The sequence below is a fragment of the Manis javanica genome, chromosome 3, assembly GCF_040802235.1.
Source record: "Manis javanica isolate MJ-LG chromosome 3, MJ_LKY, whole genome shotgun sequence".
NCBI classification, from domain to species: Eukaryota; Metazoa; Chordata; class Mammalia; order Pholidota; family Manidae; genus Manis; species Manis javanica.
In genome coordinates, this window is record NC_133158.1 from 181218293 (window position 1) to 181290381 (window position 72089).

The 72089-nt window shown below is 43.2% G+C and overlaps 2 protein-coding genes across 9 annotated transcripts; both read right to left on the bottom strand.

The window, feature by feature from the left end:
* Positions 1-1043: 1043 nt before the first annotated feature.
* Positions 1044-23945, bottom strand: ZNF621 (zinc finger protein 621). 8 transcript variants are annotated; one of them, XM_017659305.3, is made up of 6 exons: positions 23574-23945; positions 23089-23174; positions 5100-5454; positions 4646-4750; positions 3160-3180; positions 1044-3055 (listed from the first exon to the last, which is right to left on the bottom strand). In XM_017659305.3, the coding sequence occupies exons 1-6, from the start codon at positions 23611-23613 to the stop codon at positions 2082-2084; spliced, it is 1581 nt and encodes a 526-aa protein (XP_017514794.1). In that variant the 5' UTR covers positions 23614-23945; the 3' UTR covers positions 1044-2081. The 8 variants fall into 8 exon arrangements, with proteins under 8 accessions (XP_017514794.1, XP_017514799.3, XP_017514796.1 ...); XM_017659310.3 differs by having other exon boundaries at positions 5328-5454; positions 23574-23944; XM_017659307.3 differs by having other exon boundaries at positions 23865-23939.
* A 10098-nt stretch (positions 23946-34043) lies between these two features.
* On the bottom strand, positions 34044-39428 carry RPL14 (ribosomal protein L14). Its single transcript, XM_017659304.3, has 6 exons — positions 39361-39428; positions 38789-38890; positions 38203-38297; positions 34695-34794; positions 34554-34607; positions 34044-34378 (listed from the first exon to the last, which is right to left on the bottom strand). The coding sequence occupies exons 1-6, from the start codon at positions 39361-39363 to the stop codon at positions 34091-34093; spliced, it is 642 nt and encodes a 213-aa protein (XP_017514793.1). The 5' UTR covers positions 39364-39428; the 3' UTR covers positions 34044-34090.
* Positions 39429-72089: the final 32661 nt, after the last annotated feature.

The window sequence follows — 72089 nt, forward strand, 5'->3', positions numbered from 1 at the left end:
TTGAGAACTTCCTCTGGTTTGAGGATTATTCTAACTTTTGTTATTAGGAACCTGCTCTGGCTTGACGATTATTGTAATTTTTGTTAGCTGTATCAAAATCTTGCTGTATCTTAATTTTTATTATCTCTAAGTTGTTGTTATCCTCTGTTGCTATTGTGGAATCTGGTTACAGTGCTCAAGCTTTCTCACACAGGGACCACTGCAGAAGATTGAAAGCGTGTAGACTGTAAGGCAAGAATCCTGGAGGGGTGGAATGTGGGGAAGTTGGGGTTCCTATGGCCAGGATCCTCACTGAACTTAAGCCACCTGATGATGTAACTGGCCTGTTGCTAGGCTACCGCTTCCACACCTTTAGGTAATAAGCTATTATTGTGCTATATAGAGAGCTCGGCCCAGTGCTCTGGGCAGAGGCAGAGACACTGGTGCTCAACCTACCGCCGGGAGAACAAGCCAGGTAATAAACCCTTTCACCCCCAAGAACGTTTTGCTGTCAGTTTCTTTGGTCACACTGAATCCATAGTGAACTTGTTTGGGGCTGAAACCCACTGGCGACAGCAGCCTATGTCAACCCCCAAAATCCTTCTGCCAGTGGAGACCTTGAGAACTCTTCACAGCCACATCAGACTTCTTTGCCTCTTTTTATCCCTACTGTCCATATTTCACTTGCTTTTCTCTCTTGTTCTAAACTAACACCACCCAAATTACTTTTAGAGGTCTCTGTCTGAAGATCCACTGTGAAATAAGGTGGTTTCTCCCAACCCCTTTATCAATGCCTCTAAATAGCTCATAGTATTTCATGCTAAAGCATTCTCTTAAACTATGGTCCACACTAAAGGTTTAGGCATCACCACATATCCACAATTAGAATTTCTGGGAGTTAGGCCAGGAAATTACTCTTTTTACACCAATGTTATTCAGCACACCAGGTTATTCAGACACCTGTAAGGTTTAAGAACCACTAATTTAAAGGTTTTTCTGTTCATTGTTATGGAGAGACTTCTAGGCAGCAAAAGCAACTTAAAAGAAAAAACATTTATCGCCCCTTTCACCAATTCTTAAGGATTTATTTTATATTAATGCTAATAATGTATAATGCAAGTTATTATTCCAGAAATTACTTCAGAGTCCTTTGGCCCAGATGTAAAAGAATGTTCATCAAGATCAAAACCAAGAGCAATCCATTGACCCACAGCCCCTTTATTCCTAAGAACAATTTTGGATCCTGATTCAGATTTCCCCCAAGTTGGCTTTACACTGTTGCTCCTATTTCTTTAGCAATTCACAAATTCATATTTACGATTCATGCTGTCTGGATAATATTCAATGTAGAAGCCAGTGCCTGTAAGAAGAAAACCAGAACGCCCACCAGGACAAATGTACACAGCAGATGAAAGAAAGATGAATGCTTTGATACATACTTAGGAAACTGAAATTAAAAAGAACCAGCTAAACATCAAGAGCAAAACTAAAGAAGAAAATGAAAAACACTTCCTATTTTAAGACATAATTGCTACCATGTAGATGATTTCTATCACTTTGCACATATTCTTCACTGGTTATCTCACGTGATCTTTTCCATCAGCAGATGAGATCCTCAATGATCCATGCCAAGGTCAATGTGACTCAATTGCATTAATGAACCACTTGGCCCACTGAACAATATGCATTAATTTCTAAAGTCCATTGTAGGAAGCTTATTCGCATTCTCTGCTCCCAGTTCTTGCATGCCATCTCCGGTTCTCCCAGCTGCATCTCTCTAATTACAATGGCCTAATACAGGGATATCCTTCCTCCGAAGCTTCTCTACACAACAAAGGGCCATACCAGCATTTCTAACTTCAGCACGCCCACATGCAGATACAGCCATTACTGTCAGATTCTGAAAGGGGCCAATGCAAAGGTCAAGTACTTCCATTTTCCAAAAGAAAACAGAATGTATTATGTAAATCTAGCCTTTAAATATACATGGATTATTAGGAGTTATGCCAGAACAGTTGTAATATGTGTAAGGTGAGAAAAAATACAAATGAAATTCAAATTAGGTTGTACATTTGCTGAGCAGAAAAGCATGAAGACAAAGCTCAGGAGGAGTGAGGAGGAGGAGTCAGAATAACTGGGGAAGGTTTCACAGAAGGAGGAAGGCCCTGGAAGACACGTACTGCTTGGACAGGTGAAGAAGATATTCCTGATGTGGGCAACAGCATGAACAAAGGCCCAGTGGCAGGAATGAGCACAGCATTTGGAAAGGTCAGTGAAGGCACAGACATAGTGGGATCAGCGCATGGACCCTGGAGAGAAACAGGGGATAAGGCTGAAGAGGGGCACTGTGGGCTCAGGGGGGAAGGTCCAAGAACCTTGCTATGGTTTTTCTCTATAGGGTGCAATTTCTGATGCTGAACAAAGCTGCTGTACCACTTGAAGGTTTTCCCACACACCTTACACTCGTAGGGCTTCTCTCCGGTATGAACTCTCTGATGCTGAATGGAGGCTATCTTCTGAGTGAAAGCCTTGCCACACACCTTACATTGGTAGGGTTTTTCCCCACTATGAATTCGCTGATGGACAATAAAAAGTGACCTATAACCAAAAGCTTTCCAACACTCCTTACATTCATAGGGTTTCTCTCCAGTGTGGATGCTTTGATGTTGAGTCAAGGATGTGTCAGACCTCAAACCTTTGCCACACCCCTTAGAGTCACAGGACCCTTTTCCAATGTGATTTTTCTCATGTACAATACAGTCATAGCTGGACTTGAAAGCTTTGCCACATTCCTTACACTTGAAGGGCTTTTCTCCAGTATGACTCATCTGATGTCGAATAAGCCATGAATTATGTCTGAAGGTTTTCCCACATTCTTTACATTCATAGAACTCCATTCCACCTCGAAGTACCAGATTTGGATTTAGACTGAAAGTCTGCCACATTGCCTTGCTTTTAAAATCGAAGTGCTGAGAAACATTCCTGAGAAGTCCTACTGGCCTTCTGCCTGACTCTGATTCCTCAGAGCCTTCCTGCTTCACAGCTGGCTCTTCAGTCTTGATCCAGGACTTAGCACCTGACCAAAAAAACCACAAGTGTTCCTAATTACTGAACTGGAAAAAAAGGCAGGATCCAGTGATCCTAAATTTCTCTTGAAAAATGTGATTTTAAAAAACATACCCATGAAATAGCCACATGCATCTATAAAGGAAAATAAGAGAGAAAAAGGAAAAAAAAGTTGAAACTTGAACAACATGGGGGTTTACAGGCCCCAAAAATCCACATATAATTTTTGACTTCCTCCAAATTTAACTATTAATAGCTTACTGCTAAACAGAAGGCTCACCAATAATATAAGCAGTCTATGAACATATATTTTATATATTATATACTGCATTCTTACAATGAAGTAAGCTACAGAAAATATTTTTTAAACAATAATAAATATCCCCAAAATTGTCCAATATATTTATTGAAAAAATTCTGTGTATAAGTGGGCCTCTGCAGTTCAAAACTGTGTTGTTCAAGGGTCATCTGTAATAACATACAACTGGAAAAGTGATGGCAATAGAAATAGACCAGGAAGTGCTTCCTATGAGGAAGGCTGGGAAATGAACCAAGGCAAACGAAATGAGAATGAGAATTTCAAGAATGGGAAATAAAGAAGGCAGGAGGGTTAATAATGGGAAAGATAAGAGGGATCAGCAAGAAGTGGAAACAAAAGAGAGCAAGAAAAAAAAAAACTCAGTGAAACTCTAGGGGAAACAGATTAGCAGCCCGAGCTCCACAGGAGGTCTAGCAGGCTTAAAAGCACAAACTAGGAAAACACATACCTCAGAGCCCCACCTGTGAGCCAGGAAGCCACCCCAAATTCCAAATTCTAAATAATGATCTAATCATTCTACTTTTTAATATTCTGGGATAAATGATTATTTCTTTCAGGAAGTCAGCTGGAACACAGGTTGAACTGGAGAGCTACTAATGCTAAAAGAACCACCATTTACAAAGCCACAGTATGTGTAAGAAGTGAGGCCTGGAAACTTTCTTTCAAAAAGAAAAAAAACCCAAGCAATCAAAGTTCCCAGGACTAGTAAGCAGTCTCAGAAATTCTAGGCCCTGTGTGTGTGTGTATTGGGTGAAGTGGTGGGGTACCAGCCCATGCCCTTTCCTCTACAGCTCCACTTAGGAAAACACAAGGTAGACCCAAAGATCTTGGCACAGAGACCTTTTAGGTGATTTAGATACCAAAAAGGCACAATAAATGAATTATTTTCATTGCTGAAAGCCTAAAAACAAAACTTATAGGTGTGGCACAAATAAATCAGTTTGACCCACAATATCCTGTTTTCCTGGAAGTACGGCTGACACCCCAATTTTTTGCAAAGAAAACTGGCATAAGATCAAATATTTTCACTGGCAAGTAAGAAAAGAAGTGGTTTAGGAGCTACTGAGTCACAGCTTTTCTGTGGGAGGACAGCTGTGTATGTGGAGACACAGTGCAGCCTCCACTCTTGGGACTTCCCAGGCTTGGGCTAGAAGTGGGGAGAGGTCAGAGTGCATGGAGTGCTGCCTTATGAACAACAGGGGCCTTGTTCTCTGCTGCCAAAGAAACATCTCTGGCAGACAGGAGACACAAGACCAGAAGCCTCTAGGCTCTCTCACTCACCCGGACGGAGGCCTCTAGGAATCTCAGCTTCCCAGGGATCTGGGCCCCACGGTGCTTCCTCTCTCTCCAGCTGGGAGACCAGAACAGGCCTGGGGAATGGAAAGGCTACTCCAGCAGGAAAAAGAAAAGAGAAGTTAAGGGGAAACATTCGGATGGTTCCTAACATCTCTCTTGGCCCACCTCCTAATGGACTGTTTGGGGAGGGGAGAGAAATGGTATGTCCAGAAGGCCAAGTGAGCTACCCAGGGGTTCTGAGGAAAGGCTCTACACTGTGCTCCAAGGCAAGGCCAGGGCGACAGCAATCATCCTCAGGAAGAAAGTGCGACCTCAGCCTGACGCAGCAGAAAGGCAGTACCTCATGACAAATACATGTACTGATGTGCTGGGAGGCTCCAGCACAAAGGGAGGGCCAACATCCCCAGAACCAAGGAGGCTGGAGGAACAAAGGACTCACCTAGAGTACCAGGAAGAGTGCTGTTCCCCGGTGCCCAGAACCACTCCCTTCCCTGGGGTGTCAGCGACTCCAATTTCAAAACCAAAGGGAACCAGGGGTTTCCGCACCCAGCATCTCCAGAGGCTGGTGACTGCAGAACCTTTAGAGTCAAACCTACAGACTTCTCGAATCCTATGAAATTCTGAGGAAGGCACCGAACTATCACAAAGGGTCGCTGAGAGACCTTACCCAGGGAAGCCACGTTTGCATAATTCTCCAGCATCACCTCCCTGTACAGGGCCCTCTGCACAGGGTTCAGGCTGGCCCACTGACTCTGGGTGAAGTACACGGCCACATCCTCAAAGGTCACTGTCTCCTGAAACAAGAGGTACCTATTCAGATTCCAGGTGAGGGGCAGACGAGGGCAGCCTGAGCGGCAGGGAAGACATGGACTTGCCAGGGCCTGCAACTCTGAGCTCCGTGGAGACCAAGTCTGCTCTAGTGAGAAGAGGCCCCAGCACCCAACCAGAGGCCAGCCCTCAGCCAATGTTCCCACTTCCAAATGGAGAACCCCAGCGTCCTCCCATCTGCATGGCCAGGAACACCACATCCTACGTTCCTGGCTCCATGGATCTGCCCCTCTGGCACCCACTACCGTCATGCACTCCATAATCCTGTCGCCTCATTTCCTTACACCAATCACTTGAGGCAGCTGCCACTCACTCTGTCTCCGCCCATTCAAAGTATACACACACAGCCCCATTTGTTCTCTGTTCCTGGCTTCTCCTTGGTCTTTCCCGAAACATCTTCCACAACACACAGAGGTGCGATTCCTTAGAAATATTCCCAGCATTTTGCAAATTTCTTTTTATACTTTTAATCTTTCTAGCCAGCTCTCTTCAAGGAAACTTGCATCCTGCCTCTTCTCTGAACCACCTGTCTTTAAATAAGGTCAGCAGTGTCCTGTCCCTACCATCTCCCAGTCTTGAGCTCCACAAACACCCCTGCCAAGGTGTGCTGCTCACTCTCCTCCTGGAGTCTTTATCTTTCCAGAAGTGAAAGGAGCTAATACTTGTTGACATCAGTCCCCAGTACCAGGTTTGTAGGTGGGTACTTTAAATCATGTATTTAATTTACCTTTTATAACACATATATGAAGTAGGAATTATTACTCCCATTTTTCAAATGATGAAACTAGGGTTCAGAAAGATTAATTACTTTGCCTAAGATGATGATAGGGAAAAACTTACAAGGACAGCAGTCTAGTCCAGGTGGCTCCCCTTCTGCTGCTCTTAGCAAAGACAATAGAAACTCCCTTAACTTCCCCCTCCCCTTCACTCCCTGCTCTGCCAGGCACTTACTTCCTAAACTCACTCCCGGTTGCCAGCTCGCTTGATGTGCACGAAGGAATGTTACAGATACAGAAGCAAAAAGATGTATGTTGCTCTGTTTGCCTCTGTTCGGGGCTCAGGCTTTTGAGAGATTACTCCCCAGTGAGCCTGCCAGTGTGAAATAAAACCTCAACACTCCAAGAGCTCTGAGTACCATTTGCTTCTTCTGTCAGTGATCCAGTCCAGATTTTTTCAGTATTTTTCATAACATTTGGTTCCCTGCCCAGGAAAAACAACTGCGCTGCCCCTTTGTTGCCACTGGTTTGGGGCAAACAGTGGGGTGGTGAGGGAATGGGCAATCACAAGGGAGAAGGCATGCCCTGCCTGCTCCCTCGGCAGTCTCCCACCCAGTCACCTGGGCCAGCCCCACTCCACTGTTCCCACTGGACTCAAGGAGGCTTGTCAGGTGAGGACCTGGTTCCGACGTCAAATCTGGTAAGGCCCTGGGGTGCCTGACCCAGCCAGTCCCACCTGTTGGGGTGGAAGGGGAGCCTGATCACCTCCTGGAGACTTCTTAGAAGTCTCACAGGTAGACATTCCAGTGGGGCGATGTTTAAACTCTGGTCTTCCTGGGGGGGGGGGGGGGGCGGGGCGTGTGCACACGCGAGGCTGAAGTCATTTAGTCTCCACTGAATCTGTGATTCCACGACCTGTGCTACGGAATCTGAGTGGGCCCTCATCTGCATTCGTGGACGGCCGCCACGACATAATGGTGATTCAGCTTTGGGTGAACTGGCCCGGGACTTATACAGGTGCACCTTAGTCAAGGCTGAGCAAAGTCTCCGCGAGAAGTGCGAACGGACAGACATCTGATTGGTCTCCTCTCTAGAGGAGGCACCCCTCCCTTGTCACAGTACCATCCACGGACACGTCATGGGGTCAGGGCATAGTAACCCCACAGTCTTTGGCACTATGATCAAGAATCTCAGGAAAGATTTTCAGAATATTACAGAGTGAAATTAACTCCTGGCAGGTTAAAGGCCCTGTTTGATTCTGAATGGCCCCCCTTCAGTTTAGGGTGGCCACCAGAATGGTCTCTAAATGTCCCAACAGTCCCCCTGATCTGGCGGGTCATCACTGGAGATCCAGGTCATCCTGACCAGTTCTCATATATTAATGGTTAGGAATCGCTCAGACTCTTCCCCCTTGGGTGCAATTCGCTTACAACAGGCAGGGGCAGGGTAGGGTCTTAGTTGCCTCAACAAAGAAGCCTGAAAAGAATAAGCAGAAGCCTGAGCCTCCACAGATGCTTGCTGGTGACCTTATATGCCCTCAAGGCTGTCAGCATCCAGCCCCCAGTCCCTGATACCTGCCACTGTCAGCCTCCCTGACAACTCCAGAACCAGTGGACCCACTCTCCCCCGGACCAGCAGCCAGACTGCACCCTTGGCCGGGAGCAGGCACCCTTCAGATATCATGCTGGAGCCTGAAAGACATAATAAATATGAGACCATCCAGCCCAGCCAGTCCATGTTTTACTATCAACCCTTCTCCACAACTGACACCCCATCAGAAAAACCACAAGCCCTGGTTGATCTCATAGAATTCTTCTTGCAAATCCATCAGCCAACCTAAAAAACTGTTAACAGCTTCTCCACACCCTGGTCACAATGGAAGAGAGGAGGCAGCCGGGGTCCTTGGTCAGGGTGCATGGGCTGAAATTGCTGTCCCCGAGGAGCACCCCAAGTGGGACTTCACTACCCCTGAGGGACAGCACCAGATCCACCGATATCAGGACACCCTCCTTCAGGGGTTCAAAGTCGGGTCCAAAAAGCCTATGAACATGATCAAAGTTTCTTCAGTCACTCAACAACCAGGAAAGTCTCCTGAGGATTATTATGAAGGACTGTGTGAACAGGTTCCGGCTCAAGATGGTGGTGTGAGTAGGGCAGTGGAAATCTCCTCCCAAAACCACATATATTTTTTGAAAATACAACAAATACAACTATTCCTAAAAGAGAAACCAGAGGATACAGTACAATAGCCAGGCTATATCTACATCTGCAAGAACTCAGCATCTCACAAAAAGGGTAAGATACAAAGTCGTGACCTGGCAGGACCTGAGCACTCCCCCCACTCCAGCTCACTGGAGGGAGGAAAAGAGTCAGAGGTGGGGGGAGTGGAAGCACAGAACTGCTAAATAACCAGCCCTAGTAATCTGCACTGGGAGCACACACACACATTGCATGGTGTGCTGGATATCAGAGAAACAGAAGGGCAGGGTCTGAGATGGAGACTGCAAGCGGGTCCCCACAGCTGGCTCCCCTGGGTCAAAAGAAAAGTGGGCACTTTTTAAAAGGCTTAAAGGGACAAGGGTCAACAGCTGAACAAAATCATCCCAGCACACTGACCCCAGCAGGCTGGGCATCTTGAGGAACTTCAGGCCCCCTAACACCCTGGGGGGTTAAGCAGCCCTGAAGCCCCTCATGGCATTAAGCAGCCTGCCATTCGTTACCCCCAGGTGGCGCTACAAGCAAACCAGCTGACCCACTACAGCTGCAGAGCAGCTGGAAAGTGGCCCCGCCCACAGCAACCACACAGAGTCTCCTCCCAGCGCACAGCTAACTAGGACAGGCAGTGGAAGCTGGAGCAAGGTCCAGAAGGCACAAAGGGGCACCATTCTCACAGAAGAACACACCTGGGGCTGCTGGGACTCCCTGCAGTGCTCCAGGATAGCCCAAGGCAACCTAGCCCACGGCAGCTCATGAGATTGTCCCAGTCTGCTCCCAGTGTGTAACTGGCACAGGCAGTGGAAGCTGGAGCAAGGTCCAGAAGTAATGAAGGGGCACCATTCTCGTAGGGGAACACACTCAGCATGGCTGTAAATCCCAGCAGCACTCTAGGCTAGCCTGAGGGTGGCCCCACCCACGACAGCTCAGTAGATTGTCTCAGAGTTTGCTCCTGGTGTGTAGGTAACCGGCACAGGCAGCGGAAGCTGGAGCAAGGTCCAGAAGGAACGAAGGGGTGCCCATTATCACAGGAGAACACACCCGGCATGGCTGCAATCCCCCCACAGTGCTCTAGGCTAGCCAGAGGGTGGTCCCACCCATGGCAGCTCAGGAGATTGTCCCAGAGTCTGCTGCCAGTGTGCGGGAAACCAGCACAGGCAGCAGAGAAGGGCAAGGCAACCAACAACTAGGAAGGGACTTTGTTCTCCCAGCTGACATATGTGGCACCTGCCCACGACCATTTCCATCACCATGAAAAGGCAGAAGAATCTGGTCCAGTCAAAAATCAATCAGACAACTCCAGACAGAGGGCCTGGTAAGATAGATATAACTAATCTTCCTGAAAAAGAATTCAAAATAAAAGTCATAACCATGCTGATGCACCTGCACAGAAATATGCAAGAGCTAAGGGATGAAGTCCGGAGGGAGACAACAGAAATGAAACAAACAATGGAAGGATTTAAGAGCAGACTGGGCGAGGTGCAAGAGACTTTAATGGAATAGAAATCAGAGAACAGGAATACAGAGAAGCTGAGGCAGAGAGAGATAAAAGGATCTCTAGGAATGAAAGAATATTAAGAGAATTGTGTGACCAATCCAAACAGAACAATATTGGCATTATAGGGGTACCAGAGGAAGAGAGAGAGAAAGGGATAGTAGGGTCTTTGAAGAAATAATTGCTGAAAATTTCCCCAAGTTAGGGAAGGAAATAGTCACTCAGACCATGGACACCCACAGATCTCCAAACACAAGGAACCGAAGGAGTACAACACCAAGATATAAAATAATTAAAATGGCAAAGATCAAAGACAAGGACAAAGCATTAAAGGCAGCCAGAGAGAGAAAAAAGATTACCTACAAAGGAAAACCCATCAGGCTATCAGACTTCTCAACAGAAAGCTTACAGGCCAGATGACAATGGCATGATGTTTTTAATGCAATGAAACAGAAGGGCCTTGAACCAAGAATACTGTTTCCAGCACGATTGCCATTTAAATTTGATGGACGTAAACAATTTCCATACAAGCAAAAGTTGAAGGAATTTACCTCCCACAAACCACCTCTACAGCATATTTTAAAGGGACTGCTTGAGATGGAAGCACTCCTAAGACAAAATAGATGTCACCAGAGAAAATAAACTCACAGTAAAGAAAAAAGACCAATGAAATACTAACTAAAGGCAAAAAATAAAATCAACTATCCAGAAAAACACTCAAATGAAACACAAAGAGTACAGAATAAAACACCTAACATATGAACAATGGAGGAGGAAGACTAAGAAGGGAAAGAAATAAAGAATCATCAGATTGTGTTTATAATAGTGTAAAAAGAGAGTTAAGTCAGATGGATAGTAAAGAAGCTAACTTTGAACTTTTGGTAACCACGAATCCAAAGCCTGCAGTGGCAACAAGTACATATGTATCAATAATCACCCTAAATGTAAATGGATTGAATGAACCAATCAAAAGACACAGTTATAGAATGGATAAAAAAGCAAGAACATCTATATGCTGCTTACAAGAGACTCACCTCAAACCCAAAGATATACACAGACTAAAAGTGAAGGGATGGAAAAAGATATTTCATGCAATGGGGAGAAAAAAGCATGTGTTGCAGTACTTATATCAGACAAAATAGACTTCAAAACAAAGAAAATAACAACAGATAAAGAAGGACATTACATAATGATAAAGGGGTCAGTCCAACAAGAGGATATAACCATTATAAATATATATGCACCCAATACAGGAGCACCGACATATGTGAAACAAATACTAACAGAATTAGAGGAGGAAATAGAATGCAATGCATTCATTTCAGGAGATTTCAACACACCACTCACTCCAAAGGACAGATCAACCAGACAGAAAATAAGTAAGGACATGGAGGCACTGAACAACACACTAGAACAGATGGACCTAAAAGACATCTACAGAACTCTACACACAAAAGCAGCAGGATACACATTCTTCTCAAGTGCACATGGAACATTCTCCAGAATAGACCATATAGTAGGCCACAAAAAGAATCTCAGTAAATTCAAAGACTGAAATTCTACCAACCAACTTCTCAGATCACAAAGGTATAAAACTAGAAATATATTGTACAAAGAAAACAAAAAGGCTCACAAACACATGGAGGCTTAACAACATGCTCCTAAATAATCAATGGATCAATTACCAAATTAAAACAGAGATCAAGCAATATATGGAGACAAATGACAAAAACAGAACAAAGCCCCAACTTCTGTGGGATATAGCAAAGGCAGTTCTGAGAGGAAAGTATATTGCAATCCAGGCCCATTTAAAGAAGGAAGAACAATCCCAAATGAATAGTCTAAAGTCAGAATTATTGAAACTGGAAAAAGAAGAACAAATGAGGCCCAAAGTCAGCAGAAGGAGGGACATAATAAAGATCAGAGAAGAAATAAATAAAATTGAGAAGAATGAAACAATAGAAAAAAAATCAATGAAACCAAGAGCTGGTTCTTTGAGAAAATAAACAAAATAGATAAACCCCTATCCAGACTTATTAAGAGAAAAAGAGAATCTACACACATAAAGAGAATCAGAAATGAGAAAGGAAAAATCACAACGGACACCACAGAAATACAAAAAATTATTAGAGAATACTATGAAAATATATATGCTAACAGGCTGGGAAATCTAGAAGAAATGGACAACTTCCTAGAAAACTACAACCTTCCAAGACTGACTAAGGAAGAAAAAGAAAATCTAAACAGACCAATTACCACCAACAAAATTGAATTGGTAATCAAAAAACTACCCAAGAGGAGAACCCCCAGGCCAGATGGATTCACCACTGAATTTTACCAGACATACAGAGAAGACATAATACCCATTTTCCTTAAAGTTTTCCAAAAAATAGAAGAGGAGGGAATACTTCCAAACTCATTCTACGAAGCCAGCATCACTCTAATACCAAAACCAGGCAAAGAACCCACCAAAATAGAAAATTACAGACCAATATCCCTAATGAACATAGATGCAAAATTACTCAACAAAATATTAGCAAACCGAATTCAAAAATACATCAAAAAGATCATCCACCATGATCAAGTACGATTTATTCCAGGGATGCAAGGATGGTATAACATTCAAAAATCCATCAACATCATACACCACATAAACAAAAGAAGAACAAAAACCACATTATCATCTCCATAGATGCTGAAAAAGCATTCAACAAAATTCAACATCCATTCATGATAAAAACTCTCAGCAAAATGGGTAAAAAGGACAACTACCTCAACATAATAAAGGCCATATATGATAAATCCACAGTCAACATCATACTGAACAGCAAAAAGCTAAAAGCTTTTCATCTAAGATCGGGAACAAGACAGGGATGCCCACTCTCCCCAATGTAATTCAACATAGTATTGGAGGTCCTAGCCACGGCAATCATACAACACAAAGAAATATAAGGCATCCAGATTGGTAAAGAAAAAGTCAAACTGTCACTATTTGCAGATGACATGATATTGTACATAAAAAACCCTAAAGAATCCACTCCAAAACTACTAGAACTAATATCTGAATTCAGCAAAGTTGCAGGATACAAAATTAATACACAGAATTCTGTGGCTTTCCTATACACTAATGATGAGCTAGCAGAAAGAGAAATCAGGAAAACAATTCCATTCACAATTGCATCAAAAAGAATAAAATACCTAGGAATAAACCTAACCAAGGAAGTGAAAGACCTATACCCTGAAAACTACAAAACACTCTTAAGAGAACTTGAAGAGGACACTAACAAATGGAAATTTATCCCATGCTCTTGGGTAAGAAGATTTAATATTGCCAAAGGGCCATCCTGCCTAAAGCAATCTACAGATTCAATGCAATTCCTATAAAAATACCAACAACATTCTTCAACAAACTGGAAAAAATAGTTCTAAAATTCATAAGGAACCACAGAAGACCCTGAATAGCCAAAGCAATCCTGAGAAGGAAGAATAAAGCAGGGGGGATCTCACTTCCCAACTCAAGCTCTACTACAAAGCCACAGTAATCAAGATAATTTGGTACTGGCACAAGAACAGACCAGTCGAACAGAACAGAGAGTTCAGGTATTAACCCAAACAAATACAGTCAATTAATACATGATAAAGGAGCCAAGGAAATACAATGGGGAAATGACAGCCTCTTCAACAGCTGGTGTTGGCAAAACTGGACAGCTACATGTAAGAGAATGAAACTGGATCACTGTCTAACCCCATACACAAAAGTAAATTCAAAATGGATCAAAGACCTGAATGTAAGTCATGAATCCATAAGACTCTTAGAAAAAAACATAGGCAAAACTCTCTCAGACATAAACATGAGCAACTTTTTCATGAACATATTCCCCCAGGCAAGGGAAACTAAACCAAAGATGAACAAGTGGGACTATATCAAGCTGAAAATCTTCTGTACAACAAAGGAATCAATAGAACAAAAAGGCATCTTACAGTATATGGGAGAATATACTCATAAATGACAGATCCGATAAAGGATTGACATCCAAATATACAAAGAGCTCACACACCTCAACAAACAAAAAGCAAATAATCCAATTAAAAAATGGGCAGAGGAGCTGAACAGACACTTCTCCAAAGAAGAAATTCAGATGGCCAAGAAGCACATGAAAAGATGCTCCACACCGCTAATCATCAGAGAAATGCAAATTAAAACCACAATAACGTATCACCTCACACCAGTAAGGATGGCCAACATCCAAAAGACAAACAACAACAAATGTTGGCGAGGATGTGGAGAAAGGGGAACTGTCCTACACTGCCAGTGGGAATGTAAATTAGTTCAACCATTGTGGAAAGCAGTATGGAGATTCCTCAAAAAACTCAAAATAGAAATATCATTTGAGTGAAGAATTCCACTCCTAGGAATTTACCCTAAGAATGCAGCAGCCCAGTTTGAAAAAGACATATGCACCCCTATGTTTATCACAGCACTATTTACAATAGCCAAGAAATGGAAGCAACCTAAGTGTCCATCAGTAGATGAATGGATAAAAATGTGGTACATATGCACAATGGAATATTATTCAGCCATAAAAAGAAAACAAATCCTAACATTTGCAACAACATGGATGGAGCTAGAGGGTATTATGCTCAGTGAAATAAGCCAGGCAGAAAGAGATAAGTATCAAATGATTTCACTCATCTGTGGAGCATAAGAATAAAGATAAAAACTGAAGGAACAAAACAGCAGCAGACTCACAGAACCCAAGAATGGAGTAACAGTTACCAAATGGAAAGGGACCAGGGAGGATAGGTGGGAAGGGAGAGAAAAGAGGGCAAAGAGGGCATTACGATTACCAGACATAATATAGGGGTTGGCGGGCACAGGGAGGGCTGTACAATGCAGAGAAGACAAGTAGTGATTCTGTAGCATCTTGCTACGCTAATGGACAGTGACTGTAATGGGGTATGTGGGGGGGACTTGATGATGGGGGGAGTCTAGGAACCATAAGATTGCTCATGTAATTGTAGATTAATGATACCAAAATAAAAATTAAATAAATTTTTTTTAAAAAGTCTGTGTGAAGCTTATCATATCTACACCCCCTTCAATCCTGAGTCACCAGGGAGCCAATAAATGGTCAACACCTCATTCATAGCTCAAACTGCCCCAGACATCAGAAAAAAAGCTCCAAAACTTAAAGGCTTTGCCAGGATGAATATCACTCAGCTGATTAAAATTGCCAACAAAGTATATCTAAACAGAGAGGTTCAGGCTGACAGAGAGGCTGAAAGAGAAATGAAGAAAAAAAACCAGCCTCCTGGAAACCACACTAAAAGAGAGATGACCAAAAGGCAGAGAAGTGCCGACAACCAAGTGGGGGGAGGCCTAGGACCCCCCATCCAGGGACCAGTGTGCTTACTGTAAAGAGAAGGGGCATTAGAAGAACAAATGCCCCGACGGAGCCAAAGTCCTAGTTGCTGCCGGGAGGAGCCCATAGGGAAAGGCTCTGGCCTAGCAGGAGCAGACTCAGACTGACAAGGATTTTTTTTTTTTTTTTCCTTTCCACTGTCTTGGCTTTGGGCACACACTTTATTGCATTTAATGTTGTATATAATCATTTCCCAAACTATACATGTGCACTCCTTTTAATCCTCAAAGTCCCAGGGCCTACCACATAGTAGGCAACAAGAAATACTTGATCTTCAAAATATGGCCACTCATGCATCCATAATCCTTTTTTACAGTATGAAAGGTTGATATTCAGGCCCCCCGTGTACATTTTAAGGAATATAATTCCCAAAAAGCTCTTTTTTAAGAGGTGAGTAACAGCTTGTGTTTGTTCCCCTTCAAAATCAAGATAACATTCAGATGAGTGTGTCAGCCATAATTGTTTTACCTTGGTTTTTCATTTTTAGTAAGTATGAAATACTCAGTACCTATAAGCCCTGGTCAAAATGAAAGTGGGGGTCCAAAATATGAATTTTATGGTTGACACAAGGGCAGAACACTCTGTGGTCACCCTCCCTGTAGCCCCCTTCAGTGAAAAAGACTGCAGCTATTCTTGGAACCACAAAGACAGCAGCAGTACCCCTTCTCACACAAGAGGCGAGAGCAGGCATGCAGGAACACATGATCAGACTCAGAGAGGCAGGCATTCTAATTGTCAGTCGCCCTAGAAAACCCCGCTATCAGTCAAAAAGCCAGGAGGAGGGTACTGGCCTATTCAAGACCTGCAAGCCATTAACAAAGTGACTGTTTCTTTACACCCAGTGGTTCCAAATCTGTACACCCTCCTCAGCCAGATCCCAGAGTCTACCAAATGATTCACTTGCCTAGATTTAAAGATGCCTTTTTCTGCCTCTGGCTGGCACCCCAAATCCAGCTGTTTGCCTTTGGATAGACTGAACTGGATAGAGGGCAGCAGATGCAGTTAACATAGATGTAGCTTCCACAAGAGTTCAGAAACTTACCCACTCTCTTTGGAGAGACATTGGCTGCAGACCTTGACAGCTTTCTGAGGGATGCCACGTGCTGCACCCTCCTCCAGTATGTAGATGACCTCCTCCTTGCCAGTGACACCCAGAAAGTTGTGCAAAAAGCAGAAAGGCCCTCCTGCAACTCCTGTCAGACTCAGGATACCAAGTCTCATAAAAAGGGCACAAAAAATCTGCCAGCTGCAAGTCTGGTACTTGGGCTTCCTCCTCACCCAGGGAGAAAGGACGCAAGGGCCAGAGAGGAAAATGATCATTGACTCCTTGAGCCAGCCCCGGCCGAGGTGGGGACATGCAAGAATTCCTAGGGGCCACCAGGTTCTGCAAAAACCTGGATTCCTGGATTTTTAGCAATGGCAAGGCCCCTCTGCAGCCTCCTGTGGGGGCCAGATTGAAAGGCCCCTGCCTGGACAAAAGAGGCAAGAGTCACCTTCCTGGAAATAAAAGTTGCTTCAGAGCAGGCATCAACCCTGGGCCTGCCAGATATAAAAAGGCCCTTCAATTTCTTTGTACATAAAAAAGTAGCAATTCTGCATTGCAAAGAACATCGAAAGAAAAACAACCCTATATAACACAGGGGAACCAGCTAGCAGATAAAGCAGCTAAAACAGTGGCCAATAAAAACAGATAAAGCTCCTTCTCTCATTATGGCCCTAACACCCCCTGTGGAAGCTCCTCCACCCAAGCACTCTAAAAAAGAAAAAGACTGAGCCATAGTTGAAGGAGCCACCCTAAAAAAAAAAAAAAAAAAAGCAATACTCATCAGCCAGTTGCCAGCATTATGCCGAGCACTTAAGTAAGCAGTGTGTGACTTGTGCCAGAAATAACACTCAGTCTGCATCACGACCCCTGCCCAGTGTCCAAAAAGCAGGAGTTGCCCCCCTTGAAGACCTTGAGATAGACTTCACAGATGTCCATCCAAGAAGACTCAGATAAATCCTAGTAATAATGTGTACATACTCTGGCTGGGTCAAAGCCTTCCCAACCAGGACAGAATAAAGCTGGGAGGTAGCCAAAGTCCTCCTGAGAAAAATTGTGCCTCAGTTTAGCCTACAGTCTACAATTCACAGTGACAATAGACCTGCCCTTGTAGCAGATGCAGTAAATCTCTCAACATTACCTGAAAACTCTACACTGCATACAGGCCACAAAGTTCAGGGAAAGTGAAGCAAATGAATCACACCCTCAAGGGAACCCTAGCTAAGTTTTGCCAAGAAACTGGCCTCCTATGGCCGGACCTACTGCCCCTTACCCTCCTGTGTGCTCACTGCACACCTGGGACTCAAAGCTTTTCCCCTGTTGAATTAGTGTATGGACACCCTCACCCATGTCTAGGAAGCCCCCCAGGAAACCTACACCAGATAGGAAATACAGGAGTTAAGAGAACAGCTCCAAGTCTTAAGAGCCACCCTAAATAAGCTGCAACAATACACTATAGAAAGAGCCCTGATTTCCTTAGGGACCCCAGTACATTCCTTCCAGGCTGGGGACTCAGTCTAAGTCAAAGATTAAAAAAGGGACCCCCTCAAACCTCAGTGGACTGGCCCCCACATTGTTGCTCTAACCACTCCTACTGCCCTCAAAGTTGCAGGCATCACTCCGTGCGTCCATCATTCCAGAGTGAAAAAGGCCCATAATTCAGACGAAAAAAATACATCAGTAGAAGGCCCAGCTAGACCTCCAGAATCCTCTCTGCCTCGGCATCTGACTAATAAACACCTGCGTGCTGTGGATCCTGGGCCTCGCTGGAGTGATTTCTTTAATCCTAGGCATTGAACTCTCTGCTGTTATCCCCTGGACCGGACTATTCCTCAAAAAGTTGCCCTATTGTCTATTGGGCAATTGTAAGTTGTTTTCCCGTGCTTACCTGTTTCTCCTGCATCTCCCCACTACCACTCTGTGATATTATTATTATACCTTCTTTTCCTTCCCTTCCTCCCCCTTACTCCCGGGGAACATTGGTGTGGTTGCATAAAGTCAGACAAATGGGAAACTGGAGTCAGTGCCTATACCTATACACCTGCTAAATATTATGATAATAGGGCCACCCTTTGCCTTAAAGACGGGAAAGGTACTGAACTAAAACAATAAATAAATGAGACCCAGACTGTGCAATTAGGGGAAGAAAGAAATCCACTGTCTGCTGGACCTACCTCACCCACATTAGAATGTCTGACAGGGGAGAGTCCAGAACCAAGCACAAAGGGAGAGGGATGAAAAGGTCAAACAGGCCCTAAAGGCACTAACTAAACAGCCAGTTTACCACAAAATATTGACCTCTCAAGTTTTTCCATAACAGATTAAGCAGTGTAGTATTACTACGGGGATCTGCCTTCAGTTGCTTGAGTGTCCTCAGCAACCACTGCACAAACTTGGTAGAGAGCTGTGCTAAAGAAGTATGCCAAGGAGGACTGAGCATGGGGGTTGGGGGGGTGCGGGGGTGCTGGGGACACGTGCCCCTCCTGCTTTCTAATTTTAATCAGCCCTTGAAAAGGTGCCCATTCCCTCCAATTGTGCAACCCCCCTCTGACATCTGCGCCTATAGAGCTGCAAATGTTAAAATAGAATCCATGGCTAACAACTTTTTTAACTGGCCTTGCTGGGTCAGCGGTTCTGTTATTCCTTGAACTATTAGTGAAACCCTGCATCTTTAACTAGCTCATTAACTTTACCAGGGAATGCATTTCCTCCATAGAGCTCATGTATATGCAGAGCCATTATGACCCTATCATAAACCGAGGAGATGATGGCCCCTAAAATGAAGTGTTTAAAGGGGCATCAAAGGGGGGAGTGATAAAGAATAACTTACAAGGACACCAGTCTAGTCCAGGTGGCTCCCCTTCTGCTGCTCTTCTTAGCAAAGACAATAGAAACTCCCTTAACTTCCCCCTCCCCTTAACTCCCTGCTCTGCCAGGCACTTAGTTCCTAAACTCACTCCCTGTTGCCTGCTCACTTGCTGTGCACATAGGAATGTTACAGATACAGAAGCAGAAAGATATATATTGCTCCCTTTGCCTTTGTTCAGGGCTCAGACTTTTGGGAGATTACTCCCCTCTGAGCCCTCAGGTGTGAAATAAAGCCTCAACACTCCAAGACCTCCTAGTGCCGCTTGCTTCTTCCGTAAGTAATCCAGTCCAGGTTTTTTCAGTATTTCCCATAACAACAACACAGCCAGGGAGCAATTGAGCTGGTACTTCAGTCCAGATCTGTCAAACAACAAAACTGGACTCTTCCCATATGCCAACCAGCCTCCCACACTAGGCTTATGAACTTCTCCAAAAACATGCCTAACCCCTGTACCTGCTGCCCCATCAGGTTAGAAGAACAGGTTGGGAGAAGAGTTTCTCAAACTCCCAACTCCCAAAATCACCTGTCAGTCCATCTTTACCACGCTCCCTCAAAGTCCCATGAGCTCCCTCACCCAATTTGGACTGAAGGGTCAGCTATTTCGAAACTTCACACCTCATCCTGGGAGCCAGAGACTCTGAAGCTTCCATGACGCCCAAGAGCAGCCCTTAATGGTGTCCACTGGCTACTTCATCTGCTTCTGCAATCAGGATAGTGCAGACCACAGAAATGAGGTTCTCACACTGGAGGGGGCTTCATGATTTCTGTGCCTTCCCCGTGCTAATGGCCCTACAGATGACCTCACCTCCTGGGATTCTCATGACCCGATGCAGTCAGCCTTGTTGTTTCCAGCCACTGAAAGTGAAAACACCTACCAACAGGGGCTCAACTAAGCTCCTGTGTATGACACTCTCTCCTGGTAGCAGCCTGTGCAGTGGAGTCAGCAAGGACACAGGGAGAAGAGAATGCTACTATAATTGTTCCTGGAGGAAGCACGAAGCAACGCACCCCAAGGATAAATTCTGGCAACTCGTACTGCTCACAGCAGCTTTACTGGCTCTATACTCAGTTCCTTATGGGGGGGGGGGGGTCCTTTTAAAACAAGAACAATTAGGGAACTCAGTTCCAAAGGAAACAATGGAAAAAAAAAAAAGAACAAATCATGACACTCATCAAACTGGGGAATGATGAGATCTAAATGGCCCTCAAAACTCAAGAGTAAGAAAATGAACAACCCAATTAAAAAGTGGACAGAAGATCTGAACAGATGCCTAAGTAAAGAAGGTATACAGAGACCAAATAGGTATATGAAAAGATGTTCTACATGTATGTCCTCGTAAGTCATATGCAAATTAAAACAATGAGATACCACCACATACCTACTAGAAGGGCCAAAATGCTGGTGAGGATGTGGAGCAACAGGAACTCACACTCACTGTTGGTGGGAATGCAAAATGGCATAGCCGCTTCAGAAAAGTTTGGTGGTTTCTTACAAAACCAAACATTTTCTTACCATATATCCAGCAATCAGGCTCCTTGGTTTCTTCCCAAATGAGCTGATTATATTCACCCAACCTGCACACAGATGTTTATAGCAGCTTTATTCAGAACTGCCAAAACTTGGAACCAACCAAGATATCCTCAGTATGTGAATGGATAAATTAACTGTCATATATCCAGATAATGGAATATTACTCAGCACTAGAAAGAAATATGCTACCAAGTCATGAGAAATGACTATACACTGTATGATTCCAACTATATGACACCTGGAAAAGATAAAACAATATATAGGCAGTAAAAAAATCAGGGTTCCAGGGAGAGAGGGATCAACAGGCAGAGCACAGGAATTGTTAAATCCACGTATACTCTAATAATGGATAAATCTCATATACATTTGTAACTCATACACTACTGTACAACACCAAGAGGGAAGCCCTAATGAAAACTATGGACACTGGATGATTATGCGACGATGCAGGCTCATCAACTGTAACAAATGTACCACTCTGATGGGGGATGATGACAATGGGGGAGGCTATGGATATGTGGGGGCTTATATTCTCTGTATTTGCTCCTCAATTTTGTTATCTTAGCAACTTCTCTAAAAAATAGTTCTCAACTTCTTTAAAAGTTCTAAAATTTCTCTAAAAAATAAAGTCTACTTAAAGGAAAAAAGGGGGAGCAATACTTAAATCCCTTACTTGGACTATAATATGGTCCTAATTGACTGACACCCTTCTACTACCAACTCACAACCAGGAGTTAGACACCTTCTTAACATATAAATCCAACCATGTCACAACCCTGCTTAAAATCCTTTAGTGCCTTCTCACTGAACCCAGAATAGAAACCAGCCTTCATTCACAGTGACATACAAGCCATAGGCCTTAACGCCTCACACTGAAGTACTTTCTCTGACCTCTCCCCATTTCTAGAGCACACCAGCTTTCTCCCCCACTCAGGGCCTTTGCATGGAAAGCTCTTCATTACCCCTCTCTTCAGTAGTTTCCAAAACTGTTTCTATGTCACCCTCAAGGTCTCACCCTCATGTTACCACCTCGGTGGGGCTTCCCTGACCATTATATTCAGAGGTAGCTTCTTTGGGGATTCTCAGATTTGAGAAAGTGCATAGGAATCAGCGGGAGAGCTTGTTACAAGATTCCTGACCCCACACACTCTCCTCCCCAGTCTGACTCTGGGTCTGTGGTGAGGCCCAAGAATTCACAATTCTAATGAGTTCCTAGATGATGCTGATGATGCCCACCTGCGGACCACACTTTTGAGAAGCACTATACTTTAGCAACATGTAATTATGGTATTAATTTATTTGCTTACAGACTGTCTATTTTGTTCAAAGTACCCTTGAGAAAAGGATGTTTGTCTGCATTATTCAGTACTCTGCACACAGCATTTAGAAAGTGCAAAGGAAAGAACACTGCAGGTCTCTCTGAGATACATCTACAATTTGTGGGACAATCTGTTCAATCAAGAATTTCTCTGGTTTTGAGACAGGGACCATGGGCTTAGATAGAGAAGGGTGGAAAAAGCAAGGCAAGATACTTACAGTCAAAGCAATGTAACCATGTTAAGTCCCTATAGAAACTCTGTGTTCAGCATTATTCAAAGTCAAGGTCACACTAATTCTCTAGGGTAAAGATACCCGACTAGGAATATAGACATCTTCAGTGAGATCAGTTAAAGGTCAAAAGGCCAGGAGCAACTTGGCCTGGAATGTTTGAGTGTTCCGCAAGAGTATCTCAGCAGAACCCGTGACTTCACTGTAAACAGCCCTGGCAAACAGACAACAACCCAGCCCACCCTGAGGACAGGGCAGGTGCTACAAGTCCACACCCTAAGCCCTCAATTCCCAAAAATCCTGTCCTGCCTATAAATCCTCTAGACAACACACCACCCGGGGGCTCTCTTGTCCCCCTCCTGAGGTGAGCCAGGAGCTCTTTCCTCTCACTTTATTTCTAAATAAAAGCCTGTACCTTGCTCTCCTACCTTGGGTGTTTGTGAAGCTCATTCTTCGGCTTTGTGAACAAGAACCGCGGCATCATCTTCAGCAGGGAATTTTTATTTGTAGAACATGATCTGGATTTCCCCTTGCAGCGGGAATTTATCTTGGGTCCCCCCTTTTCCACTTAAACCTACACATCAAACTCATCACTCTGATACACAAAACTCTTATTTCTTCCACCACACGTTTAAAAACGGAGCCCTGGGGATAGACTCAAGGGGGAAACCACAGCCTGACCAAGTTAGACCTTCTTTGTCCTTTTCTGATCATCTGATTGCTAATGTGATTTTTAAAAGACTGAAAGGAAGCTCATCTCACCTGAGGCCAAGTTGTTTGGAACATGGCGGATATCCCCTGGCTTCGTGCACTGTCTTCTTGATGTGGAAAAGCAAGAACCTTAGAAGCTAAGAGAAGAAGAGCCATGAGTGCAAGAGTCCCTGTGCTGCATCATCCACAGCCGGCCAATGGCTGACCCATTCTCATTTACAGCACAGACAGGAGACTCTACCAGGCCCGCCTCCGCCTGATCGCCCCAACGTCCTCATGAGTTGCTCTGCCTGCTCCTCGGGACACTCCTCCATCTGGTCACCCAGGTTTCCTCAGCCCATTCACACAGAGTGGACCGAGGAATCCAAGACGAATTCTGCCCCTACAGTCCTGTGTCTGAACGAACCTAAAAACCTGAAAAAAGGCGCTTACAGGGACCATGACACAGACCCAGAACAGGTGCCTATGGAGAGAAAGGACAGGGGTGGCTGGGTGTGGACTGCAAATAAAACAGTGGTCCAGTGAGTGAGACTGACCGGGATCTCCACCCAGGAAAGCAGGAGACCCACAGAACATCAGAAACGTCAGCTCCGCGCGCAGGATGCCTTTCAGCCAATTTCTTTAGGACACCAGAGGATCACACCGCGGCGGACAAGGGGCTGGAGCAGAGCTCTAGAAGGCCGCGCAGCCGCTTCGGGCTGCTTCAGAAAGACCCAGACGCCGGAGCTCCGGATTAGGGAGGAGCGGGCTACCACCCGGGCTGAGTTCGAGGGAGGGGCACTGACGAGCCGCCGGGAGAGCGAGGAAGCCGGGAACCGGCAGCGGACCTGGTACGCACAGGAAGGTGGAGCCCACGCTCGCTCACTCGCTCGCTCACTCTGGACACCGAGAAGCCAGTAGCGACACGCAGAAGCGGAAGCGAGAGCACGCGCCCGGCACCCTTCTAGGCCATCCGGAGGCCTTCCGTCTCAGTGGTCCCTGCGGCCTGGCCCACGTGACTCTGCCGGGCTGGCGGGAGAAGCGTGCTGCCGGTTGGCTCCTGCCTGCGTGGTTACTGGCTGGCGCCCAACCGCAGCGCTGCTGGCAGGTCCCCCTTTTCGCTGCAACGGCTGGAATCGAGTGGAGGCTCAAGTGTCCTGGCACTGATGCAGCCTCGTTCTACGCAGACTTCGTCTTTTGGGCTCATTAACGGGATGGAGCTGGAGCTCTCTGCTGCCTTTACTCCATGATCACCTGGGCTGGGCAGGTCTGGGGAGAATGGCTCTTGTGCCATCCTGCTTGATTCCTAGACTGAGTAGCCTTTAGGAAAACCATGATTTCCATCTGCCCGTTTAAATCCTCCTCCATTTCCAGGACCTAGGCATGTAGGGAGCCGTTTAGGGCAGATACATTAGTAACCAAGATAATGGTGACTAAGGTTGCCAGGCATGCCTATATATACAGGGCATGTCCTTATATTAAATGATTTTGTTCTGTATTGACTTTCGCAGGACACGTGAAATGTCTCATGTTTAGCTTTTTCCAGTAGGTTACCAAAAAATCTGGTTTGAAGCTATTTTTCCAACCAGTAGCTAGCATTTACATCATTTAAATGTCAACACTGGCTGAAAAAAAAAATCATACCTCCACAAGTACGATAAAGGATTCCTTTATCGGCTGTCCTGCAGGTTTCGCTGAGTAAAATGAAGGGAGGTGGCGGGGAGAAAGGACTGGGAATTAAGAGGTTAAAAATACTTTTTATATCAAGAAAGGTTGTTCTTTGACCAAATCATGAGCAAGTAACTGACATTAATTTAATTTATATAACTTCTCCCAGTACACATGCTCTGGAAATCAGCCAATAAGAGACATCATCACTTCCCCGGTCCCCATTAACTATACTAATAAAAATTAGCAAATCAATAGCAACCCAAGCTTCTGAACACGAGCCAATCAATGACAAACAGCCCTCAAGTCAGCCAATCACTAACAGTCCTACCTACTGGACAACAGCTGTTTAGCAGGTGACCTCACCATATGCTTCTGAAAATTACTAGGCCAATAGGAGCCTTACTCCAATGACCACTTCTTGACAATGTAGTTGCCAATATAAACAGACTTTTACTTCAACCACTCTCATATTTCTACTGAACTCAGTTCCAGATACATGTCTCCTACTCACCAAGCATTTCAGTGCTATAAATGTGAACTGGCCTTCCACTGCTAGAAGATATAATGGCCCTGGATATCTGGATACATAGCTCTATCCCACGCCTTTCACAGGAATTAAACTTAGTTACTGACCAACTTAGCAATTAGAAGTCCTCTCTCGGGTACTTGAGATATCTCCTGCTGCATTAACAAATCACCCCAAAACTTTGTGGATGAAAACAATACACTTATTATCTCATAGAGTGTCTGTGGGTCAGTGAGTTCGACACCACCTATTTTGGATACTTGGACCCAATTCCAATTTGTACATGCGTGGGTGGTTTTCCCACAAATCATACCAAGCAGTTCTTGTACACCAGCAGGGTATCTGAGAATTCACTCAATTCTGACACTATCTGCAGGAGACAGCACCAGATTCCCCAGGTTAAAAGGCTCTGTCCTATAAGACTCCCTGCCCTCCAACCCCCAACTCCAGAAACCAGTCACAAACCCCAGGCTGTTAACTATGCTTCTGACCAACCAGCTACAGATTGGAGGTTCAATTAATTTGCTAGAGCAGCTCACAGATCTCAGGAAAACACATTTACCCATTCAAAATAGGATACTTTAAAGGATACAATAGCCAGGTGAAGAGATACATAGGGCAAGGTCCCAAATAAAGGGGCTCCCACATGGAGCTTGGGGCCTGGCTGGGTGGCACTGTTAGACTAGGTAGATAGCCAGGAGGGAGCAGGGAAAGCGGGTGGTGACTTCACTCAGCTGGATGTCTACATTCTACACATTCTGTGTAAGCTGTTCTCAAGGGATGTGGGGAATGAAAATATAACAGACCAGCTGAAATCAGCTTGTTCCAAGGTGGAGGTGAAGTTGACCCAAACTTCTCCCCAAAATACATTATATACTCAACATAATAAAATCACACCTCTATGACAGTTCCAATGATAACCAAATATTAGCCAAAAACTCTCCTGCCCAAAGCAAGGGTGGTGCAAGCCCAAACTCCAAGAAGACCCCACCTGTTCCCTTTGAAATGTATCCCTACTTAATATTCATCTCCTTTTAGGTAAAAAAGGCTCCCTATTGTTTCCTTACCACAATTCCCTCTGGATCTGCCCATGCCCAACTCTTGGTACTGTACTTTCACATTTCTCTATAATCCTATTTTCCAATTAAACTCTTAAAGCTCAAGCACGTTTGTGTCTATTCTTAAATTCTTTCTTGTGATGAGACCAAGAACCTTTTTCTGGTGACGGCCTGTGGAAGTGCTCTGGTTGCCCAAGCATGGAAGTTCTCTACAACAGACAAGCAGAATGCAACAAAAAAGAAGAAAAAAATGCTCATCGCAGGTTTTATGAGGGCTTCAGTGCATAGTCATGATTGACTAAATCACTGGACAATGAATGATTCAACCTCCAGCTCCTCCTCCAGGTGTTGGCAGTTAAAGGCTGAGAGTTTCCACCATGTATTTACATGGCTGGTTCCCCTGGCAACTAGCCCCTACCGTTGGGTGGGGTCCAAAAGGCTCTCCAATAATATAAGAAGACAACCATTTGGTCTTTATAGCTCTGAAACATTTTCAGGAACTATGGATGAAAACCAGTTATACCTGAGATATTTTTTGTAATCTGAATCACCAAATACATATTATGACATTATATCATATTCAGGAATTCAGGAGTGGTTTGGTTGCAAGGTTGCAGCTTGGGATCTCTCACAAGGTTCTATTCACATGTCACCTGGGGCTACACTCATCTGAAAGCTTGACTGAAGCTGGAGGCTCTGCCTCCAAGATAGCTCACTTGCATGGCTGGCAAATGGTGCTGGTTATTGGTGTGAAACCTCAATCCCTTCCCACACATATCTGCACATGGCAGAATGTCCTCAAAACATGGCACTAAAGGAGGACAAAAACCATATGATCATCTCCATAGATGCTGAAAAAGCATTCAACAAAATTCAACATCCATTCATGATAAAAACTCTCAACAAAATGGGTATAGAGGACAAGTACCTCAACATAATAAAGGCCATATATGAAAAACCCACAGCAAACATTACACTTAACAGGGAGAAGCTGAAAGCTTTTCCTTTAACATTGGGAACAAGACAAAGATGCCCACTCTCCCCACTTTTATTCAACATAATTCTGGAGGTCTTAGTCACTGCAATCAGACAACACAAAGAAATTAAAGGCATCCAGATGGGCAAGGAAGAAGTCAAACTGTCCATGTTTGCAGATGACATGATATTGTACATAAAAAACCCTAAAGAATCCACTCCAAAACAACTAGATCTAATATCTGAATTTAGCAAAGTGTGGGATACAAAATTCATACACAGAAACCCACCGCATTCGTATACACTAACAATGAACTAGCAGAAAGAGAAATCAGGAAAACAATTCCATTCACAACAGCATCAAAAAGATTGAACTACCTAGGAATAAACCTAACCAAGGAAGCAAAAGATTTATACTCTGAAAACTACAAGACACTCATGAGAGACACTAAAGAAGATACTAATAAATGGAAACACATCCTGTGCTCATGGATAGGAAGAATTAATATTGTCAAAATGGCCATCCTGTCTAAAGCAATCTACAGATTCAATGCAATCCCTATCAAAATACCAACAGCATTCTTCAACGAATTAGAGTAAATAGTTCTGAAATTCATATGGAACCACAAAAGACTTCAAATAGCCAAAGCAATCCTGAGAAGGAAGAATAAAGTGGGGGGAATCACACTCCCTGACTTCAAGCTCTACTACAAAGCCACGGTAATCAAGACAATTTGGTACTGGCACAAGAACAGACCTATAGACCAATGGAACAGACTAGAGAGCCCAGATATTAACCCAAATATATAGGGTCAATTACTATATGCTAAAGGAGCCATGGATATATACAATGGGGAAATGACAGCCTCATCAACAGCTGGTGTTGGCAAAACTGGACAGCTACATGTAAGAGAATGAAACTGGATCATACTCTAACCCCACACACAAAAATAAACTCAAAATGGATCAAAGACCTGAATGTAAGTCATGAAACCATAAAACTCTTAGAAAAAAATATAGGCAAAAATCTCTTGGACATAAACATGAGCAACTCCTTCATGAACATATCTCCCCGGGCAAGGGAAACAAAAGCAAAAATGAACAAGTGGGATCACATCAAACTAAAAACTCAAACAAAAAGACATCCTACAGCATGGGAGAATATATTCATAAATGACATATCCAATAAAGAGTTGACATCCAAATTATATAAAGAGCTCACATATCTCTAAAAACAAAAAGCAAACAAGCCAATTAAAAAATGGGCAGAGGAGCTGAACAGACACTTCTCCAAAGAAATTCAGATGGCCAACACATGAGAAGATGCTCCACATCACTAATCATCAGAGAAATGCAAATTAAAACCACAATGAGATATCACCTCACACCTGTTAGGATGGCCACCATTCAAAAGACAGACAACAAATGTTGGCAAGGATGTGGAGAAAGGGGAACCCTCCTACACTGCTGGTGGGAATGTAAACTAGTTCAACCATTGTCGAAAGCAGTATGGAGGTTCCTCAAAAAACTCAAAATAGAAATACTATTTGACCCAGGAATTCCACTCCTAGGAATTTACCCTAAGAATGCAGGAGCCCAGTTTGCAGAAGACATATGCACCCTATGTTTATCACAGCACTATTTACAATAGCCAAGTAATGGAAGCAACCTAAGTGTCCATCAGTAGATGAATGGATAAAGACGTGGTACATATACACAATGGAATATTATTCAGCCATAAAAAGAAAACAAATTCTAACATTTGCAACATGGATGGAGCTAGAGGGTATTATGCTCAGTGAAATAAGCCAGGTGGAGAAAGGTAAGTGTCAAATGTTTTCACTCTTCTGTGGAGTATAAAAACAAAGCAAAAAGAGAAGGAACAAAACAGCAGCAGACTCACAGAACCCAAGAATGGACTAACAGATACCAAAGGGAAAGGGATTGGGGAGGATGGATGGGAAGGGAGGGATAAGGGGGAAAAAGAGGCATTACAATTGGCATGTATAATGTGGAGGGGTGACAGGGGTAAGGCAGTATAACACAGAGAAAAGTAGTGATTCCGTAGCGTCTTACTATGCTGATGGATAGTGACTGTAATGAGGGATGTGGTGGGGACTTGATAATATGGGGAGTCTAGTAACCATAATATTGTTCATGTAATTGTACATTAATGATAGCAAAAAAAAATTGAATCCAAAAATAAAAAAAGGGAAACAAAATAAAAAATGAACTAATAGGACTACATCATGCTAAAAAGCTTCTGTACAGCAAAGGACATCAGCAGAAGAAAAAGGCATCCTACACTATGGGAGAATATATTCATGAACAACTCATCTGATAAGGGGTTAACATCCAAAATCTATAAAGAACTCACACATCTTAACACCCAAAAACAACTTGATCAAAGAATCAGCAGAGGCCTTGAACACACTTCTCCAAAGTAGAAATACAAACTGCCAACAAGCACATGAAAAGATGCTCCACATAACTGATCATCAGGGAAATGCAAATTAAAACAATGAGGTATCACCTCACACCAGTCAGGATGGCCAACACCCAAACGGCAAGGAACAACAAATGCAGACGAGGATGTGGAGAACCGGGAATCTTCCTACACCATTGGTGGGAATGTAGATTAGCTCAAACATTGTGGAAAGCAAAAGTTCCTCAAAAAGCTAAAAAAAGAAATACCATTTGACCCAGTAATTCTTCTAGGAATTTACCTAAAGAAAAGAAGATCCCAGATTCAAAAATACATAGGTACCCCTGTGTTTATCAGAGCACTATTTACAATACCCAAGATCCAGAAGCAACCTAAGTGTCCATCAGTAGATGAATGGATAAAGATGTGCTATATATACTCAATGGAGTATTATTCTGTCATAAAAAGAAAAGAATCCTGCCATTTGCAACAATATGGGTGGACCTAGAGGGTATTATGCTCATTGCAATAAGACAGGCTGAGAAAGACAAATACTGTAAGATTTCACTTGTTTGTGGAGAGAAGAAAATAAGAAAGGAACAAATCAGCATTAGAATCAGACACTGAGAACTGAGCAGTGGTACCAAGGAGAAGGGGAGTGGGTGGGGGCAGGGGAGTGGGCTGTTGAACACAACACTGTGATGTACATTTGATAATTTAAAAAAAAAGGTAAAAAAAGCTGAAGGAGTTATCAGTAGACCTTCCCTTAAAGAAATGCTGAATGGGGGTAATTCAGGCTGAAATCAAAAAAACACTAGACAGTAACTCGAAGTCATAAAAACATTTAAGAACACTAGTAAAGGGTCTTTTGGTCTTGGCACCATCTTTTTAGAAACCTCTAAACTATAAGAGACAAATGGATGAAGAAGCAAATGGAAAAGCTTGAAGCAAAAAAGATGAAGCAGAGGCCCAATGAAACAGCTTACACACCATGGAACCCACAGGAGCAGAAATGAAGAAATCCAGAGACCAAGGACACTAGCACAAATTGTTGGACTGCATGCCTACCATCTAGAACTTGTCTCAGTGCATTAGAATATCCATCATCTGATTGTAGTGACCATCTTTGAGAGACCCACCTTGCCCATAACAAAACAGTCCCTTTTGGTCCTTTGTCTTGGACCTGTGACATTCTGGACTATTCATTTTCTCAGCTGTGATCTCAGGCTGAATCTAACACGTGCACAATAAATCATTTCTTCTGCTGTCTTAGCTGAAGGAAAAAAAAGGAACACTAGTAAAGGTAATTTCATAGGTGAATATAAAAGCCAGTATTATTTAAAAGAAAAAGATTGTCATGCAGGAATGTCCCCAGTCACTGATTGAAGACTAAACACTGGTAGAGCCTACTGGAGGAGTGATAAAAACACATTCTTCAACCCAGCAACTGCACTGCTTGGTAATATGCATCAGATAAATAACATATAGAGGAGGTACCTACAAGGACATTCATGGAAGCACTGTTTATAACAAGGTAATTAGCACCAGCCTTAAAGTCTACCAATCGAGGTCAAATAAACATCCATAATGAACTTCAATAGGTCATGTGAACATTCAGACAATGTATTATTATGCAAAATGTGTGAGAATTAGGTAGATTAATAGGATTAGAGAATTAGGTAGATTAATCTGTTATTAAGAGGAAAAAGTTGCAGAATATGTGCAGCATAAGATTTGTTTAAAACAATGTTATTTTTATGTGTATTGTAAATGCATGGAAAAAATGTCTGGGAAATACACAGTTGTTTCCTTTGCCAAAGATACTGCAATTGCTACCAGATAATCAAGTTGAAAATGTTAGAAAAAGATCTACGAATTTTCATATTTAATTCCAAGTGTAATATTTTCATTGCAGTATAAATGTATTCATGACTCTGGATTAAGAAAAATTCAGGTAGGTAGTATAGATCTGAGGTAAACTTTAACTTATCCAACAAATGGGGTGGGGGGGGTGGATAATGTGACCTAGAAGAAATAGGAATACTAGTTGAGAGGAATACCAGTTTAGTGGAGACACCAACTAAAGAGCGTAAGTTTCTGAAAACACAGGCTTCCTGAAAAACCAAACTGACCAACTGCCTAATTTTCCCATAGAGCCAATTTACCTCAACACAAATCCCACCCATATCACATACCTAATGTGTGGAAAGAATTGTTACAGTGCTGGGGATATGAACCTTGTCCTCACTTTATTTCACCTGATACTTGCAGTTTTGTATAATGCAGGTTATCAGTTGTCCCTGTATTTTAGATGGGGCTTATGTGAGGTACAAGAATGAGTTCAGGCTGAACAGAATTTAAACCTGAAGTCAGTATTCTTTTCCCTATGACATCCTCCTGTTATGTAAGGGTAACTGGACAAGGGTGTAATTCTCTATAATTAAAATGGATCATTATGTGCCTGCCTATTTTAATAACTTCTTGATCTCTTCCATTCCTCATCCCAGTCCAGACTATGCTGTCATATTACCTGGCCTCAGCTTACTCTACTTCCTATTTCTTTTCAGGTATCCTATACCTGAGTCACTTTCCTACAGGTCCCTTACATTGGAATTTCCAATTTGCTTGAATGCTTCTACGCTGAAGCTCTCATCCTGCCTTAAATTTTTCTTTTGAGGAGTTTCATGGACTAGAGCAAAAGGGCCCTCAAAGTCAATTGCAATCTGACAGAAGAATGCTCCTCTTTCCTCCATGAGCAATTTCAAACTTGCACTCTCTGAAAATTCATTCTCATCTTCCTCAGTGTGTGATCTTGCTAACTCCAGAGAAGTTCAGAGATCCAGGTGAGACATCCTCAATTCAGACAGTGAAACTGAGTTTATCTTTGAAATCCACTTCTTCCTTTTCCTGATGCCAAGGACACCTTTCCTATAAAGCTAGCCAAATCCCTTCTCTTCTCTTGGCTCCATTCTGTCCTATTTCCTAAAGAACTAAACTTCTCCAATTACCTGCTTCTCCAGAGGCACTCGGTCACGCTCAGGCCAGTCCCAATTTACACCAAAACCTCCAAACTCCATGTGACGTTTCCCCTTCACTTACTGCCCTCTTCCCCTCACCATGACAATCTAAATTTCTGGTTTCCATGTCCTCCTCCTGGTTTCCCACCTCTGATAACTCCTTCCCAATCTTTTTCTACTCATCTCTATCATTAGTCTTAAAGGGACCATTTACATATCCATGAATCCTAAATCTGTGCTAGAGATTTGTTCTCATTAACTCTCATACTATGACTCAGTCACTGTACTGTATGCCTGCTGACTTATTTCCCTACAGCAAGACCAATGGAACAGACCAGAGAGCCCAGAGAGAAGTAGGCTGAGATTAACAAGTATCAAAAGCACAGCTTTCAAGTGGCAGAGGCGGATCTGAATACAGGTTGCCTGCATCCTTGCATTAACTACCCAGATAGTCTGGATGGTGTCTTAAAACTCATATCCCCTGGGTAGTCTTCACCCTCTCTCCTTTTCTCCTACAGCCAATGAGCCAGAAACCCTTATTATATTTGGTTTTCTTATATGCCTTCCAGACCAGTCCATGATCAAAGCCTACAAAATGACACTAGCTGGCTTGGACTACTGTCTAGGTGAAGAATACTAAACTATCTTGGTATCACCACCTCTGATCTTCCAAATCTTGCTCCTATAAGAGTCAATACAATAGCACAATCATCTAATGCTGAGGTATCACTCTACTTAAAACCACTCAATGGCTTACTACACTCCCCATGGATCTAACACCAACCTGAAACCTTGTTTTGTGTTCTCTATCCCTCCCTTCCCTTACACCATTTTTCAGGTTTTAGCTGAAGACCCCAATTTCTCTAGGCAATTCTCCAATCCAGACAAGGTCTGGTAACAAAATTTCCTTTACTCCATCACAGAAGCTATCACTTGCCTATGAATACCATGAAGCGAAAATAAGTTTTGTCTCCATCATCCCATTACTTAGAAGCCAGCTTTTGGTTAGAAATAATAGGAAAACAGAAACTTGTAACCAGCATATAATGTTTTGGTTTACATGTTTTCTGAAGTGTTCCTATGTAAGAAAACTTGAACTTGTAAGCATCAAAAGCTGTTGGGATTGTACATATTCACGGGAAACATATTCATTACAGGGGAAAAAAATCACCTGGCATTCTAATTATCACAATTTCCTGTGAGCACATCAACTAGTTAGGACTTTGTGTGATGACTTTACACTGAGTTTGGGCAGAATGGAAGTAAACTGATTCTCTACCAGCTGACATTAATCATCCTAATCATCTGCATAACCCAAGCCTCAGCAACAGGCTTTACTCCACAGATTAAGTATATTTGTCAGTGTGTCAAGAAGAACTTTTATTACTTTTACAACAAGCTCTTAGGCTTTCTTGCCAGATGCCTTTGGGGCAGGTGCTTTCTGGGCTGGCGCTTTCGGACCCTTCTGAGCTTTCGGAGGTGCTACCTTCTGGCCAGCAGGCTTTGGGGCAGGAACCTTCTGGGATGGTGCCTTCCTGCCCACAGCAGTCATCTTCTTTGCTGGAAGCTTTGCAGGAGCAGGAGCAGGAGCTGCAGCTGCACCCTTAGCAGCAGGTGCCTTCTTGGGAGATGCTTTTAGGACAGCTGCCTTTTGTAGCTTCTTAACTTCAAGTTTGATTATTCTGTTCCTCTGAAAAATTACAATGTAAATATTTATCACATTTGCATCCTGTGTGTATAGAAGACAATCCTTACATCTAAGACCTTTATGAAGTCAACTCCAGTCTGCCAATCTTGGGCAGGCAGAATTACCTGACAAGTTTATGGTTAGAATACAACAATCTTGTAATAATTTAAACACTTACCATTTTCTTTGCCTTCATGACTTTATAACGATCAAAGTCTGTCATTCTGGCTTTCTGTTAAAAAGAAACAAAAAATCCTCATTCACCTTCCAACCCTCCAAAAAAGGTAAGCTCAGAATTCAAATGACTCTAAATCATTACCCTTTCTCTGGCTTCAATCTTCTTGGCCCATCTTGTAGCTGCCCATTTTGTACTGATATCTGCCTTTTGCCAGGCTTGTCGAACATACTTCTGACGGGCACTATAAAGAGCCAAGACTACAGATTAGGAAATCAGCTCTGAAGCCACACAGACCCAAGGACAGTTTTTACATCCTGAGCAGCACAGTTTATACCCACTGAAATTTTTTAAAAAAAGCATGAACAATTCCACTCACAATAGCATCAAATGAAAAAAATGCCAAGGAATAAACCTAACAAAGGACCTATACTCTGAAAACTATAACATGCTTATGAGAGACATTAAAGAAGATACCAATAAATGGAAACATCCCGTGCTCATGGATAGGAAGAATTAATATTGTCAAAATGGCCATCCTGCCTAAAGCGATCTACAGATTCAATGCAATCTATATCAAAATACCAACAGCTATTCTTCAATGAACTAGAGAAAATAGTTCTAAAATTCATATGGAACCACAAAGACCCCGAATAGCCAAAGCAATTCTGAGAAGGAAGAATAAAGAAGGGGGGTTTATGCTCCCCAACTTCAAGCTCTACTACAAAGCCACAGTAATCAAGACAATTTGGTACTGGCACAAGAACAGACCCATAGACCAATGGAACAGACTAGAGAGCCTAGATATAAACCAAAGCATATATGGTCAACTAATAATACGAAAGGGAGCCATGGATATACAAAGGGTAAATAACAGCCTCTTCAACAACTCTTGGCAAAACTGGACAGCCACATGCAAGAGAATGAAATTGTATTATTGTCTAACCCTATACACAAAAGTACACTCAAAATGGATCGAAGACCTGAATGTATGTCATGACACCATAAAACTCTAGGAAAAAACACAGGCAAAAATCTCCTGGACATAAAACATAAGCAACTTTTTCCTGAACACATCTCCTCGGGCAAGGGAAACAAAACCAAAAATAAATAAATGAATTTACAACAGCTAAGAAATGGAAGCAACCTAAGTGTCCATCAGCAGATGAATGGATAAAGAATATGTGGTACATATACACAAAGCCTTAAGAAGAAAACAAATCCTACCATTTGCAACAACATAGATGGAGCTAGAGGGTATTTTGCTCAGCGAAGTAAGCCAGGGAAAGACAAGTATCAAATGATTTCACTCATCTGTGGAGTATAGGAACAAAGAAAAACTGAAGGAACAAAACAGCAGCAGACTCACAGAACCCAAGAATGGACTAACAGTTACCAAAGGGAAAGGGACTGTGGAGGATGGGTGGGAAGGGAGGGATAAAGGGGAAAAAAATAGGGGCATTACTATTTGCAGATATAATGTGGCGGGGGGGCGGGGCACGGGGAGGGCTGTACAACACAAAGACAAGTAGTGATTCTATAGCACTTTGCTACACTGATGAACAGTGACTGTAATGGGATATGTCAGGGGGATTTGGTGATGGGGGTAGTCTAGTAAACAATGTTCCTCATGTAATTGAAGATTAATGATACCAAAAAAAAAAGAAGAAATGAAACTACATCATGCTAAAATGCTTCTGTACAGCAAAGGACACCAACAGCAGAACAAAAAGGCATCCTACAGTATGGGAGAATATATTTGTAAATGACATACCCAACAAGGGGTTAACATCCACAGTATACAACAAACTCACATGCCTCATCAACACCCAAAAAGCAAATAACCCTACTAAAAAATGGGTAGAGACTATGAACAGACACTTCTCCAAAGAAGAAATTCAGATAGCCAACAGGCACATGCAAAAATGTTCCACATCACTAATTATCAGGGAAATGCAAGTTAAAACCACAATGAGATATCACCTCACACCAGTTAGGATGGCCAACATTGAAAAGACTAGAACAACAAATGCTGGCGAGGATTCGGAGAAAGGGGAACCTTCCTACACTGCTGGTGGGAATGTTAAGCTAGTTCAACCACTGTGGAAAGCAATATGGACATTCCTCAAAAAACTAAACACAGAAATACCATTTGACCCAAGAATTCCACTCCTAGGAATTTACCCACAGAAAACAACTTCTCAGATTCACAAAGACATATGGACCCCTATGTTTATAGCAGCACTACTTACAATTGCCAAGATATGGAAGCAACCTAAGTGTCCGTCAGTAGGTGAATGAATAAAGATGTGGTACATATACACAATGCAATACTACTCAGCCATAAGAAATAAATTTTCCCATTTGTAATAACACGGATGGAGCTAGAGGGTATTATGCTCAAGTCAAGTAAGTCAGGCAAAGAAAGACAAATACCAAATGATTTCCCTCATTTGTGGAATGAAACAACAAAGCAAAATTATAGGAACAAAATAGCAGCAGTCAGAGACTTCAAGGCGACTAGTGGTTACCAAAGGGGAGGGGTAGGGGAGGTTGGGTGGGGAGAGAGGGAGGAGATTGTCGGGTAGCATGATTGGGGCTAAGAAAAAGATGGTGCAGCTCAGAGAAGACAAATAGGGACTCTGTGGCATCTTACTACAGTAATGGACAGTGACTGCAAGGGGTATGGGGGGGGACTCGATAATAAGGGTGAATAATAACCATTGTTTTTCTTGTGAAACCTTCTTAAAGAGTATATATCAATGATACCTTAATAAAAAAAAGCATAAGCAAAGTGCCCAAAGTACACTTCTTGTTAATCATCCCTCCAGCATTAAGCTCTAGAACACATAGTACGATGCACTTTTATTTCGTGTTCACTAAACCAGGATGTCTTATAATCTCAAACACACAATTTTACTAATAAAAAGAAACTCAAACCAGTCCATTTTCTGGATTTAAAGATCACCTCTGATCACATATATACAATTTTATGGTAATGGATGTGTAGAAAGCAGTTTCTTTTCCATAATGAATGAGGTAAAGGTAACCCTTAGGCTTCATGTTTTCATTTATATTATAATGCTTAAAGACCAAATGTCACTGCTGCACAGACAACTGTACAGAAACACAGATTGAATTCTACAATCCATATCACACTGAGCATCAATTCCTCATAAGCAGCTAGGAATTGAACCTCTTCAGTGGCTGTCATCGTGACATGATGTATGTAAAATACTTACCAAGTAACTGACACTGGATGCTCAACTAAGGATAGCTAGTATTCAAAGAGACCCAAGTTAGTATTTTTGTTTTGAAGCTGTTAAGTGACTAGAACATGTTCGGGAGACCAGAATTTCTTTGCTGTATAAACTTGAAGGGTGACAAGAAAAACAGGATAGCAAATCTGGATAAAGGCAAAGCCGGAAAACTACTATATGGTGGAAACATAATCAAAGGACATTTAAAAGATAAATAATGCCTGTCTACTTCTGTACTGCAAATCCCTCTTCTGAACTGCTCTCACTCTTCAACACTGCTTATTATATTCTCAAGTGGAAAACAACAAAACAGCAACATTTTTTTACTTAAACTAAGAAAACTTTTATTAGTATAAACAAGCTGGGGGAAGGGTGATAGTTGGTGCAGTTACCTGTGTGGAAACTTGAGGATGAAGTCAGTGAGCTGCATGCATTTGAATGGCATAGCCTGTCTCCTTACCTGAGTGCAAGGCCCATCAACCAAAGCCTAGGATACACAATACATGAGATTTAAACATCTCAGTGAAAAACATAATAGCATTCAAAACAGGTATCCTATATGTCTGTCCTTTCTGAATCATCAAATCTCTTACTATTTACGTGTTTTAAAAAGACTAAACTAACTTAACTACATATAATTAAGCAATTTTGAGTCTTTATTCCTTACATTTCCAACAAACATCTTTAAGTTCATTCACGGCCTTTGGTCAATCCCTTAGATTGTTCTCAAATTCAAGGGTTTTCTTTGTGCTGGGCGTTGTTCTGAACTCGCTTTACAAATAATCAGTTAAAAGCTCTTGCTAGTTTTAAGTGGCAGAAGGAATACTAAAACCCAATAGTACTGGCCAGCTCAAGTCTGTGCCTGAAACCTCTACTTTGAACAAAGGTACCATCGACAGCGTTGCCACTGCGACAATAATCATTATCTGCACACCACCCACTGCCGTGTTAGGTTGTGACATTTCTCCTTACACTTACCCTGTTCTGATCAATAACATCTACAATTGCGACCAGCTTCCCGGCGTGAGGCCCGAAGGAGACGTAAGCCACACGGCCAACCTCCACGAAGCGCCTGAACACCTAAAATGGGAGTGGGGGAGGTGCGTGGTGGAAAAACCAGCGATACTGATTAAAGATACTCCCTCGTTTATAAAGCTTTGCAGCTTAAATACAATGTAGCTAAGTACTGCGAGAAAATATTGAGGGGAATATGCTCATTTGCCACCGGACGACGCGGCTGAACGAAACGTTAGTGGCAGCAGCAAAGGCCGGTTCCGTAGGCCTCCAAGCCTGTGGGGCACGCACAAGCCCAGCCAAGCACACGTCGCCGGCCGCCCCGATCTTCCGGCTCCGCGGGATGGCGGCGTGCACGCGTGGCCCAAGGCGCGCTGGGCCTCCACGCGCTGTGCAGCGGCGCGTCCGGGAAACTCCTAAACTCTGCCCGCCCCGGGCCCTCACCGCACGCTACCTAAAACCCGGTGAGCGCCTCCGCCGAGCGGATGTGGAGCGGTAAAGTTGCCAAAATTGGAGCTCGCAACAGCTTTACTCACCATGCTGGCTGCGACCGGCGAGAAGGAAGAAAGCCTCCCCGCATTTGCGCAAGTGCAAGGCGGCCGCTCCGCCCCCAGCACGTAACGAGACGCAGACGTGGAAACGGATTGGTCGCGTCTACTGCGTTAACGCTCGCTGCTCCCCGGGAAAACATGGCGGAACTTCCCCGAGCCGGACTTTCGGCGAAAGCCGGCAGCGAGATTGGGTTTAGTGATAGGTGGGCGAGAGGCAGTCATTTCTTGGGACTTGAGGGTGAAGAATAGCACAGAAGGTAAGCCTTCCCCTGTAACACTGTCCGCAGTCCACTTAATTTTTTCTTTTAACATTCTTCCATCTTTCCTTTCACTACTTAGTATTATGATTTTTGTGTAAGTGTTGCTCATGGCTTAGTATTAGATGTTTCCTCTCCCTCAGTGACCCCAGTAATTTTGCTTCCCTTTCATTCTAAATGATTAGGACTTACAGAAAAATTGCAAAACTACTATAAATAATTCCCCTGAACTCTTCGCTTAGATTTTCCGAATGTTAACGTTTTACATTTGCCTTGTCACTCCACAATTTTTTTTCTGAACCATTTGAAATTGCAGGCATAATGTTCCTTTATCTATACACAAACGTGCTATCCTAAAAATAAGGACGTTATCTTACATAGTTAAATGATCAATATCAGCAATATAGTCTATTACTATATATAGTATATTATAGACTATTAGACAGTCCTTATTTAAATGTTACCAATTGGCCCACTTATGTCCTTTAGAACAAATGAACATTTTTTCCACTGGTGCATAATCTAATGGAGGATTAAAAACTGCATTTGTTTGTTGTGTCTAGTCTTTTAAAATCTATGACAGCTCCTAAGACATTCTTTTGTCTTTCATAATACTGGCATTTTAAATACAGGCTAGTTGTTTTGTAGAATGTCTCTAAATATGGGTTTGTCTCCATCATGCTAGGATTCAGATATGCATTTTTGCAAGAAATGCTACGCCCTAGATGCCTCACATCAGAACACATGCAGAATATCTCTCTGTCTAAGTATGGCAATGTTACCTTTCATTATTTGATTACGGTTGTTATCACTGTGCTGACAATTCCCTAATGTATTTCAGTCCTTTCCTCTAAGCTCTATACCAGTTGGTATCATCTCAGGGTTCTAGCAGCCTCTAGTGACCTGTGCCATTGCTCACTTCAATCTTTTCTCTGCTCACCAGTCAGAGGGATCATTTTAAAAAACAAATCAAATCATGTCACTTCTTTTTTTTTTTTCAATTTTTAAAAGTGTTATTTTATTGTGGAAAGAACACTTAACATGAAATCTACCTTCATCAGTTTTTTTTTTTGGTATCGTTAATGTACAGTTACTTGAAGAACATTATGGTTATTAGACGCCCCCTATTATCAAGTCCCCCCCACGTATGCCATTACAGTCACTGTCCATCAGCGTAGTAAGATGCTATAGAATGATTACTTTTCTTCTCTGTACATACTGCCTTTCCTGTGTCCCCCGCACCTGCTACATTATGTGTGCTGATCATAATGCCCCTTTTCCCCCTTTATCCCTCCCTTCCCACCCATCCTCCCCTTTCCCTTTGGTAACTCTTAGTCCATTCTTGAGTTCTCTGAGTCTGCTGCTGTTTTGTTCTTTTGGTATTTTCTTTGTTCTTATACTCCACAGATCAGTGAAATCATCCGATACTTGTCTTTCTCCACCTGGCTTATTTCACTGAGCATAATACCCTCTAGCTCCATCCATGTTTTTGCAAATGGTAGGTGTATGATCTTTTTGATGTATTTTTGAATTCGGTTTGCTAATATTTTTTTGAGTATTTTTGCATCTGAGTTCATCAGGGATATTGATCTGTAATTTTCTTTGTGGTGTCTTTGCCTGGTTTGGGTATAACAGTGCTGTTGGCCTCGTAGGAGTATTCCCTCCTCTTGTAATTTTTGGAAAACTTTAAGGAGGATGGGTATTACAGCCTCACTAAGTGTTTGATAAAATTCAGCAGTGAAACCATCTGGTCCAGGAGTTTTGTTCTTAGGTAGTTTTTGATTACCAATTTAATTTTTCTGCTGGTAATTGGTCTATTTAGATTTTCTGTGCCTTCTTTGGTCAGCCTTGGTAGGTTGTATTTTTCTAGAAAGTTGTCCATTTCTTCTAGGTTATCCAGTTTGTTACCATATAATTTTTCATAGTATTCTCTCATAATACTTTGTATTTCTGTGTTGTCCGTAGTGATTTTTCCTTTCTCATTTTTGATTCTTTGTATGTGTGTAAACTCTCTTTTTTTCTTGATAAGTGTGACTGGGGGTTTATCTATTTTGTTTATTTTCTCAAAGAACCAGCTCTTGCTTTCTTTGATTCTTTCTATTGTTTTATTCTTCTCAATTTCATTTATTTCTGCTTTAATATTTATTATGTCCCTCCTTCTATTGACTTTAGACCTGATTTGTTCTTCCTTTTGTAGTTTCATTAATTGTGAGTTTAGACTGTTCATTTGGGATTGTTCTTCTTTCCTGAGGTAGGCCTGTATTGCACTATATTTCCCTCTTATCATGGCCTTTGCTGCATCCCACAGATTTTATGTTGTTGAATTATTGTTGTCATTTGTCTCCATATATTGCTTGATCTCTGTTTTTGTTTGGTCATTGATCCATTGATTATTTAAGAGCATGTTATTAAGCCTTTGTGCGTTTGTGGGCTTTTTCATTTTCTTTGTGTAATTTATTTCTAGTTTCATACCTTTGTGATCTGAGAAGCTGGTTGGTACAATTTCAGTCTCTTTGAATTTACTGAGGTTCTTTTTGTGGTCTAGTATATGATCTATTCTTGAAAATATTCCATGGGCACTTGAGAAGAATGTGTATCGTGTTGCTTTTGGATGGAGTGTTCTGTGGATGTCCATTAGGCCCATCTGTTCTAATATGTTGTTCAGTGCCTCTGTCTCTTTACTTATCTTCTGTCTGGTTGATCTGTCCTTTGGAGTGGGTGGACTGTTGATGTCTCCTAAAATGAATGCATTGCAGTCTGTTTCCCCCTTTAATTCTGTTAGTATTTGTTTCACATATGTAGGTAATCCTGTGTTGGGTGCAGAGATATTTATAATAGTTATATTCTCTTGTTGGACAGACCCTTTTATCATTGTGTAATGTCCTTCTTTGTCTCTTGTTACTTTCTTTGTTTTGAAGTCTATTTTGTCTAATACAAGTACTGCAACTCCTGCTATTTTTCTCCCTATTAGTTGCATAAAATACCTTTTTCCATCCCTTTACTTTCAGTCTGTGTATGTCTTTGGGTTTGAAGGGAGTCTCTTGTAGGTAGCATATAGATGGGTCTTGTTTTTTTTATCTATTCAGTAACTCTATGTCTTTTGATTGATGCATTCAGACCATTTACATTTAGGGTGATTCTCGATAGGTATGTACTTATTGCCATTGCAGGCTTTAGATTTGTGGTTACCTAAGGTTCAAGGGTATTTCCCTTACTATCTAACAGTCTAATTTAACTCACTTCTTATGCTATTAGAAACACAACCTAAAGGTTCTTTTTTTTCCCCTCCTTTTACTACCTCCTCCATTCTTTGTATGTTATAAATCATATTATGTACTCTTTGTCTATCCCTTGGGTGACATCTATTTAGCCTTAAGAACACCTGTAAGAGTCCCTCCAAAATGCACTGTAGAGGTGGTTTGTGGTAGGTAAATTCAGCTTTTGCTTATCTAAAAATTATTTAATCCCTCCTTCAAATTTCAATGATAATCTTGCCGGATACAGTATTCTTAGTTCAAGGCCCTTCTGCTTCATTGCATTAAATATATCATGCAACTCCCTTCTGGCTTGCAACGTTTCTGTTGAGAAGTCTGATGAAAGCCTGATAGGTTTTCCTTTGTATGGGATCCTTTTTCTCTGTCTAGCTGCTTTTAAAAGTCTGTCTCTATCCTTGATCTTTGCCATTTTAATTATTATATGTCTTGATGTAATCTTCCTTGGGTTCCTTGTGTTGGGAGATCTGTGCACCTCCATGGTTTGAGAGACTATCTCCTTCCCAAAATTGGGCAAGTTTTCAGCAATTACCTCCTCAGTGACACTTTCTATCCCTTTTTCTCTCTCTTCTTCTTCTGGTACCCCTATAATGCAAATATAGTTCCGTTTGGATTGGTCATGCAATTCTCTCAATATTCTTTCATTCTTAGAGATTCATTTTTCTCTCTGTGCCTTAGCTTCTTTGTATTCCTCTTCTCTAATTTTTATTCCAATTATCGTCTCTTCTACTACATCTAATTTGCTTTAAATCACCCCACTATACATTTCTTTTCAGATATGGAATTTGTTAATGATTGAATCTCCAACTTAAATTCGTTCCTGAGTTATTGACATTTTTCTGTACCTCTATAACCATGTTTATAATTTTTATTTTGAACTCTCTTTCAGGATATTGGTGAGTTAAGTTTCATTTGGGCCTTTTTCTGGGGTTTGTGAAATTTTGGTCTGAACCATGTTCTTTTGACATTTCATATTTCTGTGTAGTGCCTACTAGTGGCCAGAAGTTCCAGTCTCTGGAGCTGCTCAGCCCCTAGAGTGAGGTTGGGGATTGTTGGAGAGCAGAGCTGTTGCCTGGAGGGAGGAAAGATCTGTTTCCTGATTCCCGTCTGCGGTGCCTGTCAGAGCCAGTGGGCCAAGCACACAGGTTTAATTCTCTGTGCCTTGTGTCTCTCCCTATTGAAGGCGGGGCCTCCCTGTGGCTGGCCTGACACCAGCACAGTGACTGCCAATTTGCAAACTCGTACCAGCAGGCTAGGAGGAAGGCACAGCAGGCTGCGTGTCACAGTGGGTTGTCTCAGACCTGAGAATGCAGCACCTCAAGCTCCTAAATGTTCCCAACTAGCTGGGAAGAGCGTGCCCAGACAACCTTGTCCTGCTCTTCCTTCTCCTGTGTAGCAAGCTCTGTGCAAACACTGGCCCTTCAGCAGCCCTCTCACTGCTAGGAAGCCTCTCAGACTGCCTGCCTTTCCTCTGACACAGAGCGGTTGGATATGGATCCATGTACTTCACAAACAGCCAGAATCACAGTCTATCAAGCACTCCACCTGAGCTCCCAGCCTCCAGAGCACCACACAATATAGGTTTCTGCTCACAAACCAGATCTCCAGGGCCACGGGTTCAGCAGTCCCAGTCTTCCACCCCCTCCCCACTCCGTTTCTCTTCCACCGGTGAGCTGGGGTGGGTTAAGGCTTGGGTCCCGCTGGATTAAGGCTTTCATATGTTACCCTGTTCCGTGAGGTCTGCTCTGTTTGTGAGGTCTGTGTGCAGTCTGGTTCAGCATTCCTTCTTGTTGCTGTTTTAGGGTTAGTTGCATTAACTATATTCTTTTACTATTTGTGGTTTTGAGAGGAGTTTTCCGTCTCACCTCTCACACTGCCATCTTGAATCTCCACATCACTTCTTTTTTAAAAACATTTGGATGGCTTTCTACAGTATTTTGAGTAAAGTATATATTCTTATCTGCAAGGCCGTGCATCGTATATTCCTATATCCAAACCCATCTTATGCCATCCCTTCTTCCTCTTCTTCACTGTGCTTCAGCCACACTGGTCTTGAACAGACCAAGCTCTCTCCTGTTCTATCACTTGTGCACAGAGTCTCTTCTCTTTCCGGAATGCTCTTCCTTCTGTTCATACTTACTGCATGGCAGTGCCAATACATCGCTTGTACTTTTTATTACTATTCCTTTGAGACTTAACTACCATATAAAATAGTTCATTCTGATTCCCCCTTTTCTAGCTCAGCTTTTTGTTTTCCTCACAGCTATTATCACAGTTGCAGTTGTCTGACTTATTTTTCTGTCCATGTAGATTGTAGTTTTGTGCCAATCAATAAGTTCCTTGAGGGCAGGAACTTGGCCATTTTTTCTTTGTACAATGGGCCTAATAAATGGGTAGTAAGTGAGGTAGTCTTTAGGCCTTAGTATCTTGCTTTATCATTTAAAAGGCGAAAGACATGAATAAGAATGTTCATAGCTGCATTTTTTGGTAATAGTCCCAAACTGGAAACTGTGCAAAGGGTATAAGTAAGAGAATGGATAAAAGTAATGGAGTCAACAACTACACAGAACAACGTGAATTTGTTAGGGGGTGTTGTGTATTTTCCTTGGTTCTTGTCCCCCGACCCGACACAGTAGTGAAGCAGAGTAAAAATTTTATTTAAAGTTACTTAAAGACAGAAAAATGTGCAGGCAACCTCAGGGAGGAGAGGTGCCTTGAAAGTTCAAGTTTTATTGAAAGAGGTAAAATATCCACACTTAAAAAGCATGAGCAGCCTCAGAGAGGTGTATGCTAAAAGGTTGGGGGTTTCCCCTTTTAAGGATTTTTTCACAAATGTGATAAAGGGTTGGGGGTGCAATTTGTTAAGTGGTCTCTGAATATTTAAAATTAATTTAACACAGGAAATTTACTGCTCTGATTTCTCCCTGAGATACCGGTGTCTTGGTCTAGGAGATTTCAAAGAAGATTGCCTGCCCTGCCCCTGAGTTGAGCTGAGGGGTCTGTTTGCTAAAGAATATGTTAAGAAACTTCCTTCTTAACTTCCTGGGTCTTAAAATGCAATCTTATCTTTAAGATGGAATCTTTCTTGCTTTTACTGTTGTTTATGGCTGGGCTTGCTTGCACATTAATTGCCCAGGTTGTAAATTACTTGATTATGGTCTGGAGGAGGAGAAAACAGTGTACAGGTTAAGTTAAAGAATAAGCTGGCCTTTTAGCAGGCTAAAGTAAATCTTACAATGGCATGATCTAAATGACACAGTGAAGACATGTGCTCAGATACTTTTCCTTATCTGGGGAATGTTAAAACATTCCAGGCCAAGTTGCTCCTGGCCTTTTTTTGCGCTTTAACTGATTAACTCATTAACTCTTGAGTCTCTTGTATAAGCTTTACTGGCCTTAATTCCATTTCCACCCTGCTCATATCTGTTTTCCTGCCTAACAAATTTACATATAACACTCAATGAAATAAGCCAGATAAAAGAGTATACTGTGTGATCTCATTTATATAATATTTAAAACAAGCAAACTATGATTTGTTATGAAGTGATGATCATGTTTACCCCTGGTGCATAGAGCAGTGGCTGGAGAGGAAGAGGGGCTTCTGAGCTGCTGGTGGTTTTTTCATCTCAGTGTTCATTAAAAGTTGTGAAAATTCAGTCTTTATGATTTGTGCCTCTTTCCAAAATCAATCTTTCCTGGTTCTGATAAGGAAAAATTTACAAGGACAGCAAATTACAAGGACAGCAGTCTAATCCAGGTGGCTCCCTGCTGCTGCTCTTAGCAAAGACAATAGAAACTCCCTTAACTTCTCCCTCCCCTTCACTCCCCACTCTGCCAGGCACTTACTTCCTAAACTCACTCCCTGTTGTCTGCTCGCTTGCTGTGCATGTAGGAATGTTACAGATACAGAAGCAGAAAGATATATAGTGCTCTGTTTGCCCTTTTTCAGGGCTCAGACTTTTGGGAGCTTACTCCCCAGTGAGCCTGCCAGTGTGAAATAAAGCCTCAACACTCCAAGACCTCTGAGTGCCACTTGCTTCTTCCATCAGTGATCCAGTCCAGGTTTTCTCAGTATTTTCCATAACATTTGGTTCCCTGACCAGGAAACCCAACTGCGCTGGCCCTTTGTTGCCACCATTTTGGGGCAAATGGCAGGATAGTGAAGGAACAGTAGATCATAACAGAGAAGATGCACACTGCCTGATCTTTCGGCAGTCTCCCACCTGGTTGCCCTGGGCCGGCCCCACTCCGCTGTTCCCGCTGGACTCAAGAAGTCTTGGCAAGTGAGGACCTGCCTGGTTCTGACATCGAATCTGGTAAGGCCCCGGGGCACCTGACCCAGCCAGTCCCACCCATTGAGGTCAAAAGGGAACCTGATCACCTCCAAGAGACTTCTTAAAAGTCTCACAGGTAGACATTCCCAGGGAGGAAAAGTTTAAACTCTGGTCTGAGTGTGTTGAGTGAGTGTGCAGGGTGGCTGAAGTCATTCAGTCTGCACTGAATCTGTGATTCCACAGCCTACGCTACAGTATCTGAGTGGGCCCTTCACCACATTCACGTTCAGCCGTCATGACATATTGGTGATTCAGCTTTGGCTGATCTGGCCCAGGACTTATACAGGTGCACCTTAGTCAAGGCTGAACAAAGTCCCCACGAGGAGCGCAAATGGATGGGCATCTGACTGGTCTCCTCTCTAGAGGAGGCACCCCTCCCTTGTCTGTTGTTGCAGCACCATCCACAGACATGTTATGGGGTCAGGGCATAGTAACCCCATAGTCCTTGACATTATGATCAAGAATTTCAGGAAGAGATTTTTCAGAAGATTATGGAGTGAAATTAACTCCTGGCAGGTTAAAAGACCTGTGTTAATCTGAATGGCCCACCTTCAGTGTAGGGTGGCCTCAGGAAGGGTCCCAACAGTCCGCCAAGTCTGGCGGGTCATCACTGGAGATCCAGGTCATTCTGACCAATTCCCATACATGGACTCCTGGTTAGGAGTTGCCCAGACTCTTCCCCCTTGGGTGCAATTCACTTACAACAGGCAGGAACAGGGTAGGGTCTTAGTTACATCAGCAAAGAAGCCTGCAAAGAATCAGCAGAAGCCTAAGCCGCCTACAGTTCTTGCTGGTGACCTGGAGGAAGAGCTAATATTGCCCCCACCTTATGTGCCTACAGGGACGTCAGCACCCAGTCCCCGAGTCCCAGACACCCCACCACCACCAGCCTCCCTGACAACTCCAGAACCAGTGGACCTATTCTCACCTGGACCAGCAGCCAGACCACCCTCAGCCAGGAGCAGGCACCCTTCAGATGCCAGTGAAAGAGGTGCGGGAGCCTGAAAGACATAATATGGGACCAACCAGTGCAGCCAGTCCATGTTTTACTGACAACCCTTCTCCACAAATGACACCTGGTCAGAAAAGTCACAAGCCCTAGTTGATCTCATGGAATCCCTCTTACAAATCCATCAGCCCACCTAAAAAACTGTTAACAGCTTCTCGACTCCCTGTTCACAATAGAATACAGGAGGCAGCCATGGTCCTTGATTGGGGTGCATGGGCTGAAATCACTGTCCCCAAGGAGCACCCCGAGTGTCACTTCACCACCCCTGATCAGCCGATATCAGGACACCCTCCTCCAGGGGATCAAAGCTGGGTCCAAGAAGCCTATGAACATGACCAAAGTATCTTCAATCACTCAACAACCAGGAGACTCTCCTGGGGACTATTATAAAAGACTGTGTGGAGATTATTGCATCTACACCCCCTTCAATTCTGAGACACTAGGGAGCCAACAAATGGTCAACACCTCATTCATAGCTCAGGCCACCCCAGACATCAGAAAAAAAGCTCCAAAACTTGAAAACTTTGCCAGGATGAATATCACTCAGCTGATTAAAATTGCCAACAAAGTGTATCTAAACAGAGAAGTTCAGGCAGACAGGCTGAAAGAAAAAAGAAAAAGGCCAGCTTCCTGGCAACTGCCCTAAAAGAAAAAGAGATGACCAAAAGGCAGAGAAAAGCTGGCTGCCAGGAGGGAGGAAGCCTAGGACGCCCCTAGCCAGGGACCAGTGTGCTTAATGTGAAGAGAAGGGGCATTGGAAAAACAAGTGCCCCAACCGAGGCAAAGCCCTGAAGCTCGGTCACTGCCGGAAGGAGCCATGCAGGGAAAGGCTCACTGGCCTGCTAGGAGCAGACTCAGCCTGACAAGGCCCGGGCTCTCGCACTCGGCCCCCATGAGCCCACGGTCAGAATGAAAGTGGGGAGACAACAAATGACTTTTATGGTTGACACAGGGGCACAACACTCTGCAGTCACCACGCTTCAGTAAAAAGACTGCAACTATTCTCGGAGCCACTGGTACATAAACAGTCCAGTAACACTTTTGCCAAACCCACCAGTGTGAATTTGGAGGCTACAAGGCCCAACATGAGTTTCTCTACCTGCCCGAGTGCCCCATTCCCCTCTTCAGCCAAGATATACTCTCAAAGCTTGGAGCCCAAATACCTTCTGAACCAACAGGATGCACCAGCCTCAAACTAAACCCAGGCCAAGAAGAGCCAGGGTCCCTCGTGCTGGCAATAACCACACCCAGGGAAGAGGAGTGGAGGCTGTTCTGTGCCCAGACCCTCTCAAGTAGCTCACCTGAAGTCAGAGCTGCCTTCCCCTTGGTATGGGCTGAAGACAACCCACCTGGACTTGCTCATAACCAAGCCCCTGTCATTGTAGAATTGACTCTGGGGGCCCAGTCACACAGACACTGGCAGTATCCCCTCACAAGCAGGCATCCAGGAACACTTGATCAGACTCAGAGAGGCAGGTATTCTAACTGAGTGTCAGTCGCCCTAGAACACCCCACTTCTACCAGTCAAGAAGCCAGGAGGAGGGCACCATCCTGTTCAAGACCTGCAAGCCATTAACAGAGTGACTGTTTCTTTACACCTGGTGGTCCAAAACCCGTACACCCTCCTCAGCTAGATCCCAGAGTCTGCCAAATGGTTCACTTGCCTAGACTTTAAGGATGCCTTTTTCTGACTCCGTCTTGACCCCCAAAGCCAGCTCTTGTTTGCCTTTGAATGGACTGAACCAGACATCAGGTGTCAGATGCTGTTAAGCTGCACAGGGCTTCCACAAGAGTTCAAGAACTCACTGACTCTCTTTGGAGAAGCATTGGCTGCAGACCTTGCCAGCTTTCTGAGGGAAGCTACACACTGCGCCCTCCTCCAGTATGTAGATGACCTCCTCTTTGCCAGTGACACTGAGGAAAATTTTTTGAAAGTCACAAGGGCCTTCCTACAACTCCTGTCAGACTCAGGATACTGAGCCTCATGGAAAAAGGCACAAATCTGCCATCAACAAGTCCATACTTGGTCTTCCTCCTCACCCAGGGAGAAAGGACACTAGAGCCAGAGAAGAAAAACATCATTGACTCCTTCCCCAGCCCCAGATGGGGGTGGGGTGGCAAGTGAGAATTCCTAGGAGCCACCAGGTTCTGCAAAAATCTGGATTCCCAGATTCTCAGCAATGGCATGGCCCCTCCTCAACCTCCTGTGCGGGCCAGACTGTAAGCCCTCTGTCTGGACAAAAAAGGCAAGAGTTGCCTTCCTGGAAATAAAAGGTGCTTCAAAACAAACACCAGCCCTTGGCCTGCCAGATAAAAAAGGCGCTTCAATCTCTTTGTGCATACAAAAGTAACAATTCTGCATCGCAAAAAACATCAAAAGAAAAACAACCCTGTAACACAGGAGAACCAGCTAGCAGATGAAGCAGCTTAAACAGCGACCAATAAAAAAACAGATAAAGCTCCTTCCCTCAGTATGGCCCTAACACCCCCAGTGGAGTCCCCTCCACTGAAGCACACTAAAAAGAAAAAGACTGAGCCATAGCTGAAGGAGCCAATCTATAAAAAAAAAAAAAAAAAACAATCCTACATCAGCCAGTAGTACTGCCTGCATTATGCCTATCAGTAAGTGAGCAATACATGACTTGTGCCAAAAATAACTCTTGATCAACACCACAACCCCGCCCAGTGTCCAAACAGCAGGACTTGCCGCCTTTAAATACCTCAAGATAGACTTCACAGATATCCAGCCAAGCAGGGGACTCAGATATCCTTAGTAATAGTATGTGCATACTCTGGCTAGGTCGAAGTCTTCCCAACCAGGACAGAATGAAGCCAGGAAGTAGCCAAAGTCCTTCTGACAGAAATAGTGCTCCAGTTTGGCCTACCATCCACAATCCACAGTGACAGTGGGCCTGCCTTTGTAGCAGATGTACTACAAATGTTAACTAAAATCCCTCAACATTACCTGAAAACTTCACACTGTGTACAGGCCACAGAGTTCAGGGAAAGTAGAGTGAATGAATCATACCCTCAAAGGAACCCTAGCTAAATTTTGCCAAGAAACTGGACTTCCATGGCCAGATTTACTGCCCCTGGCTCTCCTGCGTGCTCGCTGCACACTTGGAACTAAAGGTTTTTCCCCTTTTGAATTAGTGTATGGACACCCTCCCCTGTGTCTAGGAAGCATCCCAGGGAACCTACACCAAATAGGAGATGAGAGAGCAAGAGAACAGCCCCAAGCCTTGGGAGCCACCCTAAGTAAGCTACAACAATACCCCATAGAGCCCTGATCTCTCTAGGAATGCAGTACATTCCTTCCAGGCTGGGGTCTCAGTCTGGGTTAAAGATTGGAAAAGGACCCCTTCAAACCTCAGTGGACTGACCCCCACATTCTAACTACTACTGCTCTCAGGGCTGCAGGCATCACTCCGGGGGTCCATCATTCCAGAGTGGGAAGGGCCCATCCTGACAAGGAAGCACATCAGTGGAGGCCCAGCCAGACCTCCAGATCCTCTCCACCTCCACATCCTATGATTGCCCTCTGACTAATGGACACCTCTGCTCCGTGGATCCTGGCCCTCGCTGGAGTGGTGTCTTTCATTCTGGGCATTGGACTCTCTGCTGCTGCCCCCTCTGACTAAACTGTTCCTCAAAAAAAGTTGCCCTGTCTATTGTCTATTGGGTAATTGTTAAGTTGTTCTGCTCTGCTTACCTGTCTCTCTAGCTGAACTCAAGTCTCAACCTGCATTTCCAAAGTACCTCTCTATAATGTTTAACTGTACAAAAGTTATAAAGTGTATAGTATGCCTGAAGGAAGCTGCCTCCTTTCCCCTGGTGAGATTTCCTGGGCAAAATGGTCTGCCCCTTTGCTGATCCCTGCTCTAGTTGGGCTCAGTGTAGATGGATCAGCTGCAATAGGCACAGTGGACCTAATATAAAGAGACTTAGGGCTTGCTGCCCTAACAGAGGAAGCTGATCAAGATTTAGAGAAGCTTGAAACCACCACGATTCAGCTCCAAGATCAAATTGATTCCCTGGCTGAAGTATTGTTACAGAATCGTAGCGGATTGAACCTCCTCTTCATGTCCCAGGGAAGCTTATGTGTAGCCCTTGGAGAAGATTGTTATTTTTATGCAAACAGGTCTGGAATAGTTAGGAGCTCTCTAGCCACAGTAAAAGAAAATATCCTGCATAGGAATAAGATGTTAGAAAACAAAAAGCCTTGATTCCAAGGATGGTTTGAATGGAATTCATGGATAACAACTCTTCTAACTGGCCTTGCTGGGCCAGTGATTCTGATGTTCCTCAGACTATTTAGGACCCTTCATATTTAACTGGCTCATTAACTTTATTAAGGAATGCATTTCCTCCATACAGCTCATGTATATGCGGAGCCACTATGACCTTCATAAACCAGGAAAATGATGCCCCTTTTACTGATTGGAATGCCCATCTGTCCTGCTTCCAATGTTGTGCAGAAGATACTTGCTCTGCCTCTTCCTCTGAAGGTACGAACAAGACCTATTCACAGTGTACCTGTGTCTGGGATTTCATATATATATATATATATATATATATATATATATATGTAGCACACCTTGCCAGAGCAATGTTAAGCCATCATTCTGGGAATGTCTGAGCAGCAAATACCTGGGCAGCACAATGTCTCTGAGTCTTTCCTGTGGGTCTGCTGCTCTGAGGCTTAGCACTCAGGCCCCACCCAGCTGTTGAAGAGCCTTGTACAGACGTCTTGCTTATATATCATTTGGGGCCTCCCAGCCAATGTGCACCTAATTCACAGGGCTCACCCTGTGGCATGGGGAACCTGCCTATAGTGCACACTTTACTCTGGGCTTCTCTGAAGGAGCCAAGCAGGAGGGTGAAAAAAAGGCCCTTTTAAATTTCCAGGCAGAATTCATTGTATGGAAATGTTTCTCTGTCACCCAGGCTGCCTGAGCAAGGCATCAGGCTAAATGTCAACACACTGGAATGTCTACCGCTCAGTAAGAGAGCCATTTCAGGCCTTCATTCAGGTGGTTAGAGTGCAGGCACACAGGCCAGCCATGGAATGCACATCACAAGCTCACTTTGAGCAACCACTATGGTGATCTGAATGATTACTTGAATGGGGCATCCTGCACTGCCTTCTTTTACTCACCAAAGTTGAGTCCCAATCTGACTTGCCTCCAGTGATGTTACTGGAAAGCATGTTGTTCTGCAGCTCCCCTTGAGGCAGTGCTAAGGCCTGTTCACAGTACACATATCTCTGCGAGTTAGAGTGCATAAAGACAGGACAGCCTTGTACAGCAACATTTACTAAAGTTTTCCACATCATATAGGAGCAAGTTGCATGCAAGGGGCAAGCAACCTAGTGTTCTCTCAGGCAGGCCTCCTCAGTCCATGCTGGATAATCTCCCAGGCAGTGTTTGGCAGAAGGCACTTGTGCAGCTGTTTCTTGTTACGCTGGAGGAAGAAAAAGCAAGGACATGCAAACAGAACAGAGAGATACCATAAAAGGAGAACAGACCAGACCCTAAGGTCCATGCCTTATATGGAAAGGGGACAGCTCTTTCTGAATTCCAGCCTTCTGATGTGCCAACTAAGACCTGGAAGTCAGCCTCCTCCCTCTTGGAAGGAAAAAAGTTTCTAGTTGTCTATTATGTCACCTTTAGCCAATCATACCTCTCCACGCCCCCTAGGATAGCTTGCCCACTCCTCCCCCTCCTAACCCCTTATAAGCCCCCACCTCCCTGACCAGATGTGACTTCCCCGGCCTGTGATAGCCAGACCATGGAACATCACCTGGGGATTTGCAAATAAACTACCTGCCCCTTTGTTGCCTCCCTTTGCCTGCTTATTTCGGCTAAAATTTATCTTACATTTGGTGCCGAAATCCCAGGAAGGAGCATGAGCGTGAGGCCCCAACCGGTCACCAGTGACCCTGCCCCCTCCTTCCCCGACCCGGGACCTCAGCCTGCTCTCCGCTGCATGGACTATTTTCCGGTGAGTCCCTCAGTTTCCCCCGGTCTGCTTCCCTTCCTAACTCTGATTCACCTGGTCTGTTACAAATCATATGTATGTCCAGGTGGGGGCATCTGGCCCCTTGGGCATCCAGCCTACCCTCTGCAGGCATCCAGCCTGCCCCTGGTCCTGCGGTGCGGGAACTGTCCCTCACCCAGGCTCCCAGGACATCTCCTCTGACTTGGCGCGCTTGGGACACTGGGTGCTCCTCTCAGCGGGATTAGTTGGGGAGTGATGCAGATATGGGAAACCAGCCCTCAAAAGCAGAGGCTCAGACCCCACTGCAGTGTCTCCTTTCTAATTTGGCTGCTCTATATTTGTCCTGGGAAGTTCACAAACGGAAGCTGGTCTTTCTTTGCTCTGAGGCCAGGCCTCAGTATCCCTTGGACAGTCAATCTCGCTGGCCCCCTGAGGGAACTTTCAGTTTTGGCCTCCTCACCAACTTGATTAATTATTGCCACTAGAGTGGAGAGTAGAGTGAAATCCCGTATGTGCAGGCTTTTTGGACTTTGCGCTCCCGCCCAGACCTTTATGTTAAGTGTTCAATGACTCAGGTTCTCCTGGCCCGATCTCCAGTTAAAGATTGTCAGCCTCTTACTCTGCCCAGTCCTTCTTCCTTTTCAGATCTGCCAGAAGACCTCAGGCGCCCACCTCCCTCAGCTCGCGATCCCTCCCCTTCTCTCCACCACCATCTTTAAGTCCTTTGTCTTCACACATGTCACCGCCATCTTAAAGTCCTACATTCTCACCCATGCTGTTGTCCTGCTCTCCTCTTCCAGTGGCTGCACCACCCCCTCCCCCTCTCCTTCCGCCTTCACCGCCCTCTTCCCCCACCGGAACACGCTCCTCCCACCCTCTGGTTCCAGAAGCCACAGATAGGAATCTGAAGAGAGAGAAAGCAATTGGATATCAGTGACTCAAGTCTTTATATAGGTTTGTCTGTGTATATGTTTTTGTGTGGGAGGTGTTGCTGACTGTAGTCGTTGTGTCTCAGTTTGTATGTTTGTGTGTCTAGGTGTGTAAATGAAAAATATTTTCCTACCTCTGGATGGTATCAATAAAATTTGATTTAAAAATAAGCGCTTGTGAAAATTGGGCATTCTAAAACTTCCAGAAAATCTGATAAAAAATGTTAAGCATTAATGCTAATTTGGGTTTGGCTGAGGCGGACATGTCCTTGTGGTTATCAGCTGCCTAAGTTTACCTAAGGTCATTTAAGTTGATGTTATCTGCTAAATCTTTTAAGAATAAAATGCTTAAAGGCTTGGCTTTGTCTAATATTCAGTAAAGGTCTTGTAAGTAATATAGTTGTTACAAATGAGTGAACTAAAGTGTGGCAAGTGAACACCTTTTTAATTGTGTGTTAGAGTGTATACCTATCTACAGCCTAAAACTTTGTGGTAACCTAAAACCTTAAAATTTTGCTAAGTTAAAAAGATATACTTTGTGCTTAGTGTGAGATTGTGTCATAAAGTTCATAGTTAACAGAAATTATAAAATTTTCATCAATTTGTCGGTCCAAACAATGCTAGTGTAACAGTTTACAATAGCCTGCCTCTCAGTGTTCACTAAAAATTAAAATAACTAATAGTTTTAAGTTCTAATTCAAACTACTTAAAGTAATAAGGAAAACATTTCTGCATACTAAAGAATGTGTCTTGATAAAAGAAAGTAACTTTGTTCTAAAGTACAGCTGTTTATTTAGAGAGAGAACTCTAAATATGAAAAGAAAGTTGTAGAAAGTTTGTAGAATTTAATATAGTCATGCTATATACAATTAAAGCAAATGAATCTCAGTATCAAGTACACAGCAAAATTAGAATTTTGTTTTTGGTTAAAAAGAAAGTTTTCTTAACTGTTACTCTGCTCTTACTATTGAAAAATTGCAAAAAGTTATCTAATTGTTTTATCAAAGCAGTTTCTCATGCTTAAAGTCTCAATGAGTTGTCGGAGTATTTAAGAAAATGAGATCTTAATATTAAAAGGACTAAAAGCTAAAGTTTGCTAACAATTGTGTAACCTTCTTTATTTGCCTTTGAAGTATTTTGTTGTCATTCTGGTTAAATAGATAAGTATTGCTTCATAGCAACCTATAATCCTATTTAAGCAAGTACCTTAAAACTTTTAACAGCTTCCCAAAATCAAACTCAAAAAGTGCTTTTTACCTCTAGTTCACTCTGATGTTTTCCAGAGGGCCCCTGGAACATGTCAGAGGAACTTTTTCTCATTGGAGAAAGTATTTGGCTAATTTAGCTTATTTATCTGATCTATAATTACCTGCTTAATTACCTAGAAAGCACTGTCAAAAAGAATAATGCTAAACTTTGTTACTGAATGTTTTGTGTTACAGAAATATCAGAATTTCCTTATGTCAACTGTCTTGTATGTAAGCTCTCATCAGATCTTTAACCATTGTCATTTGTAAGTCTTTTATTATTTATAGTCACTGTTTTATTACTCTTAAGCTAGTAAAGAACTAGATTTCAGCAGAACAAGTATTAGTTACATAAGATTAAGTAAACTAAAGAAGATGGTTTTGTGGCTTTTTGTTTCAAATGTTGCTGATAAAGTGTTTTAAGCTTTTTTTCTTAAGCTGACAACAGTTTAGTAAATGCTGCCTTTATAAGCAGAATTGAGACCTTATTTTTCTCTCTACCTGATCCCTCCAGAATTAAACAAAAAAAAAACTCAGTGACTATTTTTATATTTCATGGCAGTATGTTTATTTGCACAAGTTCAATAAGAATCTGCTTTCTTTGTAAGAAAACCAATTAGAAACACTGGTTATATTACCAATGCTTTGACTGGAACGTCATACCTGAGAAGCACGTGTGTAAACTCAGATATGAACAGACAGCTTTAAGGAATAAGATTGACTTTATAAAGCTAACAAAGCCCCTTAGAAGAACTGGCCTGGTACCTTGCTTACAGAGTTCCCAGCAGCCTTACCAGGTGAGTAAGGAAGGTCACTTCCTGGCAGGTGCAGGAACCTCAGGAATGTCTTGGGAACCTCAAGAAGAGAGGAATTCACACAAATCTACAGGTACTGCAGGCACAACCTGATGTCAAGTCTGGCTTGGCTTTCTGGCCCCAAGAAGCCCTTAAAAGTTCAATATGAAATTCCTTACAAAAAGTTCCAGCAAAGTGTATTTAAAAGAGCCTATGTAATCAATTGCTCTTCTTGCTGCACTTATGCAAATAATCAAGCCAAGTGTTACTTATATTCTTAACCTACTTACTTCTAATAAAAATGAGGGTGATTTTAGAGAAAAGTGTTGTTTCAATAATGCAGTCTTATCTATACTAAATCCTAATACTAGTCATTGAGATGTAAACTCAATCCAGAATTCTAGTTTCCCCATGATACCCAGCTGATTCCCAATTAGACTCTTCATATTTCTAGTTCTCATATTCAGCCATGCATTCTTAATCTCATCAAGTTTGTCCTTCCAGAATAGGGAATCCAACTCCAGATGTTGCTGCTTAACCTAATAACAATTTGTTCTATCTTGCCTAGAAGCCACAAAACTGCAAATAGTAATAGAAATGAAACCCAGAATAGAAGTGCCAACTTTCCAAAGCCCTCTCAACTGACCAGTGATGGAGACCTAGCTGCACCCTTTACTGCGCCCCCTCTCAGCATGAAGCAGCCAGAGCGGTCATCACCCCTTTTCCCTAGCAGCAGCTAGAGTCTCTATCTGTAGAGGAGAGAATGAGACAGGGACCATAGGCTTAGACAGAATAAGGTGAGAGCTTCTGGAGAAATCAAGGCAAAATATTTGCAGTCAGAGCAATGTAACTACATGCTACGAAACCCCACCCCCACCCCCATGATGCCCCTTGTCTGCCGGAAGTAGCCAGATCGAGTCGTCACCCATTATGACCAAAAGGCTGGAATGTTAAGCTGGAGGAAAGAAAAGCAAGGACATGCAAACAGAACAGAGAGATACCATAAAAGAACAGACCAGACCCCAAGGTCCATGCCTTATATGGAAAGGGGACAGCTCTTTCTGAATTCCAGCCTTCTGATGTGCCAATTAAGACTCGGATGTCAGCCTCCTCCCTCTTGCAAGGAAAAAAGTTTCTAGTTGTCTATTATGTCACCTTTAGCCAATCATACCTCTCCACGCCCCCTAGGATAGCTTGCCCACTCCTCCCCCTCCTAACCCCTTATAAGCCCCCACCTCCCTGACCGGGTGTGACTTCCCCGGCCTGTGATAGCCAGACCACAGAACATCACCTGGGAATTTGCATTCAAATAAACTACCTGGCCCTTTGTTGCCTCTCTTCACCTGCTTATTTCGGCTAGAATTTATCTTACATTTCTGACACTTTACTACAGAAGCATCTTCAGGACATTGCTATTTCACATAGAGGAGGAGGCTGCCCTGTACATCTTCTTCTAGGGCACTGAGGAAACAAGGCCCTTGTCTTGGATTGCAAACCCTTGAAGAAAAGACCCAATGAGAACAAGGTTTCTTCAGTGTGCTTGAAAGTCACAGTATTAGGCCTGTACAGAAACATTTAACCTAGGACTCAATACACATGCTTCTTTATCCCTGCAGGTCACAGACATGTCTTCACAAGTTAGTTCAGGTAGATAGCACTCAGACTCATTCCTGCGTGTTGTAGGGATGAATGGATGATCAGGTGCAAGGAGCCCCAAAAACATCTTCCCTTTATGCTATTTGGAAATCCTATTCACAGCACTTATCTCTGGGACTTAAATGTCACACAGAGAAGACACTTCTGTACACCTAAGTTTACCCATTCCATTCTTTATGTATTAGGAGCAAGGAAGTGAAAGGAGTTCGGTGCAGTGTCAGATCAACAAGTTAGAGCTTAGGCTCAGAGAAAGAAATTCCAGTACAGTTTAGAATTCAGCTTCACTAGCTATAAAGAGCAGCTTACTTGGAACACACTTCCTGTGCTGCCTGCTTTTGGCCTATTGACCATAATGCCCAGTGATCCTGATTCCATTGTGCAGAGAGCAACTTACACTGCTTCTTCCTCTGAGGGTACCAAGAAGACCTCTTCACAGTACACTTGTATCTGGCAGTACAAATATATATATGTAGCACACCTTGCCAGAGCAATGTTTAGCCATCATTCTGGGTATATCTGAGAAGCAAATCTTCTGGCAGGAGAAAGTCTCGGGGCCTTACCCCTTTCTTGCATCTTGTTCCTATGTGATGTGGAAAACTTAGTAAACGTTGCTGTACAAGGATGTCCTCTCTATATGCACTCTAACTCGCAGAGATGTGTGCTGTGAATAGGCCTTAGCACTGCCTCAGGGGAAGGTGCAGAACAACATGCTTTCCAATAACAGCCCTGGAGGCAAATCAGATTGGGATTCAACTTTGGAGTAAAAGAAGGCAGTGCAGGATGCCCCGTTAAAGTAATCATTCAAATCTCCATAGTGGTTGCTGAAAGTGAGCTTGCAGTGTGCATTCCACGGCTGGCCTGTGTGTGTGCCTGTACTCTTAACTGCCCGCATGAAGTCGGCCCCAAAAGGCTCTCTTACTGAGCAGCAGCCATTCCCATGTGTGGTTGTTTAGCCTGAGGCCTTGCTATGGCCTCCTGGCTGACAGAGAAACATTTCCATACAATGAATTAGGCTTAGAAATTTTAAAAGGGCCATTTTCTATCATCTTGCCTGACTCCAGAGGGTCCCGGAGTAAAGTGTGCACTATAAGCTGGTTCCCCATGCCACAGGCTGAGCCCTGTGTATTATGTGCACATTGGCTGTGAGGCCCCAAATAATATTTGAGCAGGACGTCTGTGCAAGCCTCTTCAACAGCCAGGTGTGGGCTGAGCCCTAAGCCTCAGAGCGGCAGACCCACAGAGAAGGCTCGGAGGCTTTGGGCTGCCCAGGTATTTCCTGCTCAGGCCTATCCAGAATGATCGTTTAACATTGCTCTTGTAAGGTTTGCTATATATATATGTATACTGAAATCCGAGACACAAGAATACAGTAAGGAGGACTTCCGCTCATGCTCAGGAGATGAGACAGAGAAAGTTGCCTTCTGCACAGCAATGGAAGCAGTTCAGATGGGCATTACGTTCAAAAGACCAAAAGCATGCAGGGCAGAAGGCATCTTTCGAATAAGCTGCTCTTTATGGCTTGTGAAGCTGAATTCAAACCTGCCCTGGAAATGGCACTTTTGAGCCTAAGACCTAACATGTTGACCTAACACTGCACCGAACTCCTTTCACTTCCTTGCTCCTAACACATACACAATGGCATGGGTAAACTCAGGTGTACAGAAGTGTCTTCTTTGTGTGACATTTAAGTCCCTGAGATAAGTGTGCTGTGAATAGGACTTCCAAATAGAATAAAGGGAAGATGTTTTGGGAGCTCCTTGCACATTATCATCCATTCATCCCCAGAAAGCACTGGTCTGGGCCTGAGCTCTATCCACCTGAACTAACCCTGGGCAGGACAGCTGTGTCTGTGACCTGCAGGGATAAAGAAGCATGTGTAATGAGTCCTAGGCTGAATGTTTCTGTACAGGCCTAAGACTGGCTTTCAAGCACACTGAAGAAACCTCTTTGTTGGGTCTTTTCTTCATAGGTTTGCAATCCATGGCAAAGGCCTTGTTTCCTCAGTGCTCTAGAAGAGAACGTACAGGTTAGCCTCCTCCCCTGTGTGAAATAGCAATGCCCTAAAGATGCCTTTGTAGTAAAGTGTCAGAAAGTGCTGTAGTAGTGCCTTCCTCCAAACACTGCTGGGGAAAGTATCCAGCAAGTGATAGGAAAAATTTACAAGGATAGCAATTTACAAGGAGAGAAACTTACAGGGACAGCAGTCTAGCACATGTGGCTCCCCTCTGTCTCCCCCTCCTCAACGCAAACAACAAAAATGCTCCCTTGGTTTCCCGCTCTGCCAAACACCAGTTCCCAAGGTTCACTCCCTAAACTCCCTCTCCCTTGCCTGCTGGCTTGCTGTCCACATAAAAATGTTATAGATATGACAGCAGAAAGATATATATTGCTCCCTTTGCCTTTCTTCGGGGCTCACACTTTTGGGAAATTACTGCCCTCTAAGCCTGGTATGAAATAAAGCCTCAACACTTCAAGACCTCCGAGTGCCACTTGGTTCTTCCATCTTTCAAGTATTTTCTGTAACATTGGGTCTCTGACCTGAAAACCCAACCGTGCTGGGCCTTTGTTGCCACTGGTTTGGGGCAAACAGCGGGGCGGTGGAGGAACGGGAAATCGCAACGGAGGTGTACCCTGCCTGATCTTTCAGCAGTCTTCTGCCCAGTCGCCCTGGGCCAGCCCCTCTCTGCTGTTCCTGCTGATCTCAAGGAGGTTTGGCAGGTGAGGACCTGGTTATGACATCTAATCTGGTAAGCGCCTGGTTCCCCTGACCCAGCCAGTACTACCTATTGGGGGTGGAAGTGGAGCCTGAACACCTCCCTGAGACTTCTTAGAAGTCTCACAGGTAGACATTCCTGGGGGGGAATGTTTAAACTCTGGTCTGAGTGTGTGAGTGAGTGTGCAGAGCGGCTGAAGTCATTCAGTCTGCACTGAATCTGTGATTCCATGGCCTGTGCTATGGAATCTGTGTGGGCCCTCATCCGCATTCGTGGTCAGTCATCATGACATATTGGTGATTCTCCCTTGGCTGACCTGGCCTAGGACTTATACATGTGCACCTTAGTCAAGGCTGACCAAAGTCTCTGCAAGAAGCATGAACAAATGGGCATCTGACTGGTCTCCTCTCTAGAGAAGACATGCTCCCTTGTCTGTTGTTGTGGCACCATCCATGAACACATAGTATTCCCACAGTCCTTGACACCATGATCAAGAATTTCAGGAAGGGATTTTCAGAGGACTATGGAGTGAAATCAACTCCTGGCAGGTTGAAAGACTGTGTGAATCTGAATGGCTCACCTTCAGTGAAGGGGGCCTCCAGAAGGGTCTCTAGATGTCCCAACAGTCCATCAGGTCTGCCAGGTCATCACTGAAGACCCAGGTCATCCTGACCACTTCCCATACATTGACTGCTAGTTAAGAGTTGTCCATACTCTTCCCCCTTTGGTGTGGTTTGCCTGCAACAGGCAGGGACAGGGTAGGGTCTTAGTTGCCTCAACAAAGAAGGCTGCAAAGAATCAGCAGAAGCCTAAGCCTCTGCAAATTTTTGCTGGAGACCTGGAGGAAGAGCTAATATTGCTGCCGCCTTATGTGCCTCCAAAGCAATCAGCACCCAGTCCCAGGCACCCCACTACCATTGGGCTATCCACCACCTCCAGAAACAGAGGACCCATTCTTTCCTGGACCAGCAGGCACACTGCACCCTTGGCCAGTAGCAGGTGCTTTTCAGATGCTGGTGCGAGAGACATGGGAGCCTGAGTGGCAAGATGAGGATGGGACCACCCAGCCAGGCCAGGTCATGCTTTACTACCAACACTTCTCCACAGCTGACCTCCTCAATTAGAAACACAACACCCCATTGTACTCAGAGAAGCCGCAAGCCTTGGTTGATGTAATGGAATCCCTCTCCCAAGCCCATTGGTCGACCTGGGAAGACTGCCAACAGCTTCTCCGCATCCTGTTCAATACAGAGGGAAGGAGGTGGATTATAAAAGGGGCCTGCAAATACCTGCAAGAGCACACACTAGCTGGGGTCCTTGATCGAGGGTCTTGGGCTGAAATTGCTGTCCCTGAGGAATGCCCTGAGTGAGAATTCACCACCCCAGAGGGACAGCACCAGATCCACTGATATCATGACACCCTTCTCCAGGGGATCAAGTCTGGGTCCAAGAAGCCTATGAACATAACTAAAGTTTCTTCACTCAACCATCAGAAAAGTGTCCTAGGGATTATTATTATTATTTTTTTTTATGAGGAGACTTTTTTTAGATAAATATTTTATATTGAAGGGTAGTTGACACACATTATTACATTAGTTTGAGGTATACAACACAGTGATTCAACATTTATATACATGATAATTCTAGATGCCAGCTATCACTATACCAAGTTGTTACAATATTTTGACTATATTCCTTATGCTATACATTACATCCTGGTTACTTAATTATTTTACAATTGTAAGTGTGTACTTTTTTTCTTTTTTTTTTTTTTTTTCCTTTGAAGGCATCTCTCATATTTATTGATCAAATGGTTGTTAACAACAATAAAATTCAGTATAGGGGGGTCAACGTTCAATGTACAATCATTAATCCATCTCAAGCCTAATTCTCGTCAGTCTCCAATCTTCTGAAGCATAACAAACAAGTTCTTACATGGTGAATGAATTCTTACATAGTGAATAAATTCTTACATGGTGAACAGTACAAGGGCATTCATCACAGAAACTTTCGGTTTTGATCATGCATTATGACCTATAAACAATCAGGTCAAATATGAATATTCATTTGATTTTTGTACTTGATTTATATGTTGATCCCACATTTCTCCTATTATTATTATTATTATTTTTATTTTTAATAAAATGCTGAAGTGGTAGGTAGATGCAAGATAAAGGTAGAAAACATAGTTTAGTGCTGTAAGAAGGCAAATGTAGATGATCAGATGATCAGGTGTGTGCCTATGGACTAAGTATTAATCCAGGCTAGACAAGGGCAGCAAGACATCCACGGATGCAGAAGATTTCTCTCAAAGCAGGGGGGGTGAGGTTCTGAGCCTCACCTCTGTTGATCCCCAAATTCTCACCTGATGGCCCCCCTGCGACTGTGCCTGTCTTAGGTTGTTCCTCTCTTGAGGAATCTTACCCGTCTCTGGCTAACCAGTCATCTTCCAGGGCCATACAGGGAAATGTAAAGTTGGTAAGTGAGAGAGAAGCCATATTGTTTGCAAAGGTTAGCTTTTTACTTCTTTGCAGATTTATGCCCTGTGGCTTCTATGCCCAGCACTTGTCTCGAGGTATCTTTACCACCTGGAGGAATTATGATACTCGGTAAATTCTATATGAGGCACAAATTCTATTTAAGGGTTGTAATTAGGAAGGAAGAAGAAAAGCTATAGATGTAGCATATGAAGGAAACATGGGAGGATTGATTATTTCTTTGACATATCTTCTTGTATAGTACCTTAAGTATGTATAGGTTTTAAACTACTAATTTGCACACACATATTAACATAATAGGAATACGGTGACATAAACAAAGCAAATCTATAATTACCATCCATCTCCAGTGAAGCCAAGAAAACCATTTAGGCACCCTAGGCATTTGTGAAAATTTATCTATGATATGATGGATATTGTCCAACTGTACTTGAACCATCAGACAAATTAAAGCAGCCCATTTCTGGGATCTGTTCACATCCCATATGTTCTTTTAACCATAGATAGTCTATAGTCATGAGATTTTGGAGTGCTACAACTTGCACCCCTCCCAACTCCTGGTTGAGTTCCAACAGTACAGATCCGGTCAAATTCGTTGTCTCACTGTATGCACATGCCAGCCTAGACATCTCCCTCCTCATTCCTATGGCAAGTCCAGGAGACGGTGGGCTGGATGCAGCCACAACCGCAGCATCGTCGGGATCCCAGTGGAGGCTTTTTGATGATCATCCCCCGGCACAAGTCCTCCAGAGAGTGCTGATGCCGGAAGCTCCTCCTCATATCGTATCTTAGTTCATTTTCTGGGTATCCAAGCTAGGCCTTGATCTTCTGCATAGAAACAAACAGACCCTTTGCCCACACTTTGACATGCCCTCTATACCACTATGCAGAACTCATTGGAGGTCAGCACACAGTAACTGCTTTTTTTTTAAGAGAAAGGAATATTATCAGAAAAGAGTACCTCCATAGCTGATCATCTGACACCCTTTAAGTGATCAATATTAAGGATATTTAAAGCATGCGTTGATCTTTGATTTGCCAATAGTTTTATCCTGTTAAGGAGTAATCCCCCTTTTCTTTCTTTCTTTTTTTTTTTTTTAATTTTTAATCTACACTTACATGAAGAATACTATGAATACTATGTTTACTATGCTCTCCGCTATATCAGGTCCCCCCTAAAAACCACATTACGGTTACTGTCCATCAGCTTAGCAAAATGTTGTAGAGTCACTACTTGTCCTCTCTGTGTTGTGCAGCCCACCCTACCCTTTCTCCCTCCCCCCCATGCATGCTAATCTTAATACACCCCTTCTTCTTCCCCTCCCTTGTCCCTCCCTACCCACCCATCCTCCCCAGTTCCTTTCCCTTTGGTACCTGTTAGTCCATTTTTGGGTTCTGTAATTCCACTGCTGTTTTGTTCCTTCAGTTTTTCCTTTGTTCCTATACTCCTCGGATGAGTGAAATCATTTGGTATTTCTCTTTCTCCGCTTGGCTTATTTCACTGAGCATAATACTCTCCAGCTCCATCCATGTTGCTGCAAATGGTTGGATTTTTCCACTTCTTATGGCTGAGTAGTATTCCATTGTGTATATGTACCACATCTTCTTTATCCATTCATCTACCGATGGACATTTAGGTTGCTTCCAATTCTTGGCTATTGTAAATAGTGCTGCGATAAACATAGGAGTGCATCTGTCTTTCTCAAACTTGATTGCTGCGTTCTTAGGGTAAATTCCTAGGAGTGGAATTCCTGGGTCAAATGGTAGGTCTGTTTTGAGCATTTTGATGCACCTCCATACTGCTTTCCACAATGGTTGAACTAATTTACATTCCCACCAGCAGTGTAGGAGGGTTCCCCTTTCTCCACAGCCTCGCCAACATTTGTTGTTGTTTGTCTTTTGGATGGCAGCTATCCTTACTGGTGTGAGGTGATACCTCATTGTAGTTTTAATTTGCATTTCTCTGATAATTAGCGATGTGGAGCATCTTTTCATGTGTCTCTTGGCCATCTGTATTTCTTTTTTGGAGAACTGTCTGTTCAGTTCCTCTGCCCATTTTTTAATTGGGTTATTTGTTTTTTGTTTGTTGAGGTGTGTGAGCTCTTTATATATTCTGGACGTCAAGGCTTTATCGGATCTGTCATTTTCAAATATATTCTCCCATACTGTAGGGTTCATTTTTGTTCTATTGATGGTGTCTTTCGCTGTACAGAAGCTTTTCAGCTTAATGTAGTCCCACTTGCTCATTTTTGCTGTTGTTTTCCTTGCCCGGGGAGATATGTTCAAGAAGAGGTCACTCATGTTTATGTCTAAAAGCTTTTTGCCTATGTTTTTTTCCAAGAGTTTAATGGTTTCATGACTTACATTCAGGTCTTTGATCCATTTTGAGTTTACCTTTGTATATGGGGTTAGACAATGGTCTAGTTTCATTCTCCTACATGTAGCTGTCCAGTTTTGCCAGCACCGTCTGTTGAGGAGACTGTCATTTTGCCATTGTATGTCCATGGCTCCTTTATCAAATATTAATTGACCATATATATTTGGGTTAATTTCTGGGGTCTCTAATCTGTTCTACTGGTCTGTGGCTCTGTTCTTGTGCCAGTACCAAATTGTCTTGATTACTATGGCGTTATAGTAGAGCTTGAAGTTGGGGAGTGAGATCTCCCCTACTTTATTCTTCTTTCTCAGGATTGCTTTGGCTATTCGGGATCTTTGGTGTTTCCATATGAATTTTTGAATTATTTGTTCCAATTCATTGAAGAATGTTGCTGGTAATTTGAGAGGGATTGCATCAAATCTGTATATTGCTTTGGGCAGGATGGCCATTTTGATGATATTAATTCTTGCTAGCCATAAGCATGGGATGAGTTTCCATTTATTAGTGTCCCCTTTAATTTCTCTTAAGAGTGAATTGTAGTTTTCAGAGTATAAGTCTTTCACTTCTTTGGTTAGGTTTATTCCTAGGTATTTTATTCTTTTTGATGCAATGGTGAATGGAATTCTTTTCCTGATTTCTCTTTCTATTGATTCGTTGTTAGTGTATAGAAAAGCTACAGATTTCTGTGTGTTAATTTTGTATCCTGCAACTTTGCTGTATTCTGATATCAGTTCTAGTAGTTTTGGAGTGGAGTCTTTAGGGTTTTTTATGTACAGTATCATATCATCTGCAAATAGTGACAGTTTAACTTCTTCTTTACCAATCTGGATTCCTTGTATTTCTTTGTTTTGTCTGATTGCCATAGCTAGGACCTCCAGTACTATGTTAAATAACAGTGGGGAGAGTGGGCATCACTGTCTGGTTCCCGATCTCAGAGGAAATGCTTTCAGCTTCTCGCTGTTCAGTATAATGCTGGCTGTGGGTTTATCATATATGGCCTTTATTATGTTGAGGTACTTGCCTTCTATTCCCATTTTGCTGCGAGTTTTTATCATGAATGGATGTTGAATTTTGTCAAATGCTTTTTCAGCATCTATGGAGATGATCATGTGGTTTTTGTCTTTCTTTTTGTTGATGTGGTGGATGATGTTGATGGATTTTCGAATATTGTACCATCCTTGCATCCCTGGGATGAACCCCACTTGGTCATGGTGTATGATCCTTTTGATATACTGTTGAATTCTGTTTGCTAATATTTTATTGAGTATTTTTGCATCTACATTCATCAGGGATATTGGTCTGTAATTTTCTTTTTTGGTGGGGTCTTTGCCTGGTTTTGGTATTAGGGTGATGTTGGCCTCATAGAATGAGTTTGGGAGTATTCCCTCTTCTTCTATTTTGTGGAACACTTTAAGGAGAATGGGTATTATGTCTTCTCTGTGTGTCTGATAAAATTCCGAGGTAAATCCGTCCGGCCCCAGGGTTTTGTTCTTGGGTAGTTTTTTTTATTACTGTTTCAATTTCTTTGCTTGTAATTGGTTTGTTTAACTTTTGTGTTTCTTCCTTGGTCAATCTTGGGAGGTTGTATTTTTCTAGAAAGTTGTCCATTTCTTCTAGGTTTTCCAGCTTGTTGGCATATAGGTTTTCATAGTAGTCTTTAATAATTCTTTGTATTTCTGTGGAGTCTGTCGTGATGTTTCCATTCTCATTTCTGATTATGTTGATTTGTGTTGACTCTCTTTTTCTCTTAATAAGTTGGGCCAGAGGCTTATCTATTTTGTTTATTTTCTCAAAGAACCAGCTCTTGGTTTCGTTGATTTTTGCTATTGTTTTATTCTTCTCAATTTTGTTTATTTCTTCTCTGATCTTTATTATGTCCCTTCTTCTGCTGACTTTAGGCCTCATTTGTTCTTCTTTTTCCAGTTTTAATAATTGTGATGTTAGACTATTCATTTGGGATTGTTCTTCTTTCTTCAAGTGTGCCTGGATTGCCATATACTTTCCTCTTAATACTGCTTTCGCTGCATCCCACAGAAGTTGGGGCTTAGTGTTGTTGTTGTCATTTGTTTCTATATATTCCTTGATCTCTATTTTGATTTGTTCATTGATCCATTGATTATTTAGTAGTATGTTGTTAAGCCTCCATGTGTTTTTGAGCCTTTTTGTTTTCTTTGTAGAATTTATTTCTACTTTCTTACCTTTGTGGTCTGAAAAATTGGTTGGTAGAATTTCAATATTTTGGAATTTACTGAGGCTCTTTTTGTGAGCGAGTATATGGTCTATTCTGGAAAGTTCCATGTGCACTTGAGAAGAATGTATATCCTGTTGCTTTTGGATGTAGAGTTCTATAGATGTCTATTAGGTCCATCTCTTCTAGTGTGTTGTTCAGTGCCTGTGTGTCTTTACTTATTTTCTGCCCGGTGGATCTGTCCTTTGGGGTGAGTGGTGTGTTGAAGTCTCCTACAATGAATGCATTGCAGTCTATTTCCCTCTTTAGTTCTGTTAGTATTTGCTTCACATATGCTGGTGCTCCTGTATTGGGTGCATATATATTTAGAATGGTTATATCCTCTTGTTGGACTGAGCCCTTTATCATTATGTAGTATCCTTCTTTATCTCTTGTTACTTTCTTTGTTTTGAAGTCTATTTTGTCTGATATTAGTACTGCAACCCCTGCTTTCTTCTCACTGTTGTTTGCCTGAAATATGTTTTTCCATCCCTTGACTTTTAGTCTATGCTTATCTTTGGGTTTAAGGTGAGTTTCTTGTAAGCAGCATATAGATGGGTCTTGCTTTTTTATCCATTCTATTACTGTATGTCTTTTGATTGGTGCATTAAGTCCATTTACATTTAGGGTGACTATTGAGAGATATGTGCTTATTGACATTGCAGGCTTTAGATTCGTGGTTACCAAAGGTTCAAGGTTAGCTTCTTTAGTATCTTACTGCCTAACTTAGCTCGCTTATTGAGCTGTTATATACACTGTCTGGAGATTCTTTTCTTCTCTCCCTTCTTGTTCCTCCTCCTCCATTCTTCATATGTTGTGTGTTTTGTTCTGTGCTCTTTTTAGGTGTGCTCCCATCTAGAGCAGTCCCTGTAAGATGCTCTGTAGAGGTGGTTTGTGGGAAGCAAATTCCCTCAGCTTTTGCTTGTCTGGGAATTGTTTAATCCCGCCATCATATTTAAATGATAGTCGTGCTGGATACAGTATCCTTGGTTCAAGGCCCTTCTGTTTCATTGCATTAAGTATATCATGCCATTCTCTTCTGGCCTGTAGGGTTTCTTTCGAGAAGTCTGATGAAAGCCTGATGGGTTTTCCTTTATAGGTGACCTTTTTCTCTCTAGCTGCCTTTAAAACTCTTTCCTTGTCCTTGATCCTTGCCATTTTAATTATTATGTGTCTTGGTGTTGTCCTCCTTGGATCCTTTCTGTTGGGACTTCTGTGTAATTCCATGGTCTGTTTGATTATTTCCTCCCCCAGTTTGGGGAAGTTTTCAGCAATTATTTCTTCAAAGAGATTTTCTATCCCTTTTCCTCTTTCTTCTTCTTCTGGTATCCCTATAATACGAATATTATTCCTTTTGTATTGGTCACATATTTCTCTTAGTGTTGTTTCATTCCTGGAGATCCTTTTATCTCTCTCTATGTCAGCTTCTATACGTTCCTGTTCTCTGGCTTCTATTCCTTCAATGGCCTCTTGCATCTTATCCATTCTGCTTATAAATCCTTCCAGGGATTGTTTCACTTCTGTGATCTCCTTCCTGACCTCTGTGATCTCCTTCCGGACTTCATCCCACTGCTCTTGCATTTTTCTCTGCATCTCATCCCACTGCTCTTGCATTTTTCTCTGCATCTCATCCCATTGCTCTTGCATTTTTCTCTGCATCTCTGTCAGCATGTTCATGATTTTTATTTTGAATTCTTTTTCAGGAGGACTAGTTAGGTCTGTCTCCCTCTCAGGTGTTCTCTCTGTGATCTTTGTCTGCCTGTAGTTTTGCCTTTTCATGGTGATAGAGATAGTTTGCAGAGCTGGTACAAGTGACCGCTGGAAGAGCTTCCCTTCTTGTTGGTTTGTGGCCTTTTCCTGGGAGAATAGCGACCTCTATTGGCTTGTGCTGGGCAGCTGTGTGCACACAAGACTTCTGCTTCCTGCCGGGTTGCTAGGGGGTTTATCTCCGCTGTTGCTGTGGGCTTGGCCTGGCTGGGGCTGTTCCTCCAAAATGGTGGAGCCCTGTTGGAGGCGGAGCAGCCTGGGGGCTATTTATCTCCGTAAGGGGCCTCTGTGCTCCCTGCTGCCCAGGGGGTTAGAGTGCCCAGTGATCCCCAGATTCCATGCCTCTGGTCTAAGTGACCTGTCCTGCCCCTTTAAGACTTCCAAAAAGCACTCTCCAAACCAAAACAACAACAGCAACAATGAGAGAGGGAACAGAAAGAAAAAAAAAGGAAAAAACACGCGATTTTTTTTTTTTTTTGTCCTCAGGTGCCGGTCCCAGGCACCTGCTCACTGGTCCTTCTGCCCTGTCTCCCTAGCACCTGGGTCCCTGTCCTTTCAAGGCTTCCAAAAAGCACCCACCCACCAGTCCCGCAGGGAAGGAATGCTCGATATTCTTTGTCCTCAGGCGCTGGTCCCAGGCACCCGCTCACCAGTCCCGCTGCCCTGCCTCCCTAGCACCGGGGTCCCTGTCCCTTTAAGGCTTCCAAAAAGCGCTCACCAAAAAGAGAGAAAAAAAGGGGAAATACGCGCGATTTCCTCCGTCCTCAGGTGCCCGTCTCAGGCACCCGCCCACCGGTCCCACAGGGAAAAACGCGCGATATTCTTTGTCCTCAGGCGCCGGTCCCAGGCACCCGCTCACCAGTCCCGCCGCCCTGCCTCCCTAGCACCGGGGTCCCTGTCCCTTTTAGGCTTCCAAAAAACACTCGCAAAAGAGAGAAAAAAAAGGGGGAAAAACGCGCGATTTCCTCTGTCCTCAAGTGCCGGTCTCAGGCACCCGCCCGCCGGTCCCACAGGGAGAAATGCGGGATATTCTTTGTCCTCAGGCGCCGGTCCCAGGCACCTGCTCACCGGTCCCGCCACCCTGCCTCCCTAGCAACGGGGGCCCGTCCCTTTAAGGCTTCCAAAAAGCACTCGCCAAAAAAAACCGCTCCGGTTTCTTTCCACCTGCCGGGAGCCGGGGGGAGGGGCGCTTGGGTCCTGCCGGGCCGGGTCTTGTATCTTACCCCCTTTGCAAGGCGCTGGGTTCTTGCAGGTGTGGATGTGGTCTGGATGTTGTCCTGTGTCCTGTGGTCTCTATTATAGGAAGATTTTTCTTTGTTATATTTTCATAGCTCTATGTGTTTTGGGGAGGATATTTCCACTGCTCTACTCACTCCGCCATCCTGGCTCTGCCCCCCTCTTTTTTTTTTTGTGAGGGCATCTCTCCTACTGATCAAATGGTTGTTAACAACAATAAAATTCTGTATAGGGGACTCAATGCTCAATGTATAATCATTAATCCACCCCAACCCTAATTTTCATCAGTCCCCAATCTTCTGAAGCATAACGAACAAGTTCTTACATGGAGAACAAATTCTTACATAGTGAATAAGTTACATGGTGAACAGTACAAGGGCAGTCACCACAGAAACTT

Coding starts and splice junctions, on each gene's coding strand:
- RPL14 (XM_017659304.3), bottom strand. Junction 38,298..38,788: donor ATGTTATTGATCAGAACAGG/GTAAGTGTAAGG, acceptor TGTGTATCCTAG/GCTTTGGTTGATGGGCCTTG. Junction 34,608..34,694: donor AGATTGAAGCCAGAGAAAGG/GTAATGATTTAG, acceptor TCTTTTTAACAG/AAAGCCAGAATGACAGACTT.
- ZNF621 (XM_017659305.3), bottom strand. CDS start 23,613: ATGTTCTGTGGGTCTCCTGCTTTCCTGGGTGGAGATCCCG. Junction 23,175..23,573: donor TTTCCTGGGTGGAGATCCCG/GTCAGTCTCACT, acceptor TTCTTCTCTTAG/CTTCTAAGGTTCTTGCTTTT. Junction 3,181..4,645: donor TCCTAGAGGCCTCCGTCCGG/GTGAGTGAGAGA, acceptor TTTCCTTTATAG/ATGCATGTGGCTATTTCATG.